The sequence below is a fragment of the Cyrtonyx montezumae genome, unplaced genomic scaffold, assembly GCF_038088225.1.
Source record: "Cyrtonyx montezumae isolate F1298 unplaced genomic scaffold, pur_monq_1.0 scaffold_18, whole genome shotgun sequence".
Taxonomy (NCBI): Eukaryota; Metazoa; Chordata; class Aves; order Galliformes; family Odontophoridae; genus Cyrtonyx; species Cyrtonyx montezumae.
The window spans coordinates 6,809,660-6,881,748 of NW_027071914.1; the positions used below are offsets into that span (position 1 = coordinate 6,809,660).

At 36.6% G+C, this 72,089-nt stretch overlaps 1 protein-coding gene across 1 annotated transcript; it reads right to left on the reverse strand.

Moving 5' to 3' along the window:
• Positions 1-7,731: 7,731 nt before the first annotated feature.
• On the reverse strand, positions 7,732-46,640 carry GABRA1 (gamma-aminobutyric acid type A receptor subunit alpha1). The gene is made up of 10 exons (XM_065734504.1): positions 46,620-46,640; positions 44,209-44,296; positions 40,236-40,348; positions 31,985-32,052; positions 26,257-26,477; positions 24,459-24,541; positions 19,704-19,847; positions 14,454-14,606; positions 11,698-11,900; positions 7,732-8,980 (listed from the first exon to the last, which is right to left on the reverse strand). The coding sequence occupies exons 2-10, from the start codon at positions 44,280-44,282 to the stop codon at positions 8,672-8,674; spliced, it is 1,368 nt and encodes a 455-aa protein (XP_065590576.1). The 5' UTR covers positions 44,283-44,296; positions 46,620-46,640; the 3' UTR covers positions 7,732-8,671.
• Positions 46,641-72,089: the final 25,449 nt, after the last annotated feature.

Consider the following 72,089-nt stretch of genomic DNA (forward strand, 5'->3'; position numbering starts at 1 on the left):
CTCATGCTATTCTTTTGTATACTGTTCTCTAGTACTGGCTACACTTTTGTCTGTTGGAAACTCTTTCCACAGCTGAGACTTCTAATAAGCAGACACTGCCATTGCTGCTGCTTACGCCTGTGCTGTTGCTGTGGTGAGATTTCAGACTTTCCTTACTTTTTGTAATAATCTGCTGCTTATGTCTTTGTACAATAATCACTGCTGAGAAGTACTGATCATTCACTGCACGTTCTAGTCACTGCTAGGACTAAACTAGCATGGGCTCTGCCCTTTGCAGCAGTCTGATAGCTGTGCCATCATCTCCTCATAAGTTATACAGATGCATGTGTCTATGTTTTTCTCACCTCCCCAGCCCAAATTAAGCTGCTCCACCTCCAAATAGAGCCTTCCTGGCTTCAACTTTTGCTGGTGCTGCATAGGCTAAGTTTCTTCACATCAATTTTTTCCCTATGAATGTTGATGACAATGACGTGTCCATTCCTCTGACTGTGCAAAGGGCTGGCAACCTTTTATTGTGCTTCAAGTAATGGAGCTGAAATCCTGGGCAAGTACTTCCTTGTTACAATACAAAAACTACCAATAGTAGAATCAAATGTATTTTTGGTCTGAGTCTGGAGACAAGACATACTGCAACTCATTTTCTACTGTGTTGGTTTTCTGTTCAAGCTGCTGACCTTGAAGCAAGTTTTCTTTACTTCAGTGATGCATGCCATCCAGTCACAGTTATGAAGTGAGGAGAAATGGATGAATATTTGGCATTTGCAGTGACCGTTCTTTGAGATATCATCTTTTAAACATACATTCCAAGCTATTAAATGCTAGATATAATAAAACAAAATAATGGCTAATAACCCATCTAGCTTGCCTGCAATACAGAGGTATAATAGCTTGTCTGACATTTTTTAGAGCCAATATTTACCTTTATCACTGATAAGTGTCTCCTGAGACTCATTATTCATGTAATTCCCATTAAGAGGCAGTAGTAAAACAGCCTATTGTCTTACAACGCTTGTTGTTAAGCACACTATGTTTAGAAATAAATATGCCAGATCGTGCCACACCAGATAATTATTATTATTTATCTCTCTACATTTATAAATGAATCACATTCGTTTATAGACTTCTTTTCATTTACTTCTTGTACTAGCTAGATAAAACTGCATTTCTTCAGGTGGACTTCAAGAAGTATGAACATATACTTATTCCTCCCCTTTGAACCAAAGGCTATAACAAAAGTGATCTTACCTTTTAGAAGTCCTACTTTGCAATGAACCAGGGATGATATTTAGGAAAAATAAAAATAAAAAGCTTTTAAATATAAATAAATAATGTCAGTTCTAGAATAATGTGAAACGTATACTTCACAAACCTGAGTTATCTGAACTTCTGTTATATATGCTTCCACTCTTAAGTCCTGATAGAGGAAGGTGATTAACTTGTGTCTCTAATTTTTCTCATAAGGTTCTCCACACAGTTCTGTGACAATCCTCAATATACATATCAAGTTCAAAAAAAACCTTTGACAATTGCATAAATAAAACTAGGGAATTTTGCTCTTTCAAACACTTGAAACCTTTGTTTGTGTGACAGGCTGGGTAAGAGTAAATTTTTAGTCCCATGCCTTGGCAAAACCCAGATGAAGAAAACTGTAAGCTGCACTCGCTGAAAAGTCTTAATATTCTTTCCTTTGTTTTCCTCTAACGTTTTTTTTTTTATTAGTAGTATATTTTTATTTATTTATTATATTATTTGTTTTCATTTATTATATATTATTAGTAGTATATTTAAAAGTTGTTCTTTGTATGGCTAAAAATACCTGGTAACGTTTTCAAATGCACCCAGTGCTGGTTTTATTCTGCTTTTATTCACTTGGAAGGGTTTTTGTTGTATTTTATTAATACATTTGTTAGGAGAAGGCCAGTGTCTAGGAGGCTTTGTGGGGAAGGGAAGAATCTGTTGACCATTAGTACTAAAGCTGTGTTATAAACATCTGAAACTGAATTTCTGGATTACCAGATTCTGTTATAATCCATAATGATCTTCCTTTTATTTCTCTGTTTGTTTTAATTAACTTGCTCAATTTTTAAACTTCTTTACTTGAGAGTTGCAAGGAAAACATCTTTCTATTCATAAATCGTTAGATTGGTAGTGAACGTTTCCAGCCCCACCTCTGTTAGAAAAGAAAGTTAGAGCTATTTACAAATGAATATAACTATTAAGATTCCGTAACTCAATGACCAGAGGACAATGCCTCTGCATTCTAATCTACTCTTCTGGGGACCTGCAATTTGACATTTACATATGGGTGTAAGAGAAGTTTACTTGGGTGTTGAAAATTCTGGCTTTGCAGTTACCTAAATATTATATTGGTATATATACATCCCTTTCATAATACACAGTGCATTAAATTGTTGAAACATATTGTCATTCTGTGTCTTCACACAAAAGAGACTCAGAAGGGAGGATATTCACAGACAAGATAGTAAAGGCCCTCATGACCCAAGGACCATCTTTGCTTGTTCTAGATTAGCCCAGTTCCTTACAAATCAAGCAAACTGGAGAGGAAATGGTGAAAATATGCAGAAATCAGCAGACTGATTTACAGTAGGTATTGTCTTCAAAATAGCTGTCTGTACCATATTTTTTTCTTCAAAGCTTGCTTTATCTATCTAATATAAATAAAGGAACAAAATCTTATCAAGTTCTCAGAGTTTTACATTAATCTGCATGTTAATTTTTTTGTATCTGTGAGGCTTAGCTGAGCTTTATTTGTAGTTAAAAATTATTTCACATTGCTGTATTGGAACTGTTTGATTTAAGACACCCACGCTGCTATTTCCTGAGCTGTGCACCATTTCCTTTGGGAACTGAACCTCGTATCTGCATGCTTGCCTCAGCCCCTCACTCAGACAGTGATGGAAGGAACCAGAAGTTGAATTTCATGGGTGGTTTGGGTGGCTTTTTTGTGTGTGTGTTTTGTTATTGTTTTCCTTTCCCTTTTAAGGAAGACAACATCAAAGGAAATAAATAAATAACCTTTTGAAAATGCCCACTCAAACTACTGAAATTGTAGTATTGTTATATGTTGTTACATTAATGAGTATTGCTGTAATGAAGAGCAATCTTAGTCGCCTATAAATCATCTATTTAAAAGCACTGTTCTACTGATGACAGACATAATGCAATAGGAGCTTTGTGCAGTTTGTTCTTAGTTGCTGTTGTTTGTGTATAAGTTGCATGGATTCTGTAGCAGGTAATTTCTTTTTTCCTCTATGAGTCTCTCTAGTCATCTAAGTGGGTGATGAATACTTACAAAATGATTATGTAGCAAAGATCGTGTATTCTGGGCAGCCATTAGCAAACTCTTTCTAGACAAATTCCATACCTTAGTCCTAGTTCAGGTCTTAGGCTTTTTTAACTTGAGGTGAAGTGTATTCTTTGTATATGAAAGTACTCAGACAGATATTCATCAGATCTACTTGTAGTCAAATGCCCTTGTTTGACCAGAGCTCACCAAAATGCATCCTTCTTCCCTTGACAGCATACTGAAAAAAATCATTCCTGTTTCTTAGTTGGTCCACAGGATTTTGAGTGAAAATGTCTCTAGTCTTTGGGTGAAATTCATGTAACAGACAGCTGTACTGGAAGCCTAGAATCTGCTCACTGCATCTTCAAATGCCCTAGAGCTGTATAATCAGACAACTTTATCAGCAGCTGTGTTGTCATCCTGCCTATTTGGATGGGGCTGCAGCCAGAGTGAGCGAGCCTATAGAAATCTGGCATCAGGAGGCTTTTGCCTCTCTTATTGTATCTGGTGTGATTTGTAATCAGATGTAACCTGACAGCAACAGCTTGACAAGCTGACAATACACTTCACTTGCAAAATTCATGTGCTAAGAATGCAAACACATTTTATTTAAGCTGTGTTGTTTTCATGCATAGGAGGAGCTTTTTTTGTTGTTTTTGCTTTGTTTGTTTTCCCCTGTGGTTCTGCTAGAGAAAGTCTGAGATCTTGAGTTTTTATATTTAAGTGTGACTGCTATTTTTCAAGCCTCTAAGAAAAAGTTCGACTTTCACCAGTCACGCTAATTTATTTGGACATTCAGATACAAAGCACAGGCTGAGAGAAGTTCTCTTATTATTTGCTCCCTGAAGCATGCGTGCCCCATTTTCTGGCCATTAGGGTGTTTCGTAAGTTCTTATTGTTTACCATATATGTGGAAAGTAGAAGTTGGTTTGTTTGTTTGTTTGTTTGTTTGTTTCCAAAAAAAAAAAAATAACCCGGATGGGAAGGAGTTTTTTCAGGTCTCCTCTCTGACAGTCCAAAAGATCCCATCAAAAGGTTAGACATTTTCTTCACCTTTGTTAAACCTTTGAATAGGTGTACACACACCTAATATTCCCATTTCTGTTTCTAAGACTGTATGAAGTTTGACTGCCTTTAACACTTTGACTGCTTGGACTGCTGAACCAAAGGGTTTCCTCTTTGCCAAGCTCAGATGTACGTTGTAACACCAAGTGAAGCACTTACTTGCTCAGTCTTACTCAGCATGATGTAACATCATGTTGTTAAATGTAGTTGTCTGAATTACCACTTGTGATTCTGATACTGTGATCAACCCCAGGAAGATCAAGCCAGCAGAATGCTTGTCTAAAGAAGTCTTTCTATAGCCTGTGGTTAGGTAATACTGGCCTCCACATACGGGCATCCTCTATCATCTTCATTTCCACAAGAGTTGGCTTCCAGCAGAACATTTTATGCTCTATTAATAGCTCCAGAAAGTGTGAGGCACCAGCAGTTTTCAGTCTGAACTGTTCTTGTTCTGCTACATTCTTGCTGGTAACTTCAAGGAGTGATCCCAGAAAAACTGGAGGATTTTCTCCTCCTGATGTAGTACCACAGAGCACCTCCATTTCAGGGCACCACGCTGGACTGCCTGGTGTCTGAACCTCCCTTCTGACAGGGCTGTTCTTCATCTGTGAGGCTGAAGGGTGCTACGTGCTCGTTTTCTGAGCCAGCTCCTGTTGCAGCTCGTCATTTTCACTCATTTTACATAAGTAAAATTCTGGCAAGAATATCAGAGCAGTCACAAAGGAGATGTGAGAGACCTCATGTATACTCTGTATCTGGCATGTGAACACAGGAGGTGGGTGTTCAGTGTCACTTGCCATTTCCCTGCTTCTCCAGAAAATCCTGTGTGGGTTTCCATAAGGATTAAACTCCATATAGTTATTGGTAGGAGGCAAGGAACAAGGATTAGACTGCACTACTCTCTTTCAAATTAGAGGAAAGCAGAATAAGGTAACTGAATTTGGGCCTGTATTAATACAATCTTTCTTTCCATTTTGATCTTTTTCTTTCTTTTTTTTTTCTTTTTTTTTTTTTCCCCATGGAATTCAACTTCTTAAGAACACTAAATATCACATGTACACATATAAACTTGTGAGAGCCTTTCCTGCATCCTTTAAAACTACATCTGCCACTGGTTGTTTCCCTTCCTCTATCTAAAGGCAGGAACTGCTCCCAGGGACTTTCCCAAGAAAATCTGAGGGCTGAATGCACTGGAATGACTTTGCCTCTGTTTGTGGTCCATGTAGAAAAGAAAGAGTGCTTGAATTACAGTTTTCTAGCTGTGCATACACTTACTTAAATGCTATCCCCACAACTCATTTAAGAAGCAAAATAGTATTATTTTATGCAATTTAAGGTCCTGTCCTACCAGTCTTTCTTAGATCAGTATTTCTATGACATCTAATTTAATAAAGAAAAAAAAATACATCCCAATTTTTATTCTTCCACTCTGGTTAATCTGCCATTTTAGATGGGAGAGACTATATTTCATTCTCTTCCTATCCCATATCATATTCACTGTACTAAACCTCACCAGTTAATCATCTTGATTTATTGTTTTACTGGATGCACATTATACAGACTGAGCAATATATATATATATATTTGAAAGTCAAATCAGATTTCAGAAACACTCCTGTTGTTGAAAACACTGAACAGAAAAGTACATCCATTAAACTGCATTTTTTATCAAATGAAACTATGCTTTTGAATGAGCAGCAGTTCATAAAGTGTTGTAAAAATAAGAGTAACTAAAGAAAACCAAAGTAAAACATTCAATTTCATTATTTTTAGCTTTATTATTATAATAGAATTACAGTCTGACATAAAATAAAGAGCTTTTGCTAAACTCTGTAAAGCAATACATGCTTCTGCCATAAACAACCTCTATTTGATTTAGGTTTTATTGCCACATCACTGCACTGAAGTGCAATAAACATTCAATGTCATCTTTTTAAAATTATCCCGGGAGTAAACAAACTGTCCTCTATAAGAGTGTATCATTATTTTCAAGGAAGACTTACTATTATTACATGGTTTAGCAAAGCACTGTAAAAAAGCTACATAGAGAATACCTTGTCTTTGATAAACTCTGCAATCAAGTTTGTACAGTATAATACTATTGGCATAGACTAACAAACTAAGAGGTGATATAATGCAGTCATTGCATAGCAAAAAGCAGACTAGTTAAGTAAGATTCACATCTAGTGTGCAAAATGCAGACCAAAAGGTAGCTATGAATTACTAGGATAAAATGCCCTAAATGAACACACTAGTTAAACGCCAAAAATAACAAGATAAACAAGTACACTGAAGTTAAAGAGCCATAGTTTATTTTTTTCTATACATATATCTACACATGATGTCAGAAGATGAAAACATCCCCCTTTAATAAGCTCCAATCAGATAACTTATCAAGTTTAGACAGGACTAAATGTTAGACAATGAAGCATTATTTAGAAAAAAAAAAAAAGGCTAAACTAAATAAAACATTAACTACTTCCTTTTGTAGATAGAGAATGTCAACTTTCTGACTTGTTGAGAGTTTATAAAACATTGCCTCAAATATGACTATCAAATTTAATTTTGATTAGCTCTGTCTCTAGAGACTTATGTAGCATTTTTTCAAAATTGAGTCAGTACCATGTACTATGGTTTTTGAATTGATCCTTGCCAACACTCACCATTATTCCAGTCTCTCTGAAAAAGACTTATCTGAAATTTAATTTCAGAATCAGCAGTAGTGATACTGACTAGAATTGTTTTTAAGGGAGCACAATACCTGCAAAATGGACATCTTGTATTTAAAGCCCTTACATATTGTTCCTACAAATATATTGCTACAGTAAAAATGAAATGTTATAAGTTTACTCAATAAAATCTATTTTCCTGTACATTCTTTTCTGTATGACTTTTTTTTTTGTATTTAATGCTACATATATTACATCACTTATTGTAACAGTTGTGTATCAGCAAATATAGCAGTAATATACAGATGAACTTCTGTCTTAACAAATATTTCACCATTTTTACCTACCAAATATAATCCCATACTTTAGTATTTATGCGTGACCTGAGCAGACCAGTCATTAATCTAATAGTAAACATTGGATGACATTGTCAAATTGCAAGTTACTGTACACTTAACCACTTTACAAATGGAATTAATTCCAAGCACTTCCTACGTGGTTTTTAGACTTTCCAATACCAATGATTTTTTTTTTAATCTAGGCTCTAAATATGTTTTATTGAGCATTTAAGAACATATTAAGAGCTAAGAGGTGACTCCTAAACGATGTGTTAAGAACAAAACTTTAAAAAAGTTTTTAAAAAAAAAAGAAAAGAAAGAAAATAAGAAAAATGTACAATCTCATGCTGCATATTTACATATATTATTTAAATACTATGTCTCTCTGCTATCCATAAATTTCATTCTAAAGCTTTTTTTAATGTACCATTTTATAAAAGAATACATTCAACATATCTAGAACTTGCAAAATTTGTGTTTTGTTGTTTTGGTTTTGTTTTTGTATTTTTTTAACCTCTCTAGAACAGTGATAAGTAAAAGCTGTCTGTAAAAGCATCTTGGATTTGTTTGGACTACACAGGAGATAGTGGGAATTGGGATCTGCACTTCATTGTGCGACTGGTTTGAAATCTAGTCTAGAAACAACTTTATGCTTAGAACAAGACTGCAGTAAGAGAGCAGATTAAAGCATTTCTTACCATTAGATCTTATGTGCTATACAGTGATGAACTGTATCTACAGTGTATAATTTTTTTCTTTAACAATCATTTAATATTTTAAGTCAGGTCATTTGGAACATAGAAGGGAAAAAGGAATAGAAAAATAACCTATCTTATGGAATTCAGCAAATGGAAAACTTTAAATCCTTGAAAAGATCACTAACAGTGGATGAAAAACCAATGCAGTATAGTATGTGTGCAACATGGACATCATAAAGAAAATTTTCTTGCTCCTCACAATCCGTTGAATAAAAATATCTTTTTCACATACATATACAATATATCTTGGGGACATTCAGTAGTAAGCTAGCTACAAATGCTTGATTTGATTGTTTTTTAGCTTTTTTTTTCCCCCATTACTAGAGCTTTCTTTCCCTTTTTAAGAATCAGTTTCCCAAAGTATATAGCTTATATTGTTCTCTCCCTTATATATAGGGTTCTTAAATATACAGATATATTTTACTTCTGGTTAAATGAAGAAACCTTTATGATATTCCAAATGGGAATTGTATGTGAAAACTGGAAGCAATTCCCAGAGCAAAAGACAAAACAGAGCTAGATGAATGAATGAGGTTATTGATGTGGTGTGGGGGCTTTTAACTGAGGCTCCCGATTTAAATAGGTAGCCCAATAGACTAAATTAAAGATTCCAAAAAGCAATGGGAAAGCTATTCTTGATAGTCGATCAATTTTGCTGACGCTGTTAAAAGTTTTCTTGGGTTCTGCAGGCTTTGTTTCTGGCTTAACTTCTTTGGGCTCTATCGTTGCACTTTTAGCAATGGTTGCCAGCCCAGGGTCCCTTGCAATATTAGGGGTGTAGCTTGTAGCTGCTGCTGTGTACGTGTTATTTTTCTTAATGAGAGGATCCTTCACCTTCTTTGGCTAAAGAAAGAAGAAAATATTCTTATTGGCTGGTTAATAGTTAACATACTGAAAAAGCACAATGAAATTTTGCTATAAATTATGCCACAAGTTTCAATAACCTGTAAGTAATAAGTTAATGCTGGGTTACATGACTCATGCAAAATATTTAGGTGAAGACAGGGACAGAATCACTGATCCTCATTACTTACGCTACTTAAAGTATATGATAGATAATGACTTACCCTGATAGCTAGGCTTATTGTTGGACAAAATTACCTATAATGGTAATAAGCATTGATGAACCATTTATATAATTCAACACTCCACTTAATCAACTCTGCCACTTGATGAGCACAAAAATTTTAGAAGACACTGCATTTTTTAATGTACTTTCCCAATACTGGGACAAACATTGTTTTTATGTTTCACTCTAACACAGTTCTTACACAACAAAATACAATTAAAAAATCATGTGACCGTGACACAGAAGAGTGGATTATTTAGAAACATACCAAACCAATAATCTCATTTTTATTCTAAGGAATTATACCAAAAGCATATGAATTAAGGGAAAGATAATTTCAGTTCCTACTTGAATGTTGCTATTGGATCTTAATGGCTGAAACGTCATTTTGAATAGAGGGTCTTAAATAGCTATATGATTTTTTAGCCACTCATTTTGTAAAGCATGACTGTATTGAATGTTTTTCAGTGGAGAAGAACTAACTAATCAGAAAGTAAGTAAGTAGATTTTCAGCTGGGTCCTTGTGTTATCTGTTTTTCTACTTGTGGGGGAGAAAAACATAAATTTTGTTGTGTGGAGTTAGCAGCTGGAATTCAGCTGTTGCTGTTGTAGAGAGTACAAACCCTTCCTCCAGTCACTACACAAGAGCAAATGTAGATGTTAAATGTAGTGGATGCATAAGGAGGTGTAAAGAAAAACACTATTTATCAGAAAACTAAAACAGGGGGTGTTATTGCATCATTTCACAGAATAACAAATATAACTATCTGTTATCAAGATGAAGATGTCCCAGAGTGGAAGTACTTTTTTAAAATCACAGTACTACTTATGAGAGATGGTAGATTAAATAGACAAGCCAGTGGGTGGGGGAGGGTTTTAGTTTAAAAATAAAAAATTCAGGAGATGAACACTTAAGTGAACAAAAAGGTTCCTGAAAGACACCTGAGAATGTGCAGGAAAGCTGCAAAAGCATGAGGGCACGTAGGAAGAGGCTTGTTGAAGCAGGACACAGAGCCCCATTCAAGAAGGAAACATATATTGATGGAATGTTATATTTATTTCTTCATAGGAAAGGGGATTCAGATAGTGCCTGTGGTGCAGATGCTCTTTGTTTCAACCCATAATATTCATCGTTGCTTGAGGCTCAGGAAAAGCTTCAAAATGTCTTAGAATATATATTCTGAGTAAGACAACAAACAGCTGAAAAAAATATACTCAGAAAAGAAAGAAGACTAATTCAGAAAGCTTTTGGGTTGCCTGTCTTTTCTTTCCTCCTGAGCAGGAGGGCTGCTGACACAGTTGCTTGGTATGACATCCATACTGTTTCCCCACTGGCAAGATGCACTAATGAGCATCAGTAAATCCAGCAGGGCAAAGAACCAGATTGTAAAAGTGTCAGAGGACACTCATTCTATTGATATGAATTTCATGAAGAATCTGGCCCACAGGAAGGCCTGACACCACCAGGGCTCTGATACTTCATGTCAATTTTGAATTCATGAGAATGTAATAGAACAGCTAATAGGAGCCCCTTATTAATCTGTGATACTTTGTTCACTGTTCACTTGCTTTTATGCTGGTTGTCATTGTGTAAATGTTCTAAGTTGATTTTTATTTTACCATTGAATGACTTACATGACGAAAATAGAAAAAACAGTAACAACAAAGAATATTTTTATATAGGCATACATTCCTGAATTAAACACATATATTCGCATACCAATGAGTAACATCTGCTCCTCCAAATATTTATTCTGCTGATTCTCTAATCTGTGAATGTTCATAATAAGCAATTAGGCAAGTTAAAAGTCTCTTTCAAGATCTCTTAAAAAAAACCAAATGAGCTTCCTCACAGAAGGAGCTCACATGATATTTCATAGGAAATAGGAAACTTTCATCCCTGGTACATCCGGAACGATATGTTGATGCATATGTGACATAAAGACAGTCTGATCCCAAAAAGAACATGACCTGATGTCCTCCTCTGCCTTGAGACAGGTGTGGATCGGGATAACTGACTCCCAGAACAACTCAATTTCACATACAGACTAAGAATTAAAAATTACAATATTTCTATTTTTAAAAAACAGGGAAATTATAGTAGTCAAAACCCAGAGAAAGCCCTGCATTGATTTATTTGATTGTGATCACTTGGCAATCCTCTTTAAATTGAGGAGCAATGTTCTCTGGAAACTCAAATACAGCAGCCACAAGCTTATCCTCTGCAAACATACTACCTCATGAACACTTTATCTTGCTCAAATACTACAGAATGAACCGCATTCCCTTAAAAAAAAATCTTTTTTCTGCTTAGTTACAGTGGTGAAAGTCTTAGTGGCTGTTTGCAAAATGTTTTTCTCTGTATGAAAAAAGAATGAGCAAATAATTATCCATAATTATGGATATTAAAAATATAGGGGGATCATGCATGACATAGCGTGAATTGTTGGAGTAGCTATTAAATGGCTATTATAGCTATTATATTAAATACCTTTTCAGGAACAACACTTTTGCCATCCCATGCGTAACCTCTCTTTGTGAAGTAATTCACTGTTGCAAATTCGATGAGCGCAGAAAACACAAAGGCATAGCACACCGCTATAAACCAATCCATGGCAGTGGCGTAGGCCACTTTGGGGAGTGAATTCCTTGCGCTGATACTCAGCGTAGTCATTGTTAGGACAGTTGTCACTCCTGCAAAGCAAACAGTTCTTGTCTTAGTATCAGCAGTTTTATTTTGTGCTTCAGTTCTTGACTACTGTAACTCATAAGAAACCCTCATCCATTCTTATGGACCTCTCCACTTAACTTCAGTTGCCATCTGGGGGATATCAAGCTCTGTCGAAGTTGTAGAGTCTTTGAAACATCTGTTTGATGTCTTTCTTCTTTCACATTGTTTTAGTACTACAGCAATTTTTAAATGGGGATGTAAATAATTTTTTGAGTTTAGGACTAGATAATACTTAAAGCTAAATGGAGGATAAGGAATCATCATTGCTGTTCCTTACCCCTACTGTGTAAACTGCCCTAAAAATATATCAATTTGCATGTGTAGTTCTTGTGGTATTTCTAATATATTTAAAGACAGAACTTTAAAGCTTATTGGCTTTGTGTTACATAGCCTGGTTATTGTTAATGCTTAATTTGTGAAATGAATCAACGAGGTATATGTTCCTTCATACTTAAACAGACTAAGCTTTATGTAGCATTACATTTATTTAAGGTTATATTGCTACAGATGCAACCCGATGCCCCAAAAATAGCACTGAATTTATTTAAGAACAATAATAATGTTATTTGCATCTCTGATATCAGAGCTTCCAATGGATGATGATACTTTTTCTTTAGCTTACCACGGAGCTTTCACTGGTGGTGGCAGAGCTGAACCAAACCCACTGCAAAATCTGCAAGCGTAGGCCAGACATTTACATCAAATCATATGTCTACCAGTTACCTTGACAACTGCAGTACCTTGTACTGAATGTTCTGCAAGTTCATCTTTGCTGCACTGAGTGTTAGTGAAAATGTGCAGTGGTCTAAAACAGGTCAAAATGAACAATGTATTTACATACTAGTATAAAGAGCTTGTATTTTAGTGCCTAGTGAGGTAGCAATTTCCCTTTCCAGTCTAATCTCATCTTTGACTCATTATTAGCAAGCTTATGTTTCTCTTGTGCAAAACAGGATTTATAATTTACATTATCTGTGATAATATGTGGGCTAAAATATCTAAGATGTGCTTTTGTATACATTTGTTCATGCAAAATATCCTGAGAAATTTTTTCACTGCCATTAGGAAGTGGAAAAAATCACCTATCTTGATACCTAATGATGGATTAACACAACACTATTTACTAAATAACTGTCTTTTAAAAGGAGAACTTGTGAAAGTATGTGGGTTCTTGAGCCTCTCCAGATAGCAGCTGGAGACCATGCAGTACTATATATTATTCATTGTGAGACTAGGAAATGTTGTCCTGTCTCTAGGGACAACGAAGTATGGCACTGCAAAATGCTGATCTGACATTGCCTTTTAAATGGCATGTCCAAAGAGAGATAAAATAGATACAATTTCAGTAGCTTTGAGTACACAGGCTCATAAAAATCCCAGATAATTCTCAGTGCAGTCAGTGATAAAACTTCTGAACTAATTTTGGACATTATTCTAAATCACATTATATAAATAAACTGCAATTATCTTGTGCTTTAAACCATTCTTCTGTAAATGCATATCCATATATCTACAAAAAGTCTTTACTTGGTTCATGAGGTCTAAGGTCATGCAAGTTGTGAATTATTTCCAGAGGCTTTGGGAAACTAAAGCACATCTATAAAGAGTCCCGAAAAAGGTCAATATGAACAGCTTTTGATCAATGAGAGTTTCAGTGTCTGTATGTTTCTCAACATCAGGCCCTGTAACTCTCCCCAGCTGTGTTACTGGGTAAATTATCTCATGCAAAGCAGGAGGACCCATGGCATCCTACTGCCTCAAGGCAGGAAGTGAGTGTGAAAGCCATCCTGGCTTTGTGCTCTTCTGCATCCTCCTGCCAAATTTGCTCAGGTGTCCCATTCTGAGGTCACATCAGGTTCCATTTTCCTTAGTTAAAGATATATCTTTTTTTTTTCCTTCTTTTTTAACAAAGTACTTGTCTTGAACCCTTAACTTCAAAGACTATGCTAGTTGTTTGGTTTTAATTCTAAAATAAGTGTTTGCTGGTAGTGGTTAAAGCACTGGGGACCAACTGTATAAACTTAGAGTCCTTCAGATTCCCTTGTTACTGCTTTCATTGAGTGCATCTATTCACTGCTGTAAGCACAATAAATCATCACTGATTTCAACAGGAGATCTTTAGAAGCAGCCTACTAAGGGGATTTTAAAGCTAAAAATGTTCAAAGAGGCTAAGTGTGTCAAGGATGTCAGGTGACCAATGCCATTAATTAAAACTTTTTGACAATCCCCACCATAAATGTCACTGTCATCATCAAAGATGTTTTATTCATATACATACTGTTTTGGAAAGGTAGAACTGGAATAGATTGTTCAAGATATTTTCATTCTACTCTCAGTTTAAAAGGTTTGGAACTTATATAGGTTTCTGGTGCATCTTCACAATGAGACGTTATCTCTTGTGTACTGCATTATGTACATGCTCTTCTCCAGTATCACTCTGAACACAACAGTTTTACCATACAATTTCTTACATTTATTCGGCATGTGATTGGCAAGGAGTTTATAGTCTTTCTTACCGAACACAGTTCTTGCTGGAACAGATTCTCTGTTAAGCCAGAAGGACACCTGTGACAGTATCACTGTCATGATGCAGGGCAGATAAGTCTGAATGACAAAGTAACCAATCTTTCTCTTCAAGTGAAAATGTGTAGTCATAACAACATATTCCCCTAAAAATAAATAAAAGAAAAAAAAATTAAAAAGAACTGTAAAGCTTTCATAAATATGAAAATTAGGAGACTTAATACAAAGTCACTTTTCATTATATGCACGATTATTATTAAAATAAAAAAAAAAAAGCCCTCAGATTATATTGGGTCAGCTCTGAAGAAAACATTTAATAAAACAAATTCTGAAGTTCCCCTAATAATAACAAAACTAGACAGTTCTGGGAAACCCTAACTAAATTTGCATCTTTTCATCTTTGTTGAGTAGTGAACAAATGCCTGAATTAATTAGAAGCTGTTCAGGCATCTTGTGAAAGATTTCATTCCATTAGAAGCTGTAAAACTGCTGTACTATACACATGGAAATATCATCCAAAGACCAAGTGGTAACAGGAAGTCAGAAATGTTTCAAGCTTAAATTGTAATTTTTGATGTGGTTATGTTTCTATTATCAATGTTTGTGCTTTATCTACTCTGAATATTAAGTATCCCTACCCTACTACATTCAGTGCCTTACTGAATTAATATTCTCCTGCACAGTAAATGGCCAATGCAAGAATAATATAGAATATTTTCATTACCAGTAGCATTTTAGGTGCCACAAAAAACTATGATTTGTGTATTCCAATTACATTCTAAAGGCATTGTTAGCATTTATATAACTCTATAAATCTTCCTTTCCACATGGTAGGAAATAATGCCTTATTTTCAGACCATTATTTACAACAGCATTGAAAACAAATTTTGAAGAACAGTATATTCTCAAAAGATTGGAAAACCTATAGCTATGACATTTTATTCAGTGTAGATTGATTCTTTATACAATAGACATTATCTCAGGAATGAAACAGGTGGAAATGTAACTAGATGAAATCTTCTGTCTAGATCAGAGATGACGTGAAATCACCATTATTCTCTTTTAAAATACAGGCATCTGGAAAGAGACCATTGCTCCTGAACAGTAAAAGCTCAAATTGGATTGAAAAGCTATGTCTAGACATTGACTGCTTATACACTGAGCATGTTAAATGCACTTTTCTTTAAAAGTCTAAAAGAACATTCATTTGAACAATCTTGCTCGACATATAACCCTGAGGAAATCTTACAGGATAGGATGTGACAATACTCCTGATCATTTTCAGTATAAAATAGAAGTCAGTAGCAAAAGGGGAAAAGAGAATCAATTAAAAATTAAAGGTAGAGCAAAGGCTATTCAAGAAAAAAATTGTATCAAGAAACAGAACTTCCAGAGTGACATGGTGGTCGTTGATATGATTTTTACCCGTTGCTCTTTAACTTTCACCAAAACAATCTACAACAGTGATTGTAATCTTATGAAGAGTGACAATCCTAGATAGAAAAAAAAACAGTAATTTAATTTGATCTGCTATAGCTATTTTAATGAAATCTCATACAGAATGCTCACAATAGTATGCCAGAATTAATTCAGTGGTCATAGAAGGGAAGCTAAGAATACAGAGTGAAAACATTGCTGTGCTCTGAAACTTTATTTAGCTGCTTAAATTATGAAAGTATTTTTGACCTCTAGAAATGAGAACAGGATTCAAAGCATGCAAGCAATTAAAAAGTCCAGGATTAACCTCATCAGTTCAATGCTACAACAAGTCTGAGTTAGAAGGCAGGTAATGCCACAAGGAGTGTATCAAGCAAAGCACAGGCCTAGAATAATGCCTACAGTTAATTAAAAATCAAAAATGTTTCTTTAGGTCCTCAAAATACCGATGGATTCAAATAATTTATTAGAATATTGTAGATTAATAAAATTTGTTCTATAGGACATTTAAATTATACTTTTTGCACAATATGAAACCTTTAAAAGTTGCCACGCAACACTTCCATTTATGTTAACCTAATGTTTTGAACCATGTCCACATTTCAGTCTTTCCAATGCTCTGGAAGAGTTTGTGTCTGTGCTCAGCACTTTTGTCGCAGTATTTCAGCAGCCCTTAATTCTATGTTTCACAATTAAGAGTCAGATGATCTGGTATTGTAAATTAACCTGTCCTTATAATAAAATGGTTGATATTAACTAAAGTCATATCAGACCTATTACTTTATGTTCTTTAAACTATTTTTAATAAGCCCAGTTAATCAGGTGGGCACCTAATATTAATGTGCATCACATTAATTTTAATGACATGCAGACATGAGGTTTGAAGTGGGAAATGATTTTAATATAATAACACTTATCCTATCACTGTGGGTAGAAATAAGATTGTCCTTGATGTTAGTTTAAAGGAAAATATTTCTCTTCTTATGCTCTGTAACCCAACAGAAAATAACCCCTCTTAAGACATATTCTCTCAGCAGGTTTACAGAACAATAGAAAAAGAATGTACCATTTCCTGAGTACAAACCCTGCTGATTCCCTATACAAAACAATGTTTTCAAGGTGGCAAAATAATTCTATGTAAATGGAAATTTGCACAAGCCCTTTATGCATCTGTTCAAGTGCTTACAATTAATATAATTTTGTCCATCTGAGTCAGTAGGACTTGATAGTTGAAGAATGACAGTAATTGCACATACAACTTAAAAATGACTGGTTTCTTCCTTAAGAAAAATGGCAGCAACAGTATTATTTTGCTTTTTGAACACTATATTTAACCCTGTAGAACCTGCACATGTAAAGAAACAGAACAGATTCTTCCACTGGTGACATGAGTGAATAAGTACACTGGAAAAAAAAAAAAGCATTTTAGTTTTTTAAAACAGTTCAAATTGCAGATCTCATTTCATCAAAACTTCAGAATTTTGTTCTAGAACCAGAAATGAGGACAGACCACTATCAAGGGAAAAACAAAAACAAAAAAAGCCCAGCAATTTCATCAAATCATTCATAACACTTAGGGGAGACCAATTCTGCCCACATTCTTGGAAAATACATGTCTAGAATTCCAGACAACTATAAATATCTTCTTAAAATTGCCTAAATGTTTGAGGTTTTCCTTAATGATCCATAGAATCAGCTGCCTGAGTATTGTTTTCTCAGCTAATAGAGGTTCTGAGAACTCTTAGTGAAGATTGACTTCAGCTCCTTTTGTCTTTTTGTCATGAGTCAACCTCCACAACTCTTGAAACGGAGGGATTTCACAGTTTTCATTACATACATGGTGTCTTAAATCAAATGATGAGAGGATAAAGATGTGCTGGAAGATTGCGCTGAGATAGCTGTCCAGCAATCTTCAGTGGAGAAAAAAGATGACCATTAACTACTTCTGATCCCCACCACTATTTTGGTGAAAGCAAATGTCAAGAAGTACTTTCCCTTGAGACACTGAATTTGCAAACAAGTTTCTTCCACCACTTTTCTTAGTATTAACTAAGGAGGGTTGCAAATTTGGTACTAAAAGATTATTTATGGGCTTATTTTTAGCTTTTATCCACTGTATTCTTTATAAACCCATTCTGTACCTAGACAATAGCATTTTATTTAGGCAAATATTAATTATACTGCTTTTAGGATGGATTAGGATAAAGAGTTCCATCTGGCAGAAAAATGAGGCAGAATTCAAACCTATGAAATATCATGGGCAAAGGAAATATAATTATTTTTTTTTCATGAACTTATAATAAGAATTTTTACACTTCAGAGGTTTGCCTTCAGTTCTGTTTAAAGATTTATTATCTGTCTTAAGAATTTAAACAGTGCTTCTCACATTGCCATCTAACTACCCTGAACTATACCTGGTATTTTATATTCCCAAGCTCATGAGTCTCTTCTGATTGTACTGCTGCCACTATAATGCACCTGGTAAGCAGAGAATTGGTGGTTAATGGAAAAAGGCAGCCATGCAGCTGCTGAGGTCTGAGTGAATACTTCAGAACAGAAAGAGCAAAGAGCTCAGGACCAGTGAAGTCTCTCTCTGCTTTGATTTACCTGCTGGGCAAATCATTGCTCTATTATAGAAGTAACAAGTATATGGAATGGAATCAGTTCTTTTCATACTGTTCTTATGCAAAGTCCTTATTTCTGCCATTCCACTTACTCTTAAATTTGCATCTTACATCTACTGAACAGAAGCTTCCAAGCAGTATCTTGAAATTTGGAGCACTGGAAACGTATTATGCTTATTAGTATAAGACAAATTTTATATCATGGGTGGACATACAAATAAATACTAACAAGCTAAATAAAAAATAAATCAGGAATTAGGGCTCACATTAAATTGACTCAATTTCTCTTAACTGCTTGTTCACTTTATGAGTGACACATTAGAAAGTTTGGTTTTGGCAGATGTGTTTTTCTTGAGTTCTGTCACAACTGCATGAGCATTCAAAGCTATCCAGGTACTTCCCATGGAGTGTTTCTCTCTGGTCCATCGAATGTTCAAGACAGACAACAGTCTGAGCTCTTGTTCATCCTCAATGCTCATCTTAGGACTATGTTTAGATTTTTGTGCCCTTCCAAAGTAAAATCCCAAAGATTAAATCTTGAAATAAAAATTACAAAGTGAAAAAGAAAACAAATAAAATAACCAGCTTCAAAGGTATAGATATATAACATTGAAAACATGGGTTATATTTTTCTATCTCACTTCTAGTTGTTTTAGATGTAATGCTGGTGGCAGAACTTAAGATACACAAATCTCATGTCTGGATGCTCCAAATGATTTTTCTTAATTTGGTGAAATTATTTTTTCATCCTCTAAATACCTTTTTGAGAAACTGTATGCTTACTTTCAGCACTTCATTTCACTGTCTCCAGAATATGGTTTTTGAGGACTCATATTCTGATGCTCTCACATACAGTAAGCATGTAATTTGATACAGATATGGGGAAAGATTCTTTATAGCATAGATGATTTTGTTTCTTTTTTCCTGGTTAGATTTGCCACTATAGGAAGCTTTGTAACTGTTGGAATATTTTAACAACCAATTAAAGTAGGAAATAATCCCAGAATATGTTCTTTCCAGAGCTGAGTTCTCCTAACCTAAAAGTCATATACTGAAATTTATTTCTCTCTTTTGTCTGTTGTTTTTTGGGGGGTTTTCTTCTACTCTAAATTCTGCTTTGATGTTAAAAATCTTCCATTAAAGCAAAATCACAACCCTTCCCTGCAAACCTTTTTCACAGACCTGTACTGGACTGAACGATTCCAGAGTCCACAGTTTGTCCAAGCAGATCATATTGGTTCAGTCGAGAACCATCTTCAGCCACAACCACTGACCTTGCTGGTTCCCGTGTCCATTCATACACAACCTCTGCTCTGGTATAAGCATCTAATTTAAAACAGATAAAGCACATTTCAGCTTTTCTTGTAGACATACTGCTTTCATAGAACAATGTTTTAAGCAGCAGATTGAATGTTAAATTCTCTTTCATCACCTGCAGGAAACCCACAACTAGCTTACTGCTACTTTTTGACTGCTTATACCTGTCCTTGTAATGATCAGATAAAAAGAGATGCTGCAGAGCAAGTTTAAGGGTAATCTTCAGTGGCACGAAGGTCTTTGTCTTTCTTACATCATTCCTAACTGTATAAAATCTAAATAATCAGAAAGGAGAGTTAGGTGTGGAATTTCAGGGACACTGAAGAACTCACGCTCTTTTTCTGATTTTTATCAACTATCAAGAAAGATGAGTCCCAATATTTACAGTTTGTGGTGGCTGGGCCACTCTAATAAGTCATCGCTGACCTCTTCATTAGCCTGACCAGAGCACTCTACTTGGGCTTCCCCTTCTCCCACTGCCTTTGCTCTGCAACAGGTGAAGCAGGTATTTTTCAGGCTGGATTTCTTGACTCGCTGATCTCAATTAGTTATGCATGTTATATCTTTTTAATGTTTTAATGTTATATGTTAAGCATGTTATATGTTTTTGTTAGTTACAAGCATGTTAAATAGATATTTAGTAGCATCCTACATATGTCATCCATATGTTCAGTGTTATTATTAATATATTATTTATATTGTTTCAGGAATTGAACTATATACTATTTTTTATCTTAGTCTTGCAATACTATTCTGTCATTTTGTGTAGTCTGTGGTCTGACAGCTCTTGCTTTGAGCAGTTGGGGTGGGAGTTAGCTGTCTACATAGAGGCACTGAGTATCGTTCTTGACACCTAGGAGTATCCAAGACTTGTATGGGACTGAATGTGTGATTAGAACCTACGTAAAACTTGCTCCCACCAGAGACAGCTGGAAGCCAGATGGGACATCTTGAGCATCTAAAATGCCAATATAAATGTATATTTAAATGACTAACTGACTCCTACCTGCTGGATGAGATTTTCTCTATACGTTTTCAGAACTGGTATGCAGGAAAGGGAAAGGAGTAATCTGATTCTCTTGACCTCATTTGTGAGTTAATAATTTTATCTTATCAGCATAAGAGATAACAGTAGTTGAAGAGGTGATTTTAGATGGAGTGTACTGGTAGATTAATTGCATGGCATTTGATCCTGCATTACTGAAGTGCAAGGTTGCTTTTGCCCTCAGACTTCATATTCCCCAAGTACCGTGTACTGCTGAGTCACAGCCTGAACCACTGATTGAGCACCTGAAGGGAAGACCTGGTCAGCCCTGGGACACAGGTGAAGGCAATTCACCAGTGTGACCAGAGGGGCTGGAGCCAGGCCGCTCTCTCTCTCCCCGTCCCCACCCCACCTTGGACTTCATTTAAGGGCTGACTGCCACTGAGGAGGGACCTCTTTTTGGAGATCTTCCTTTTGGAGTTTTTTTTTCCCTGTGAGCCTAGATCCTCACAGACAGGTGAGCATTCCTTTTCTTCCTTTTTGTAGCTTCTCCTCGTTTGTGCTGGTCTTAGCCTTTACACATTGTAACGTACCCATTGCTCTTTTTGAAGCAGCTGTAAATGCAAATCTACTTCTTTATAACTGTGACCTTAAAAGATAATGGCCACAGTGAGTGCAAGAGTTTGTCCTCTATTCTAGCCAAATAAAGAAAAGGGGATACTATCAGGTTAGAAGCAGTCTACTTTTTCTGGAGTACGCATAGTCTGTAACAGGGGGTGGATTTCCTGAACTGCTGAGGACCACTGGATGAGAACTCAGAGGGAAGGCAGCACACTCACCAGTGCTGGAAATGGGCCCTGCCCTGCCCAATGACTGCCATCCAGCCATGTTTGGTGCACCATTTGCACCATAGATGGTGTGTTCCTCCTCTTTTCTTCAGCTCCCAGTTGATATACTGTATAAGCAGCAGCATATTCTTTTGCTACTTTCATTATTGCCTTGCAGAGTTGCCTTCATTTTAAACTGACAATCAGATTTTTGTGGGAAGAGTTGAGGACAGCAGCTGCCTTTCTGATTTTCTTATGCCAACATATGGCTTTTTGTTGTTCCAGAAGCCTCTTTAGCATTTGTCACATTGAATTTACATTGGAATAACCTCTAGCTTAAGCTGCTATTTTGGCAAATCATTTTAGCCTTGGAGCTGGGTCAAGCATTTATTGGCCTCTACAGTATGGGCAGAGACCACGGGAGATGTGCCACTCCTTCACTATGAGGCTTTTCTGAATCCAGCTTCAACAAGAGCTGAGTAGCAGTGGAGGACATGGAAAAACTGTTATCCAATTTAATTCAAAACAAATACTGCTGGGCAAGCACTACCTTGGGGAGCTACTAAGTCTAGTGTTGTAATTTGCACATAAAAAGTGGCTTTCATTACAATTAAAGGTCTTTTTCAGTAAGTTTTTCAGTCCATTAAGATTAATTTCATGAATTACTTTAGTTGTCTGAGGGGAATATCCCAAATATATTGGAAGGTGATTCCCACTGAAAAAGAGCCAATTAAGTTTAAGATAAAATGTATTCCCTTTGTATAAATAAGTTTCTCTTTTTATACATACAGCTATGAGACCTGTTTCCATAACCTGTGTAAGTCTAGCCACTTGTCCAGTGAGATACATTTCTATTTATGTCAATAACCAAATATTGAGACAGAAATATTTTATAATCTGATAATTGTGATATATAATCTAATGCAATGGATAGGGGAGGTGCCATTTTGGATAGTGAATTCCTTTGCAGTGTTTGCGGTACAAACATGCTGCAGAACATACTAACCTAGATTATAAACTCCTTTAAAATCAGTAAGAGAATGCAGAGTTTCCTTGAAAATGCTTTGATCTTGTCTCACAACACTTACCAGCATTTGGAAGCACTTGTTTTGCTAGGTCCTGTTTAGGACAGCTGGCATGATAGCTGGTTTTTGTTCAAAACAGAAAAAAATACTGTAAATAGTTTTTACAATAACATGGCCCAGATGCTGAGATTAGAGTAACAACTCTCACCTATGAATTTAGGGTAGTAAATGGTATTTCAGACAGAATTAACACTCTCTGATTTTCCTTTCGTTTATTTAAGAGAAATAATATGTATTATGATGATATTTAGCAGAATTAAATGGAAGCAAATTTGGATACAAATGATATTCAGAAATACCTACACATAATTTTGCTGTCTTGTTTTCACCTTGGGGTGTGATTCCAGAGTTGTATTCACATCTGTATTATCTACCCTTTTCATAATTTCTTTATCTCTTTATCATTTAATTGAGGCACGGTCCCTACTAATCTGGAAAACCTCGTTCAGCCAAGAGTACTCTAATCTGGGACACACAGAGCCAAAAATAGCTGAATATAGGAAAAGAATGGAAACTATAGTTCACACTTTAGGGTCTGATGTTTAGGGCTGTGGTTTAATGACACACAGATATGACAACAGACATCAAGTCTATCAAAATTCAGTCTGCTAGTTTACATTTGTTTAAAAACTGTTGATGGTTTAACTTTCTATCAGAAGGTTTTATGCATGATTATGCTTTTTCTGTCTTCCAGATCCAGCGTACATTCAATATACATTTCAAAAGAAATTCAGCCCCACAACTGCTTCTAATATAAATGGGATCTCAGGTGATCCCAAGTGCACAGATATGCTGTTACTGATCAAAGATCTATTGCAGCTATCTACTCTATGTTATTCAAACTGCAATTTCCTTTCTACTTTCACTTTTATGGGAGATTTCAAAAGGGTTATCAGAATTGCTGTAAGAAAAGGTTGACATTCAAGTACTAAGCTATTCTTGTCAGTTATACTTCAAGTTACTATAAGCTTCTATTCTGTGAATCATATCTAGGGAGGCTAGTAGATCTTTAAAGAGAAAACACAAGTGCTTTCTCATAGTGAGTATAGAGGTAGTCAGCCCAGAGTAAATTAAGACCCTGTTAGGGATCACAAGAAAAATGAACTGGGTGTTTCATTTGTTGGCTTTTAAAATAGATCAAGTCATTAAGTACCCATTATCAGTGAAATGCCCAATTTCTACTAGAAAGAAAAAGTCACTGAGAAAACTGTGTACAGTGTTGTATTTTCCACATATTTTATCATCTTAGTTTGTGTTAAACCAAGTGGAATAAAGTGGATCTTCACTTTTTTCCCCCCTTCTTTAAGAGTTTAAGCAGGGGATATGAGTAGGTTGCTCCAGAAGTAATGTCGTCTTTTTATTTCCATGAAAACTACAACAGATATAAAGACCACAGTAACACTATTTGGCAAAGCAAATTCTCAGCTACAAAACACCATTTATTATTTTTTTTTCAGTGAAGTCGCTAGAAGTTGGAAGTGATACTATTTTTCTGTACTATTTTTGTGAGTAACCAGGCATGACATTGGAACGTGTTTAAGAAACTTCTATGTCTTATTCATTACATGAATTATTCATTTTACGAAATACAAACATATAAGAATGAAACTACCATTAAAATAGAAGTTAAAAATACACAAAACTAAAACCTAGAAGTTTGTTCAGTTATGAAATATGTCTATAAAGTGATAATGGAGAAATCTCAATTTAAAAATGAACTTACAGCTTCCAAATTTCAAGGGGCAAGCATGCACATCCATAGGAAAATCTTCTAAATGCATTGGACATTCTGCTCTCACAGTCAATCTGTAACGGATCAATGAGCAAAAAGACATTTATTCTACTTTCATAAAAATAACAAATAGATTTCTTTTAAGACATAACAGATGATAGACTATATTTATTTCATGTGATTAATAAGCAACTAGAACAGGACCTGAATGGCCTGTCTTGGGATGCAGATAGACCTTTGTAAACACCGCAGTGAAACTGACTGCTCTTTACCATGTCTCATTGTACAGCAGAGTATTGCCCGGACTTCTAACTTAGCATGAGGACTCAAATCTCAGAAACCAAAATCGTTTCCCTGCTGCCATCACTAAATTGCCCAGTTCTGGTTGTTGAAGCATTTGCTGAAATAGTTTTACTGCCATTAACATGGATGCAAACATGTTGCTCAGTATGAGAGATTAAGTAAACGGAAAACATTTCCTGAAACAATCACGTATCGCACACACATCAACAAGGGATGACCCACAATACTTGAATGCCAGGCAGAAGATTGCAGGAAGACACTGACAAAGATAAGGAAATAGAGATTATTATGGTTAAAAAGAGACTTGAACAGTGTGCTACCAAGGTAGTGTTCTTGGGGATTAAATCCTGAGCAAGCATTTTACCAGGTAAGAGAAACTGAGCTGGACTTGTGTAAGTACCAGTCAACCAGATTCTACCCTCACCTCAGAAGTTTAGAAAGGTGTTTCAGAATAAGCTGAACATATTTGACAAGCTCTCAAATGCCTGGAAATTTTTTTTTCAAATACTTGTACTGCTTTTAACTATTCTAAAAATATTTTTAAAACAAAGCTCACTGTTCACCTATGTACTAAACAATCCATCTTGACTTTCAGATGAAAGAGTCACGTAAGTAAGTTACACAGAGACAGTGCATCATTTATTGCTTAATTCGTGGGTCTTTTCAATTCAAAATGTTTCTACCATTGTGTATCATCACTATTTTGAAATAATGACCTCTGCATACAGCTGGTTAGCTCAAGTTATTATGGCCATAAAATGAAGTTATATTACAGATAAGAATGATTCCAGAACAAAAAACAATTCCCCAACAATTCAAAAACTTCAGTAAAATGTTTTTCTTTTTACAAATGGAATAATAAATGTCCATTTTTAGGTTCTCATGTTCTGTATTCCCAATAAGCACAAGATATTAGAATGTGCTATGAGTTCTCATCTGCTAGCTCTTAAGAGTCTATTTTCTATAGGATGCAAAAGACTCTTTTATGTGATCTAGGAGGCTAGGTTACATTGAACTTTCAGTCTTTGTTCACCTTCCACTGGAAATGTTTATGGTGATATTGGATGGGGCTTTGGCCAACTTGGTCTTGTGGGAAGTGTCCCAGAGCATGGCGGGGGGGGTTGGAACTAGGTGAGCTTTAATTAAAGGTGCCTTCCAACCAAAGCTTTCCTGTGATTCTACTTAGCTGATGGAATCCTTGAAAGCAACTCAAAATTAAGGCCCTCTGCGAGTAGGTGGTTTCATAAGTCTCTAGACACCTTTTCAAAATTAAGTATTAAGAAACATTCAGTGTGCATAAAGGTGGGAGGAAAACAAAACACTTGCAAATGTCTTTCTGTCCATCGTTCCTTGGCCTATTATGAAATACTTTTAAACAAGAGTCAAATAATCCTCAAAAAGGAACCCGTTTCCTGTTTGGAAAATAACTTGCTTTACCAAGTTAAACTGTCTAACTAAATGAAAGATAAAATAATTTAGGGCTCACCTCATTGTGTACAGCAGTGTCCCATCCTCTGTAATTCGTAATAACTTATTTGGCATCGTCATATTATGAGCCACTGACTTCTTTCCATTGTGGAAAAAGGTATCAGGTGTCCAAATTTTACTGGCCATTAAATTGTTTAACCGGAGAACAGTCATAGGTCCCTTGAATTTTAATCTCTCATCTTTCCAGCTTTGGCGGAAAAATACATCTATAGTGTATTCCTACACCAATTTGGGGGAAAAAAAAAAGGTAATACTGCCATGTGTTGCAACATAAGAATTTGAAAATTATAATATTACTGTTCCCTTAAAGACTATTAATGAAATTAGTAATTATCAGAACATTTATTCTCTAAATTACTTACGCTGTATCTGAAACTTGTTATTTAGCAGCTGCAATATCATTACTGTATTGAACAGAATAAATGTTAGGAAGAATAGCATATTAAATGTTAGAAACAGTTGAAGATATAATATACGGGAAACACAATAATTCACCCTTTTCTACAGTTAGTTTCACCTTCCATAGAACTGTAGTTTGAACCTGCAGACCTTGAGCCACTGTGCACTGCACAGGAAGAATTTGTCTCTTAGAATAACATGCCTGGTGAGACAGGATCTTAATAGAGCCTTTTGTTCTAGGTACCGCCTTAGCAGGAACATGCAGTCAACCTATGACAAGTTGATGGCTCACTAAAATTATGTGGTCTGGTTTATGGGACATGAAACAGCTCACAGTCTAAGTTACTGCACTAGACAGGGAACAAGCTGAGGACAACTTTGGACCAAGAGTTATAGTTTGGGACAATCAGGAAGAGATGTATTGGCTGCCTTCAGTGTGTATGTACAGGGAGAATCAAAATAACCAACATTCATTAAGAGATTGAGGGCTGACTTTCTACAAACATTTCAGGAGTTAAGAGGGAGAGGGTGAAGTTAGAAAATGTATGTTGGTGTGTTCTAAATAAGGCATAGAACAGTTTCCCACTGGGGTGGGGTAAAATATGGAAAAGTCTTGTGGATGCTGTGCGCTATAATATTTACATGGGGAAATAACCCATCCCGAAGTGAAAGTGCTATATGGAATTATCCTGTCCCATCCATCATTCATGGTTATGATTTTCTGATTAATGTCAAAAGTAGCTATCCAAATACTGTTCAAACTACCCCAAATGATAATCGTTTGGCTGAGAAATGGAACCTTTGCTGAGATCTCCTGCTGATAAATGGCAAATCCTGAAGGCACACGATGCTACCAGTAAAAGAGCTTCCCCAAGGAATATATTAGCAAAGAGTAATATTCTGGAATGGACATTAAAATCTCCCTGTAGCAGTCTCCCTTAGACTTGTGGTTTTATTGAAAAAATGGCAGTACTGTATAACATGAGAAACTGTGAGCTGTTTATTACTTGTGCAACCTTCAGCAAGTATCAATGGTGGTAGTCTGGTGGTGTTTGTTTGTTTTTGTTTTTCCTGTTTTCAGGGCTCAAAACACCTAAATAAGTTTATTATAGACAATAAAATGTTGTAGTTCCAGGGGATGATATTAGTTGTTGTTCCTCTTTGCATCTGAGACCTGTGAATCATGTTGATGCATATTTAATTGCAAAGATAATAGCATTTCCACTTTCTTAATCACATGCTCAGTGTGCTGCTGGAGGCTGGATTTGTTCAGCTCCAGTGACAGCAGTTGTGCGCTTTTAGCTACATCATCCTTCAAAACGTTGCTGGATCAGAGCCTCAGGTTGAACCCTGTGCAAAATCTTGTCCCAAGCATGCAGCAGAGTAAACAGGAGAGGAGGTACCGAGGTGGTAGATCGAACTAGAAAATTATATTTCTTCAGTTCAAAGGATTTCTTCTTACATGCATGGGAAGAGTAAAAGACATGCCCAGATGGTGATACCACTTCAGTGTGCATTTAAGCTGTTCATTTTCTCTTGCAACTGCAAAGATGAGTGGGAGGTGGTGCAGGTTTAGAAGAGGGTCTTCTCTGGGTCTTCTCTTTATATGGGTATAGGATTCTGATGTTGGACGAATAAAGAGTCTGAGAGATTTGGTAAAGGAATCTGACAGCAGAAGACAAAATTCAGTTAAAAAGGAGCTGACAGTTCATGCCTGGCATAAACTGCATCATTCTCTGTCCCAGACTGTCGCACCATAAACCATTTTGGCTGAGCTGTCGTACCTCCTTAGCTTTCACTACCCGCTTTAACGTGTACAATAATTCTTCTCAAATGAATCCTGACAGACAGCTGATCTCTGAGATCAAGTCATCAGATACTCTTACTCTGATTATAGCTTTCTTCCACCGGAGAGTGCCATTCAGAACGAACCATGTACGACAGCACTGGTTTACGTGCAAGTGGGTGAACAAGATAAAATTCAGTATAAATTCCCCAAATTGTCCACAGAGGAGAGTCTTCTATCCTTAGCATACAAGTAAAGAAAGAAGATTCCTATTTTCACTTTGGCAATGAATTGTAACATACTGAATATTTATGATACTTTCTCCTAAATGTGAGATTCAGGGAGGAAATCTTTAGTATGTTATACATTATCTAATTTACTCATCTGTTCTCTCTCCCTGGAAATCCTTTGTGCACAAGGTAGACCACACCATGGTCTAGGTGATGTGCAGAAGGGTGCAAAGACAGAAATTCTTTCCCAAAGAGCATACGGTAGAGAAGCATTGGGAACGAAGACTTACTGGAAAAACTTTGTTGCTGGACTGTTGTTGGGTGGTGGTTGTTGTTGTTTGTTTGTTTTTAATGAACAAAATTATTTTCAAATGCTTCTTACTTCAGACAATATAAAAATTTCACAAAAATTACAGTCATATGAGAATATACATCTGCTCGTTAGTTCAATCCACCATCTGAGAGATCATGCCTCAAAATCTGTGAAGTTCTTCCACGATTAGATGCTTTTATTTAAAAAGTGTTTTCTTTTTATGTTTAACTATATTCCCAGGTTTAAGATGAAGTGAAGACGTTCTTTTTATAGAATAACAGGTTATGTCTATGCTGTTCTTAAAAGAGTGTCTTGAGAGTGGGTAGGAACACCATGTACTGCCTGATATATCAACCTGCTATCTATATAACTGCCTCATTGGATTCCTGCAAACAGATGGCCTAGGTATGCTGGTGTCTCACTGTGGCTGTAGTTTTATAACATATGGCATCAGCTGGAATAGCTCATTCCCAGCCTCAAGCCATCAGTCTAGACTCAGACAGCAGTGCGTCGTCCTCTTGGCATGCCAATACAGCTGCCTGTGAGGCCTCTCTGTGACCAAATCCCATAATCCAGTCAACACCGACTGTCAGTCTGCTCACTGGAGCAAATCTGGGGTAGCCCTCAAATGATGGTGTCGACAACCAACTTGTAGTATGCACAGAAGGCTTTGCATTAAATGTGCATGGAATTAACATAAATTTATATTCTGGTAAGTTCTTCATTTGATCTTTCTATGTTTTTCTCTTATTTTCACACATTTCCTTAAGCAGAAGAGTTAGCATAAGTAGGCTGTACACACATTCCTTTTTATGCGAGGTGAGTAGGAGTATTACACTAAATCCTTTTCTGTAGTCTCTTGCTTTTCAAAATCTGTGAACACCTGCCTGTATGTTTTCTGGCAGTGATTGCTTATGCTATAATAATGCAGTTATACTGAGGTCAATTTTTTTCAACTATACTTATTCCTAATTTTGAAAGTAGATTATTTTTAATTTTAGTATTTTATCCCTGAAACGAAAATCCTATGTAAATATTAGTTTTCCCAGGAACATCAAATTAGTTTTACTTTCTACTCAATAATTAAATCATCTGCAACTATCAAATGTAAGTACACACTGAAGTCCAGACATGCTGTCATCCCAAATAACACAGCAGACTCATTGGTAACCCTAAATTTATGTCTATATGTAGGCAAGCATTTGTCTGTTTATTAGCTTGCTGTTCCTTATTGGAGTTTCCTAGTAAATCTGACTCAACGGATGGAACAGTCAGGCAACACTAACAAGTATGACCTCGTATTTTCACCAGCTTCTATCTAGTACTCTTTCTATTTTCACCTCCTCCAAATTTCTGTGTCCAGTCCACTACCTTAAAGGACTTTAATTTTCAGGAAATTTTTATTATCTACTTCCCAGAAAGTCAGATCTCTTAAAATAAAAATCAAGCAACCTCACTCACAAATGTCAGCTGCTACAATTTTAATTCAATGCTGATTAACTAAAAATTAAGTATGTATTACTCCCATGACAGTGTCTGAAGTTTTTATTTAGTTTCATGGTTGGTCAGCTATCTCCAGACAGAACTGGGCAAGCAAAAATTGCTTAACCAGTCACCAGAGTGAAAAGAGTGGATATCAGTGGCAATCTTTAATCTGTAAAAATGCTCACATTTCAATGTATAATTTAGACTAACATTCAGGAATTTTATTTACAAGCTTTATCATAGAACAAAGAAATGCAGGAGTCATTCGTTGAGTATTTTTGAATTCTTCTTCATGGGATAGTACTTGGACACAGTAATCCATACACATGGTGAGAAGACAAGTCACCAGTGTGGCTGTTTCCCTAGATTCCCCTTTGATTTCAGGACTTCCTAGCAGAAGCTGGAAACAGTCCAAGCTTTTTATTTCCTCATGTAAATATTTGGCATAAGTTGGAAATACAGATTTGATTGTAGATTTCTAAAGAGTGTCATCTAGGCAGTCAGGAAAATGGTGGCTTTGCATAAAGCTCATTTATGAAAATAAACACATAAGTTACTTTCTCTGTTGTTCTGGTGTTTAAGATCTTTCTACATTTTTAGTTTCAATTAGACAACTGACTATATGCAGTGATATACTAAACTTGCTATTTTTGTGATACTTTTTCTGCTTGTTCATATTTTTCCTTTCTTTTGTGAATTCCTCCAGTTAAATGCAGTCAGTTTCAAGATTGATTTTTTTTTTCCCATTTAAATTAATGGGAAATATTTTCAGCATTCATCTTTACACAGGTTCCAACAGATACTAGTAATTGCAAACCAGACTTTCCCTGTCAACAGCAGCCTACTTGTGAAGGTCTCATGTATGTGCATAATTTAAAGTACTTTATCCTTATTTTTACATTTTTTTTTATCTCTTAAGACCAGGGATCATAATATCTTCATTCAGATTTCTGAACTTCTGAATCCCCTGCAGTTATCTGGCAATTTGATTTTCATATTCATGCCATAAAGAAATGACACTAATTCTCTCATTAATCTCTTTTTCAGCAGCCAAGTTCGAGGAAACTCACTTCCCATTGATCAGTAGCTTTTAATATAAAAATACAGGTTAGAGCGTATGGGTGTCACATTATAGGCACAAATGTTAATTGCATTTTAAGATTATGATCTTTCTCAGCAAATTGGATCAGTGATGTGCCAGCAAGGACCTGAGCAATCATTCTCAGAAGAGTACTGATCCAAACCCTAATGCATTTCATAATATATCAGGTAGCAAATATAAGGTCTGTTAAAATACATTATTAAAGTCATCAAGGATGCTAATTTCAGGGCACTTAAATGCAGTCACAGCTAACAAGAATCACTGCACATAAACTCTGACAGCATTTTGGAATCAAGGGCTTCAGAAAAACAGCTTTAAAAGTAGTAAATAAATTATTGCATAGACCTTCCATCCTTCATATTAAAAAGGCAAGAGAAAAGAAATGCTCTAGAAATATAGGCCATCACTTACCATATCATGGTCTGAAACAGGCCCAAAGCTGGTGACGAAGATGTCAGTCTTCACTTCAGTTACACGCTCTGATGAAGCAGGAAATTAGGACAGTGAGTGTCTATCAACAGTCTTCATTAGATCTAACTATTACCAATTCTCACAATAAATAGAAAAATTATTGGCTTTGATTAGGGATTCTAAAATTGGTCTACAATACAGACCTGATAATTTATTGCTTCTCAATGTAATTTCACAGTGAATACTGTCAGCAATGTTGTTTTTTTTTTTTATAACTGTGTTTCCATGGGGCTTTTTGAAACAGGAGTCGTTGTGCTGAAGCACAGCAGACATAGTTCTGCTGTTGTATAAATTCTGTCACTCTCTGACTGTTAAATGTTCTTGTCTGGCATTATAAACAGTGCTAAATATTTTACACTGTACTTAAAAGTCCCAGTGCTGCTGGGCTGGCTGATTGAAGGTCTCTAATAATTAACCCTAGGTTTATGAATTATGTGTTTAGTACTGTGACACAGAAACATATATAAAAAGATAGAGATTCTTGTGTATAAAATCTTAAAGGTGGGGAGCTTATTTATTTATTGCATTATATGCCTTCATTGCTCTTGATTATGAGGAGCAAAAACAATTTAAAACTTTTCCAAAAAAACATAATCTCAACCTTTTAGTAAATCTTTTTGACGATTGTCTGATTTCCATAAAGATCCTCTGCAGACCCACTGTTTAAAGTTCCTTTAATTCACAAGCTTAATCTCTTTCCTTCCTCTCCCTGACCCCAGGGGAGGGGAACATACTGGTATTTTCTAGGATGCACATCAGAAAATATTCACCCAGAATGGCACGTATCAGAATAACTCTGTTGATTTAAATATAGTTGCAGGGAGTAACACCACCTGAAGGCATACATTCAAACAGTGTTGAGTGGAGCTAACCCCATCAGCTCTCAGAATTTACAGTGACTCAAACCAAACTACTGTAGAGTTTAGTGGTTTGTTTGGTTTTGCTTTTGTAGGAATTTCAAATGTGGACGGATTTCTATGCATTTCTCAAATGACTTTCAAATAAAATAAATTTTGATGTTTGTGACACTAAAAATAATTTTGAAGAGGCTAACAGAAAAGTACATGTACAGTAAACAAAGGTCATGCAGAGAAGCAAAAACTGTTGCAAGACTAAGAAACATATATATATGTCTGAAACATCTATATGTTATTATTTAAATATTGTAATTAAATGGAAATAACTGATAGAATCCTCTGATTTGAAAACACTTCTGATGTGCTTTTTTTGTTGTTGGTGGTGGCTTTTTAGGTTTTTTTTTAGGGTTTTTTTTTTTTTGCAACTGGGAACAAATAAAGCTAGTGGATGTTCTGACACAAAGAGAAGTGAAATATGGGATGATGGCTAACCAGCGATACACATTTTTGCATATTACCCAAAAATTCATGTGAGAATCAATGTTCTACTGTGTACATAGGTTTTTCAGTTGCATTCAAAAAACTCTAGTACTTGTCACTATATATGTTTAATCAGTTTAATAAAAATCTTTAATATATATATATACTACAAAACACCTTTCGTAAGACAACAGTAATCCAAATGTAAAATTAGTTCTGATTCTACCATCATTCCTGTAATGCACTGAATGACACTTGTCTTATGGTCCGTTAGAAATCTGTTCAAACATCAGAGAGCAGGAAAAGAAATCTGTAGCACTTGTTGGAAAAAGTGAAGGATGAAATTTCTAGTGTATTATTTGTAATTACAAAGGTAAAGTACTGTGATGTAGCTCAGTTGCTTAATAGTGGTTCCTTTGGTTCTTTGAACCAAAGATAGAACCATTGGAGAGGTGCAATTTCCTCCTTGCCTGTCCAGTGAAATGACCTTATCACTGTTTACAAGGTTTTCAACTGACTCAGAGAAATTTAAGTATTCTTTTGACATCTAATTGACTCTGGACTTAAGCAAGTTCACAGTGAGAACTTAATCTTCTATTACAGGAAGAAGCATATGGTTATCCAAAAAGTACTTGGCTTGAAAGAAGAGTGTTCTCTCCTTCAGTTCATCACTTTTACAGAGTTCAATAGATGAAGGCTATGCTCTTTTATGAAACAGCCAGCAGAAAAAGAAGACATAGTTTTCACAAGGTCCAGTAAGACACTGGTGAGTATATTTTTTAAGTTACAGATGCTCTATCACCTTTTCTTAAGGCTGAGTCAAGTATCATCATGAAATCTATTCGCTTTCTGCATATTGAAAAGTGAATCTCAAACTACTCTTTAACAAATCCTTCATTCTGACTTGCCATTTCTCCACCTCCTTTCTACTGAGGCATTCCCACTATTGTCATTAAGAAACAGAAGATGCTGGAAGATCTTCAGCCTCGAAGGATGCATTCTCAATAGTATAAGCTCAGAGATTTAGGAGTTATATGGTCATAGCATAGAGGTTAAAGCTTAAGGAAATAATTTGGGGGATACAAAGTGGAAACAAAAGGCTTCCAAGTTAAAATGGAAAAAAAAATGTGGAAATGGAGAAGATAGTGGTGCTTTTTGTTTCTGTATTGCAGCAAAGATAATTTAAGTGGCACAAAACTTGTAATTAATAATAGAAAAATTTGATTCTGAAATCACAAAAGATTGTTACCATCAGACCAATTAGACTTTTGCAGGCCATCTAATGATAGTCCTCCTCAAATCCAAAAAAAAAACAACAATGTGCTCATCATGAGATGATTAGTTTTTCCTTTGATATGTACCACATTTTCATGAGGAGTGAGGAGAATGTGGAAATGTGCATGAACGCATAGATTAGCCTCTCCAAATCTATGTGTAAGTTCTGAAATTTTTGTTTACTGTTTTACTAAATAGATGATTCAAATTTGCTGTGTTTAGAGCTTCAGAAGTTGTGAGTCACTCCTGCACAGAAGAAGCATTTACTGTATGAATACAGTTAGGATATATATTTAGAATCAAGGTTAACCACGTTCAGTTTAGAGCTTGAATACCATGGAAGGACTTAAACTGTACTTCAAATGCTCAGAGTGCAGAAAGATTTTTTTCAGGAACTTAAAATTCTGATCTATATTCAAAACCATCCCAATGTCCTTAAGAACTAAAGGAAATTCTAAACCATTGAATAAGATAAGCTCAGGCCAGGAGCTGATCTTACTGATGAGGATAAATCCATCAACTGTGAAGATGTTAGCCATGTCTCTTGACTATAACATCATTCTCCTGAACCAGGAATAGATAATATAAGGAATAGATAATATAAGGTTATCCATAGATCATGTAATTCCACTAAAACCAACCAAACAAAAAAAGTAAATTCTTAGTGACCAACTAGCTTTACATTATGTTTAATGATGTACACGGTAGGGTCCAACTGGTTACTGATCAGCAAAATGACTACTGTGTTTAACATGTAGACACCAGAACACAATAAAATAATTTATACCAGGAGGAAATAATTTTGATCCAGGTATGCCTATGAAAGCATCAGTCAGTGCAAACTACTCTGGTGTCACTGCATACAACCTCTATGTTTTGGTAATGATGCTAGGATAAACTATCCAAATTAATACATGAAAACAATAAGTGCTTTGATTTAAATTCCCAGGGAGCTTATTATTTCTAGAATTGTGATTGGATTACAAGCTGAGAACAAAATAAGGAATATAGATTTATTTTAACAGCATGAAATAAGCCCATTAATCATAGAAAACTATACATTATTTCCCTTTTTCAACTGCTGGTATATGAGCACAAGGCTTATTAGAATTACTTATTTTGATATTTTAAATTAATTTCCTGATTTTTGTTGCTGCGCCTGCTCCCCCTGCATGTCTTGTTTAAGCATGTGCTATAATTATTAAAATGGAGAATAGTCTTCCTGTGGTTTTGAATGAAAGGGAATTAGATGCCCGTACAGCATAAACTGCTCCTGCTGAAGAAAAAGCTACACATAGACTAGCTGCACTGGTGGCTTTCGCAAAAGTAGAGACCAAAATGGAGAACCATGAGCTGTCCTGAGATTGCTCAGCCATAGTCCATGCTGCTATGAAGGTATGACTAAGAGCTACATGGTGTCATGCTAGCTCTTCCCACTGAAATCAACAGCTCAAAGCTGCCTCCCTACAGTTCTATCAAAGCTAATTTCCTATAGTCTTCTGTGTCTTTCCACAGTTGTCTTCACATCAATGTGGTACCTACAGAGCTGGAAAAGACCAAAATAAGCCCTTTCAGTTCTTATAGATTGAAGTATAGTATCCGATGCTTCTTCACTATGGGATCATGAGTAAGTTTCAGTACAGATCTTTTAATTTAGAACAGAAACAAATCAGATTAACTAAATTTTATATTGCAGATACAGACTAGAACCATGTTTTCTCTACATTATAAGTTAGTTTAGATGTGAGTTCAAATTAAACAATATCCACTGGGACCACGCCAAAAGGTCAGTTTATCATATTTTTACAGACTGTTCTCATAAAGCTGAATTTTAAAACCTATTTAACATATTACTGTCAAGTTTATTCTCCATCATTTTAAATATAAGCACTTTGTGGAATAAATGAATTGCCTAAGATGGACCAACATTCCACTTAGGGATAGACACTCTCAGTTTTGATATCCATCACGAAAGACAGATAACAAATATCTCTTACTGATAACATTATAAAAATATAATTCTGTTCAATACTAAAGCAGTATTTGTAATCTATCTGGGATGCTCTAATGGCCACCCAACCCAACAATAAAAGCAAATTCAATTTAGGGTGATTTTCTCTGACCTGTCTAATCAAACCTGCTCTTGTTCTTCTTAGTTCTGTATTAACCAATATTCTCACTACAGAATTCCTCTTAAGGGGATAAATGGCATTTGCAGTTATTCTAGGAGGTCACAGACCACCTGATATCACTTGGTTCTATAGAGGGGATGTGTATGCTACTAGGATGATAGTATAAAAAAAATTCTGTAGCTACACCTGATATCATGTTACTGAATCTCACGCAGCAGGTGCAAACAACTTGCCCTGTGCAAGCTCTCTCTGCCCTATAGCCCTTCAAATCTGCCGCAGTAGTAAGCAAGGACTCATATCTATTCCACACATGAAGACAACCCTGAACAAAAGTCAATGTAATATTCATTTATTCACCAAACTTATTTTTTTAAATCGTGTCTTGCTGCTTTTCCATTCTCACACCACAGATATAGAATTTTACTATGAGAGGTCACCAAACATTGACTTCAGTTTTCCTCCTTATTAGACTCCTTCACATTACTGTCTGATTCTTTATTTTGTTCAGCATTGTGCATTTGAAAAGGGAGAGACATCTTTTTCACTCCTAGTGCTAGGATCCAAACAATTCACACAGAAAATTAAGCATTTACCTAAGTGACTTCACTGTTTATTTTTTTCTCTTAATATCTAACATGATTTCCTCTTTTCAGCTTCAAGATGCTACTTTATACAACACTTCCACCTTGCTTTTTGTAAAAGAGCATCCTCTTGTAGAGCTAATAGATATCCTCTAGAGTGATTCAGAACGTTTTTAGATTCACTTTGAAAGTTCTATTTTCCCAGCACGAATAACTGTAAATGTAGTTATTTGTCCATGTTTATAGATGGATGCTACAGATGCTATTTCCTAGTGATGTCTGACTAAATGACTTTGCCAACATATGGAGGCAGTGAACATCTAAATAACACAATTTATATCAATAATTATTGATACCAGGTGGAAATTTGTCAATGCATAACAAAGTGCTGTGTTTTTCCTTTAAAGAAAAATGAGATTAATTTTAGCCACAATGCTATTCTTCAAAATAATAAACATATCCAGTTATATTCAACAATTGTTCCTGGTGGGTCACCTAATCCATATTTTTATATTCTTTATAAGGAGAAGCAGTTTGTTCTTTGTTTAATGGCAAAATGCTTAGAGCTTTTCACTTTATTTCAGGTATGGTCTTACTAGGTAATCTGACAAATAATAGTATTAAATGCTTTACTCTTTGAAGAGTATATGGATTTTTTTCTCTTTCATTATGAAGTGATGCCTCAAAAGTAATGTTAAAAAAGGGAGAATTTAAAGTTAATCAAGCACTGACTCTGTGCATACTAAAGAGTGATTCAGAATTCACCAGAAATTCACTCTCTTTTTTCTTTCTGTCCATGTGTGTAATTCAGTTTTCCATATATTTGGAATATGTACACTTTTAGTGCATAAGGAGGTCTTAGAGGGATAAGCAGAGAGCCTTCTGCAATCTGTCCCTTTCTGTAGGAGAAACTAACAATGCCATACATTGTTTTACTTCACTTACTCTTTCACAGAAGACACGGAAAAAAAGAGACAGTAGACATTCTGAACTTCAGCAGTGGATCAAGCTGTTGAACATCTGCCTCCAAAAACCATGCTGCACTGATCTACTGATCTGCACTCCTTGCTAGATATTTCTACATCTAGAACATTTCAGAATATATTCCCCCAAATTATCTAAACCAAATATGTCAAAATTACATCATCTCAAGGTTCTTAGCTCAATGTTTTGAAGAGCTGAACTTCACAACTCCCAAATAAATCCTTTACTTTAAATTGGCATTATAATTTAAACTGTTGGCCTAGATGCGTGTCTCTAGATTGCGAAATAAATTTATGTCTTTTGAATAAAGCATTTTAAACATGAATCTACTGCACGGAAATTCATCAGATGTGTGATTTTCAAAAGGTCTTGGTACACTTAGTTCTGGTGTTCCACTCTGAAGAATGGAAGAGAGAAATCAAATTTATTCTGAGGTACTGACATCATAAAAGTGTATTGTATTGAGTAAAAGGCAAATTGTAGTATTACAGTTCCTTGGCCTGGGTATGCACTGACCTTGTGACCAACCACTAGATTGCAAGCCAGAGAAGGAGAGAAATTCCTTTCTGTGGATCTCCTTTTGTTTACTCTTCTAGTAACTGTAGAATAAATCCTAATAGCTACAAAACTCACAAGAAATCATCATGTGCTCAGATTTTGTTTTGTAGACATGTACCAGACTTTACACAGTTTGCAGAGTTTCGTTTATTTATTGCCTTCTGTGCTGTGTTTATTTACTGTGATATAGTAGCTTACTGAGCTCTACAGTTGCATTAATCAAAGATTAAGGAGCATTTGTTTCTGCACTAATCCTAAGGTTTACAAGCAAATAATCAGAAGTACTAGTAGAGAAGTGACTCTTACTTTGTTTTACATTATCTGAAACTACACACAAAAATTTACAGATCAACCCATTTTTAAATGTTTTTCTTAATGGACCCTTTATAAATAGAATTTTATCTAGTCATTCCTTTAAGTCAAACCATGGAAGAAGCTGGCTCACAATGCAAGAGCTATTGCAAGATGGTAGCCTTGAGTCACAGAATAAGATTACTTTTAATTATCTTTCCTTTCATCCACAGCAGATGACATAAGAATTCTTAATTCAATGCCCTGTTTTTCTTACAGTGTAGCTCTGCTGAGAACTAGGATACAAAATCAGTTGAAGTAAACTTTGTGGGGTGGGTGTGTTATTGTTTTGCTGGAGGAGAAAAGCAGCATGTTTAGAGTCTCTACCTTTATGAATAACAACCTTTTAAGACCCAGTTTGGGGATCATCTCTGATGACCAAGTCACAGAGTCAAATGGAACGCAGGGATGCTGATAAGGAGTAGGCTTTGTAAGAACACTTTTATAAAGATGTAATTGCAGTGTGGTTTTAAACCTTTTTATGGATTCAGCCCTGAGAGAAGAAGAAAAACATCTTTACCAACTTGTGAAGACAAAATGTTACAGAAACAAATGCTGACATACCCAGTGGAAAAAAAATCTTATAAACTTCTCTGAGACATTTATATGACTAAGGTTGATTGATGTTTTCTTTTTAAAACCAGATCCTTACAAAGATAGTCAGTGGGATTTTTGCATGTTTGAATGTGCTGTTTAGGTCTGATTCATAAACATTTGCTATTTGTCAGGTCACATCTTTCATTCTTCCTATATTCAGAATGTTAATACGTATTCAGAGGTCTAGAATCATCAACCATTTTCTTCTTATTTTGAGTGTAAATGTGTGAAAACTGAGTACGTGGGAGACAGCACGGCATTTTTTAATAAACAGTTATTATTATATATATATAAATTGAATGAAATGAGGTTTATCTTGGAAAAGTAACATTGTTTTAACTATTTTTTCTCTAATGCTTTGAAAATGTGAACACACCTCCCAGTCCTGGTCTCAGGCGGTTATCATAACCGTCCAGCAGCCGATCCAATATTCTGGTAAATACTGTGGTGTTGTCTTTAAGTTCATCTTGTGATGAGGTTTGTCCATAGCTGAAATACAGAACAGTTAAAACTGAAAAACAGCTATCAGCTAGGAATCTTATAGAGCAATAATTTCAAAACATGTCTAATCTTGATTATATATACTGATTTATGGTCATTAAATCTCCTCCAGAAAATTATAATATAGAGCTTTATATCGTTCTTTCACTTAAGCATTTTCCTTTTAAATTGTGCTTTTTTAGTAAAATCTTAGAAAACTAGTGCCTTTCTATGAAGGAAGAGGGGAGCGAATATAGTTTCAGTTCCTCGATCCTTATTTCATTACTCAATAATCTCTATGAAATTCCAGTGTGCTCTTCAGTAAAAGGCTCGTTCATGTTACAATAGATAATGAATGAATTGCATGCTAAGAAAGATACAGTGATTGATAACACTGATATTTAAGAAATGAAAATAAATGTGAAAAAAAAAATCAAAACGTCCCACAAAGTTGTCTATATGAGTAAATAAGTAAATCATATGAGTGCATACTATCATAAATTGGTAAATAATTGTGCTTTATTTCCTGTTTTCTTCTAGCAGCTACATTCGGAGGAATGTCTCCAATTTTTCCTTAAAAATGTTTAATGGAGCCACTCTTGGGATGGAAATCTGTCATGTCTACAAAGCTTTGCTTACAGATCCTGAATGTATAACTCTAACTCCACCAAAGGTCCTGAAATTTTGCTTGAACAAGAACAGAATTAAGCTCTTTGATCTCAGCTACCAAAATCTTTCTTCCATCATTACAAATCAGAACGAAGTCCTTGGGCTTAGTGGTTTCTGTCTGCTGTAAAAGGCATCAGAATCGAGTATTTTCTTAAATCTGAAACCTTTCCAATCACAGATAATCCCCTTAATCATAGATTACAGTTGTCTTAAAGCCAAGCCTGGTACCTTTTTTTCATTTATTACTGGGAAGTCTTCCATTGTAAACATGTGTAGTCACCACGACTGAAATACAAAATGCTGCCTTTCAGAACATCACTTTCTCATGCTTGCTACTGAAATGGATCAACAGTGCAGTGTCAGAAACTTCTGTAAGGCTCAGGTCTAGCCACAAATGTGACTCTTAGGGCAGCCTGCTATCTGTACAACCCTGGTGGTACGTGGCTCTCAGTGCTCTGCTATTGCTTCTGCTCTAACCAGCAAAGGCTGTCTTGCAAGGAATATTACCAATATGCAAAACAATCTGTGCCTCTTAAAGTACCTGCAAAATTATTATCTGTAAGTACTTCATCCTTCTGTAAGTCAAACATCCTTGTATATCTCACATGTATATTCCACTTGTATCAAACACAGAAAGAAGGAGGAGAGAGGAGAGGTACTCTGAGTATAAATACTCTCTGGAAATGCTTCCAAGTCATTTAGCAGTTCATATTTGAGTATCACTGCATATTTGAACAGGTTTGAGAACTGACATTCACAGAATTGTTTTACTTCAATAGAATATGACCTGTTGAGAAGAGTTTTCAGGGTACTTTTAATGCATATAAATCACCATTCCTAATGAAGAAGAAAAAAGCTCCAACAGCCTTTTAAAAATGCTAACAATAATATTCCTTTCTTCTGGTCCCATCATACACTTTCACTTAATACAGATTAGGTTGATTTGTATTTATTTTTCATACCCACAGTTCATTTTAAGTCACAGATGCTAATATGCTTTTCTTTATATTTCCTATATGCCACTAAATAACAAGTTCTCCTGCTCTCTCCTCTGAGCAGAATCTTTCACAGCATTTTTTCTTGTATGTCTTATGTAGAATAGCAATTCACTGGATTACATTCTCTATTAACACTCCGTGTCATTAAACAAACTGCTGCACATACATCTCTCAAGGATAGGAGAAGGTCATCAGGATTGAGGTGGCACAAGGATATCAAAGACTTCAGGAATTCTAGGGGTAAATAACTGAGTATGTTTGCAGAAGCATCGTCAGAAAGATGGACTGTAGTGGCAGCTCAGTCTGAACGGATGCTATACAACACAGCACTTCCACCCTGGCTGTTGCATCTGTCAGTACCCTCACCTGGTCTTTCCACCATTTTTTCAGAGGCAAAGAGCACCATCAGGGCTGGTTTTAATTGACACATCGTCACAACAGGAAAAATCTAAACATTTGTATATGTACAAAGTACCCTGCAGCTCCACAAGGATCGTGATATTTCAAAACTCTCATGTTAAAACAGTCCCAGTGCTGTCCTGGTTTTTGTGTTTTGTTTTTCATGAAGAACGATATGGAAGGACTGTGTGCTTCTGCATCGCAAACATTTTGTCTGACAATTGTTTGTTCGTTTTCTTAAAGAATTAACAGCACTCCAGAAGAAAAGGCAAGGGAAGTTACAGTGACAAAATGGCTTTAAAAACAGATGCAATTCATGTAGAATATGTACATTTGTGAGAAAAGTGACTGTATGTGACTGTGGTTTCATATTAAGCCACAGTATAATAAAACACTGTGCACTAACTCCATCTACAGGTCATTATCATACTGACACCATATAATTTCTAAACACTAGTCCAATGCATTTCAATTCTTACATTACAAATGCACTTGCATATGTTATAGATAAAACACTTATAACCATACACATACAGATGTACACGTACTGATATAACTCAGCATTTTCACAAAATTACCTAGGCAGGCCTTATGTAGGACTTCATGAACACTTTAAAACCTCATGTTTCTTAAAATATTATCAAAACAAGAGTGTTTATTCTAAAACATCACGCTTATTCTATATGTTAGGTGAATTGCCTGCTTATTCCTTTTTTTTTTTTAAGAGAAAATGTGGATGAACCTTTGCCCTTTTGCAGATTTGCTTTGTTTAAATTCGTCAAGATTCCAGAAGATAAGTTTATTGAGAGCTGCTCATATGAAAGAAGGCACTGTGGACATCAAGGCACAAATGAATATTTTAGGAATTACTTTTGACACAGCAGAGCTGAAGCTGCTGCTGGGTCCTGAAGCAGCACTACTGACAGGACAGTAATATTTTTTAAATCCAGAAATATATTTGCCAGTCTTTGTAAATCCTTTCCCTGATTTTTGAATTTAGAAGACTTCAAGTATACTCTGAACTACCTGCAGCTTTAGTTAACGTACTAGCTGTTGGATGACTGTTGTACCACTACCAATTGTTCTGAATGCTATTTTTAGATTGTAACTTCTACATTCATTCCGTAGAGATTCAGTTCAACGTGGTCTTTCAAACAGCTCAGCGGTCAGGGGTTTGAGCTTGCATGTGCTTCTTTACCCAAGCAGTCCCTCTTCACCAAGGAGTACTGCTCTGGATTCACAAGGACAGGTACTGACTTAGAACACAGTCCTGACTCAACAAAAAGTGATTTTTGTTCCCTTTCCCTCTAGGGATAACATGGGAGAAGGAGCCACGCAGCTGGGAGCATTCCAGCAGCACCCACAGGAAAAAAAGTTACAAACAAGCATTGAAATTAAAAATAAAAGTAAAAGCAAAGCACATTAATTACAGTTTTTTCCCCCCTAAGGAAGTTTTACTCTCGAGCAGTCATTCTGTAAGACTAAAAAGGACTGGATAGGTGTTTGAAACTCGATTTACTTTTAGCTTGCTTCAGATTTTTTTCAGATAGGTTTTACTTTGTTTTATTGATACTGTTAAAAAAGTAGGTTTTTTTAACATGATACTGTTAAAAAGGTAGTTGTTATGCAAACAAAATGCAGTTTTCTTTCCATCTTCTCTTAGATTTATCTGGGATTTGATCAGGGATTAACTTTCCTCAACACACTGAGCAGTAGTGCATCCCGTGAAATGTTTGTCTTATGCTGCCATATTAAATTCAAGGTTCCCAAAACATGTCTGTGCTTTCATTAATATCTCCTCACCTTCTTTCAGTCAGTGCATTCAGCAGGAGGCTCCAGGCCCAGAGGCAGTCACAAAGAACGAGGAGTCTCTTCATGGTGGGCTCTGAAACTGAAAGGAAAATAATCATCAGTGCCCTCTACATTAAAACAGATACTGTGGAAAGACACCATCCAATTTAGGCGACTTTTGTGGAATAATTTGATGTCAGACAGTGACCTCACAACGCTGTCGCTCCTGTCATTCAGCCCAGGGGGGCCTTGGCCATTTTATTTTCCTTCCGCTTTTGGACAGAGAAGCTTTGAGATGAACCTATGTTGCACTGAGGGTGTGTTCTTGTTTGTATTATTCTTGAACTTCAACAAAAGCAATTATGAGTGAAAGCCGCTGTCCCCAAACTCTGTGACAGTCCTTACTCCATTCCTTCCTGACAAGGCAGCTCCCTAACATTTCCAGGTAAGCAAGGGCAACTGTCTCTTGTTCCACCTGAGCCAGGCTGAGCCCTCCCAAAGCTCTTGGAAGGTGTCAGTGTGCAGCTGCACGCCCGAGGAGAGCAGCACTTCCCACACAGCCACTGCTTTGCTTTGGTGTGGCAGAAGCAACTTTCTACTCTGCCGAAACTACTCTCCTCTTCCCTGAAATACCTGTGTTGCAGAAGGAGTATAATTACCCAACTCTGACTCTGATTTCCTGCCACGTATGCACAGCAATATTTTGGTCAGGCTAAAGGGCACAGCTCACAATGAATACATGTGCGGACATCCTACACACCATCTCAGAAATCCCTAGCAGGCTCTGATTGCTGCTGGGAAGTGGTTTTGCATTAGAGCCTTCTCCTCCCCTCCGAGCTGTCCTCTCTCTCCAGAGTGAGTTCCTCTCAGTTTACCTTTGAGTAAAAAGTAACACAACCAAATTGTTTCTTCTGCTTTCCAATGAACCATGAAACACAAAGTTGGCCGATGCTTGTGAAATTGGTGTTCTAGATTCAACCAATTGCCCAGGAGATGCTGCAAGTCCCCTTGCATATCTAGTGCACTGGAATCCAGTTGATTTTTACCATTAATTACATTAAATAAACAAAATCTGGAGCCCATCTTTTCCCCCAGTAATGGAGTTTTTAAACTGCCTGAGAATACAAAGCGCTGTGCATAGAAATGTTCTTGTATCTTTAAATAAAGCTATCCCAATTCACTGCACACCCTCAGGGACAATTTAAATCAATAAAATATCATTACAAAGCCACATGTAAGCAGCGAGATATAATTAATGCGTTTATAGACAAATGATCGGCAGATAAGCATTTAGTGGGGCCGAGCTGATCTGACTGGGTGGGAAGGAGCAGCACGGAAAGCAGGGATGAAGATTTTCAGGGACAAGATTTCATCTTAACTTGCTCTGGGATCAGCCCCCTCATGCAGGGACAGCCAACATCTTTGGCTTCCAAAATCGCCTTCTCCCGGTCCCGCCAACTTCTGCCTTTGCAAAAGGCTTCTCGGGCTGAGGAAGGGAAAGTGAAATATTTGGAACTATCTTGATCTGTTGAGCTCCACGCTCGCTCCCCCCAAAGCCCTCAACACCATTCCGTCCTACAGCAAAGCCAGAAAGGCGCTATAAATCGGAGGAAAGTTTCTGGCAGCTGGAAAAAACAAACGGTGAAGACTTTCAGGGAGAGCAGGACAGCAGCATCCCCTGCCCCGGCCTCCCCCGGCTCACACCGCTGGGAACCAGCTCTGCTTTCCCCGTTCAAAATGGGAGAAGGAGCCACGCGGCTGCGAGCATTCCAGCAGCGCCCAGTGAAAGGAAAGGGGGGAAAAAAAAAGGGGGGAGGAGGGGAAATTGACATTTTGATGCATTTTGACCCCCAGTGAGAGATGCGCACAGCTCCGAGGCGCAAATCTGGATTTGTTTTCCTCCCGGCATTTCAACTTTGTATTTCCCCCTCGCCCTGAGCGAGCCACCCCTCCCACCGCCTCCCAGGGAGCAAAATAAATAAATAACATTCCCCCCCCATCCCCCCCCCCCCTAAGCCCATCCACCTTTTCCAAGTGGAAACCCGACCACGCTAAAAAGGTAAATAAATGAAAGAAATGTGCAAACGCCCCCTCGATCGCTGTGGATTTTCGAGCCCGAGGGGGGTAGGAAAAAAACCCACCTCGACCCGGCGGTACCTGCGGGGAGAGCAGAGATGAGCAGAGCTGAGCAGAGCTGAGCTGAGCTGAGCTGAGCTGAGCTGAGCAGCCGCCTGCGCGCCGGGACGCGGTGCCCGCAGCACCCGGAGCGGTGCGGGTGTGCGCGGTGTGCGTGTGCGGTGCGGCGGTGCGCGCGCGCGCGCGCTTGTGTGGTGTGTGTGTGCGTGTGTGTGTGTGTGTGTGTGTGTGTGTGTGTGCGTGTGTGTGTGTGTGTGTGTGCGGTGCGTGCCAGCAGCCGCCCTTACCGGAGCCCCTCGGGCGCGGGTCCGCGGTGCCGCTGCCCGGCTGTGCCGCCGCTGCGCTCCCGCCCGCGGCGCGGAGGCTGCGCGGCTCCGGCCCCTCCGCTCACTCCGCCTCGGCCATCGCCCGCCGCCGCCGCTCCGCTCCTCCGGGCTGGGCGCCCGAATTTCTATTCCAGTATTCCGACCGCCGCTATACAACAAAAGCTTTCTCTTTACCGAGACAGTAGTAATACGTCCCAGGGTAAACCGGATGTGAAATAGGCTGTGACTTCATGCCAGAGAGATTTTATTTTAGAAAGGAAGGTGGTACCAAGCTCTCATCTAGAGACCAATCCGCCCATTTTTTATATGCAGCACAATTTAACTTGCAGTGCTCTCGCCCTAATCCCTTTCTCTCTGGCTGCAGCCTCAAATCCTTCTACAATCTGCAGCGTTATTATTATTTGGGGGGGCGGCACGGCCTGGGGGTGGGGGGCAGGGCTGGGAATCTTTGGACACTCGCAGTTTACAAACCGCTCTATTTTAAGGGTCGTGCATTAAAATTACAACCGACTTGCCTCAGCGTTCAACCTTTGATCGAACATTTAATCGCGGCACGCGTATGAATGAAGGGTAGCGGGAACGGAGAGGATGCGGCGCACCGCGTGCGTGCCCGTAGAGCCGGGGTACCCCCAGGGACGGGGCGGGAGCGGGGTATGCGTTCAGGCTGCTGTGCGATCCCAGAGAAGCACAGGTAGCGTGCGGTGGGGACAGACCCGTGGGAAACGGGCTCCGGGAGCGACGCTCCCCGCACTCCCACGCCTTTAACCGGCGGGTGCCCACGGAGCGGCCCCGGGCTCGCCTCCGGACCCTCAGCCCCGCTCGTCCCGTTGCGGGGCCGCGGCGGGAGGGACGATCCCGACCGCCCCCCTCCTCTCCCTGCCACGCGTGTCATCGGCAGCGCCGCGCGGAGTTTCGTCGGCACGTCCCCCCGCAGCCGTCGGCCGCTCCTCGGGTGGGAGCGAACGGGGAGAGCTCGGCGGGTGCTGGCACTCGTGCGGGGGAGCGAGGGGAAAGTTGGACGCAGCAGGTACAGGGAGCCTGCCGCTCACCTGCCGGCCGCAGGTTGCTGTCGCTCAGCGCACCTTTCGGCCGCTCCCAGCTCTCTGCAGAACTGCCGTGAGCGTGGCCAGCTGTCTTAGCTCCGTTCAAAGACCATAGGAAGTGCTCGGTGCCTGTTCCTTACAGAGCACGACCAGCATCCCTGAGGAGAGAATCGTTGCATTGTATGCACCTACTGGATCTTAAATACCGTTTAATTCCATTTTTCCCTTCTTAAAGCCATCACCGATCCATTTTCTGTTCCTTCCTATGGTGTTGCTCCCAGGGAGGTCAAAATGCATACATTTTGTCAGAGATGAGTTGGCATCTTCTGTTACAGCTAATGTATCTATTGCAAGCTTTACCCAGTGTTGTTAAATCAAATACTGCACGTTCTTTGTATTCTCAAGAAATACATGATACTGTTGGCTTTGTAACAGCACGAGAAGGATTTGATTTAACTCAACAAACCAATGACATTCATAACTAAATCTGGCAATAACTTCCAAGGTGGCGGTCATTTTGGATAAGTGCCTGACTTATAACACTGCAATGATTTCCCTAAACACAAGGAAAGCAGAATTTTTGTTTATCAAAGTCCCTCAGGGCACCATGTAAGCACAGTCCTTATGATCAGCATTAAATGGCCACAGGTTATTTAAAGAGATCTGCAGTGGACTTCCTGCTTTGTTTCTTGGCGTCGCCAGTGTAGTTCATCTCGGTTTGATTCAAGGTTGTTAGTGCACAGGAAAGTGGGGAACAGGAAAACCTGGTGACTTCCCAAGGGGATTTTAAGTAATGACTTTTCAAATCATGAGCGTGCAGACACTTTCTTAGTGGCTAGAACTGTTTCCAAACACGCAGTGTTTCCAGCTTTCTCTGTTTTTTGCTAATGTCATTTTCTATGGCTTTATTCATGTCATGAAATGCCAGAGTTTTGCTTAAGCAACAAGTGCACTGAGGACCTTGCCTGAGTTTGCAAAAACAGTGCGAGGTGTTTCTGTTAAAGCACATGGAAGCTGCGTACTGAAAAACCTGTGAGATCCCTTGCCCTGTCACTAGAGCATTAATTATTAATTAACGATGACCTTGTGAGTGTAGACACACACATTTAAACTACTTCCTTGATGAAATGTGTATGCTTGCATAGATAAATAAATTTTCAACATAGCTTGTATTATTTCATTTCTGCTTCATTTCTTATGGGCATATAAATTCTGTGTACATTCTGTGTGTGTGTGTGTGTCTGTAAATAGGTGGCTAGAGAGACAAACGGACAGATGGAGTGAAAAGTGAATGGTTCATGTACCTCTGTGCCATAAAGTAAGAGCTGAAGTAGTTTCAGAGCCAACAGTACATGACCTTGCATCCCATGTTTCCCCCTTGTGATTTATTTTAATTGGTATCTAAACAATGGCAATGGTTTTTATTTTAGTAAAGTGTCAAGGGTTAGAGTAAAGTGTCAAAGGTCACACAGCATGTTCTGCCTCCATGGACATGAGTGCTGCATGCCAAAGGGTAATACGTTTCTCAGAGTTCTCCCTTGGTGAAAATATTGACCTAAAATTGGAAGTGGCTCATTCTCTCTCTAATTCTCATCTGCTCGGAAAGTAGGACAGAACTATTTTTCCTCCATGGCTGAGCTTCCTGTCCATCAGTGCTCACACATAACCCAGATTTTCTCTTTTCTTTTCAAGGGCTGTTATCACAGTTATCATGTCATTCCATAGTAAATGCTAAAAATATTTGGATGTAATCAAACAAATAGGCTGTTTTAAGATGAATTGTGGTAATAGAATAACTGGTTTTTAAGGGAAAAAAAAAAAAAGTCTAGTCTTTTAAAGACAAGTATCATCTGTTTTTACCAACCAGAATGCTATTTCTAAGAACAAGTACTTTTTGTAAGACACATCTGTTGCAATTCTTATTCTCTTTCCTACCAAAACACCACTAAGGGTAATGCATTTATTAATGGTTTCAGGCACTGAACTTAAGAGGGTATCCTTGAAGATTTCAAGCTATATATAGGAATGTTTCTATTAACTGTGAGTGATGTGATTTTGTTCTTCAATGAAATGGTCCGAAGAGAAAGGAACGATGCTTTTGAATTCAGTGTTTCCATGTAACTCAATATAAGCTGATGTGCATCTCCCTGCAGGATTTTGTAGTTCCATTTGAAAAAAGAAGGAGGTCGAGATCTCTTTTCTTTTCAGGCTGGCCTTAAGACTCCAGAAAGTTTTCAAAAAGACACTATGATGTCTTTCATGTTACAAGATAGTGTGGAGCTAAATCCTTTGAAAACGATGTTATTAAATCTGAACAGTCAGCCAAAACTAACTTGGCACTGCTACTGCATGCGCTGCTTTGAGCCCTAATGTTAATGCAAGTGATTACTAGCAATGTTGTTAAAGCAGTTGAATCCTATTTTAGTGGAAGAGATGAATTAAATCAAATTAAATTTGGCATAGATAAAGATTTTTATAGTAGTGAAAAAGTTTTAAGTCTTTAACTCCTAACTTACCACTATCTGTTCCTTTTGAATTTTTAGTAAACACTTTTTGAAATCAGGCCTATTGCTGAGGTGCCTACATCCTTTCTCTTTGCTTACACGGTATTCATACAAGTCACCAAAGCGAAATTTTGTTTGTCATTAGTTCATTTTTAATATTGTTCTTCTTTGTGTGAGCAAAATATACATATGTTCTGTTTTAGCTTATGAGTCTATATAAAACAGTTGAAGTTCCACAGCAGAATGCTTTGACACAATGTGTCCTGAATAGGCAAGGGATTTGAATAAAGCAAATGAAACTCAGAGATTTACTGGCATACAGCAGATCAGATGAAGAATTAAAACCAAAAGCCCATCTGCTCCAGAGCTTTGAACACTGTTATTTACAAGTCTTGCTTGTGTGATTAAACAGAAATATTTTGTCTAATATATGATTTTAATTTGATTTTGAATTCAATGTATTTCAGAAATGTATCAAAGACTAGCTGTTGCGCCTTCAGATGTCATAAATAATTGCTGCTTGCCTTTTTTTGCGTGTCATTAATTTACAGCCACTGTAAAGAAAACAGGACATGTCATTGTCAACTAGTGTTTTTACAAAACACACTCAATGATCTCAAGTAAAATGTCACCCTAATTATGCCCCTTTTACTTCACAGTAGGATTCTATCTATCGCATCTTTCCTTTTCAAAAAATGAGTAGAAAGAGAAAAACTTCCAGGGAAATAAAAATGAGAATCTTCAAAACCAAGTTGCGCTACTTTCAGAGTCCATCTGAGATACAACGCCCTTTAAAGAAATATGAGTGGTATTTCTAGATCTGTGCTGCAAATTGGAAGTGGCACTTTGAATCCATTATCTATTAAAAATGGAATAAAGATGTAAAAAAGCTGACACCCAGAAACTGAGAGATGATAAATTCTCTTGAATTTAAAGTCCCCAAATGTGATATTTCAAACAGTAAGCCCAGTTACTTAAAACTTTCTCAGACTTTCTAATCCATTGAGACAACCACTGATAGTGCCTAACCATGCTGCTGATAAACAATACCATGAAATCCAACCTGTAAAGACAGAAATAAAGGGCCCTTTCCTAGATAGCAGGATTTCATCTGACATCAGAAAAGAAAAATGGGATAATAATCTGTTTTCTAAAACAAACAAGCAACAGCAATCCACAGGGGAATTAATGAAAACCATCAAAAAGAATAAAGGTCAAGATCAAGAGCTTGAAGGGATTACAAAAGCATGGTAAATCCAGTGGTGATCATTGAGATCTTTTTCAGGAAGCTTTCCCTACAGCAGCTGGATTTATCTGTACTGGAGTACAAACACCATATGTGTTCATTCTCTGTGCTCTAACTCAGTGTTTTTGATGAGGTGAACTATTTACTGTATGTCTACAACCTCCCAGAGCTCTCATTACACTTTTAGTATAAATGTAGCAAACCTACATCAACACCTCTCCCCACAGAGGAAGGAGTGCAGGCTTGTCGATCTAGTGTGGATATCATTCAGCTGCACTTCATCAACGAGTGATTTTGTGTCTCATTGGCCTTTTTGCTCAACACTTGAAAGGAAATATTTGCTTGGGACTCAAACCTTGGCATTACGCCTGGTGGTTTGGTATACTAACCAGCAGTTCATATTCCTACTGACTAATGAGTTGCACCGTACTTTTGAATTTACTTAAGGAATGAAAATTGATTCATAACGTAGATTACTACTAAAATTAGATAAGGTAAAATCAAAGTAAATAGAAGAACTTCAAAGTTATTTTTCTTTTCAGAACCCATTTAGAGATAAATCATTTATTGCATTAATAGAACTTTGTTACTTATTATTTACTGGTAAGGAAAATGAATGAATATGAATATATATATATTTCCAGAGATAAGAAACAGTAAAATACATTTCTAAATTTAGGAAAAAAGAAAAATAATTAAAAATAATTAAAACAAACAAACAAACAAATAGAATAGAACAAGAAAAACTCAGTTCACCATTTTCCTAGTACATAAGTTTGCCTTTCATTGAACAAAAAGATGCAGAGTTAGAATAACTTAGCCTGAATTCAGAGATAAAATGTGCTTAAATCCTTCCCTATTCAGCCAAACCCTTAAGAATCCAGTTAATGCCAATAGCTCATAAGAATTCTTAAACTTAAATGCATCATACTGGGATGAATTTTGCTGCTTTGCTGCTTTGGAAGCCAAATACCCTGCCGACTTCTTAGGTGACCTTGGACACATTTAATTCCTCTCCCTGTCTTGATGCTTTTATCTAAAATGACAACATTGCGAATTGTGAAGTTTAATTAGTCAAAATTCTTGTAGATTTCAGTGGGTATTTTTTTCAGTGTGTATAGTGCTAAACTGAAGCTTTAATGCAGATACTGTTTATGGAGCTCAGAAAAGTTTATAAGGAAAATTTTATGCGTGTGTCAGGTGCTGGCTTCCAACATCTAGAAACCCATTTTGTTGGCTTCATTCATTCCTTTACTCCACTGAAGATCTACTTTTATCTTCCAGTAGAACACACCATGTGCTTCCTGACTGCTGATGTTGCTGGGAGATACATGTGCTCAGTGGAAGTACGTGGTCAAAACAATCTCGCATGAGCTGTGCTGACCTCGAGTTGGAAGCCTCCTGTAGGAGCAATGGAGCAAATGTTGAAGTGATATTCAGAATTTCAGATTTCATGTTTATGTGACCTGCTTACAGCTAAAGTTTGAGTTTAGTCAGGCATCACAAACATTGATGGGGACTGTACTGGGACAGCCGTTAGCAAACTGATGCCATTACAGTGGTTTCATGCTCAGTTTTTGCACTCGTCTCTTCTAAAGCCCTTATCTAAATGACAGTAACGCCACGTTCCTGCATTTTCCTTATATTTTAAAGTTCTTCATGTGTATTTTTGTAGCTATGGAAAATTATGCATACAAAAACAGAAGAACTGCCATGTGGGACTGATTGAAGGCCCAGGTGATGGCAGCAGCCATTTACCAGCAGTGTGAGGAGAGGAGGTTGTAGGTAGCTCTTCTCTTGCTCAAGTTTCTCATTTTGTATGCAGCTAGTTTCTAAGGTGAGTTCTTTCTCATCTATTTGGTTTATTCTGGTTTCTTACTGCTTTTGTTGTTTGCTTGTACTCTTGTAGATTAGAAGATAGAGATGGATATATATATATGTAGTTTTTTTGCTGACTCCTCCACCTGTGGTCAGAACTCTAGTTTTTATGTGAGCTAGGATGCTGCTTGATGAACTTAACATTTTTTTAATCATTGTGCCATTGTCTATTTTATGTGTTTCATTCCTGTGTATATAACCCACAATTGTTACTTTTATATGCCGGTATTTGTAATATGAAATTGCATTTACAATAGACTAGATGTGGTTATATTAGGAAATCATTGTTTTCATTCAAGTGCTGCTGAAATAATTTCTGGGCTATAGAAACAAAGGAAAAAATCAAGAATGCAAGTATTTTTTTCACAGGCATTGTCAACATTAGAAATGAAACTGTGATTTAATAAAAAACTGTGCTCTATTTTCCTAAGAGAAAGCTATGGCAATGCCATATCAAGGCCTTTGATAATCTGAGATAATCCAAGTGATATTTTAGAATGAAACTAATAAGTTTTAAGGTTGACTAGTGTAAACATTTCTGTAGGTGTGAGGATTGGTTCCCCAGCAGACAAGCTGGCACAGCTGTGCTCAGTTAGCTGGATTGTTGCAGCAGCTGTAGACCTGGACCTTGCCCAGATCAGTTTAAATGACTCTGTTTAAACAAATGAAGCAATTGCTATAAAGATCTAGCCTTGCTCAGGTGACATGTGGGAAGGTAATTCATTTAATATGAATGTATTTTTAACTTTTATAGTATTTGCTTGCTTCTTTCATTAAAATGTTAATATAAATCTAATCTTTTGGTATGGATATTGATGTGCACTCTTACCTCTTCTGAGGTTTTGTGTACTGCTATTAAATTGTCTTTGCTGTAGAGTTCAGTTAGTATCTCCTCAGTGGTTCTCTAAAAAGAGGTCTCAGCTCTTTTTCTTTTTTTTTAATGCCACCAGTCAAGGGAAAATATTAGAGCACTGTTGAGGGTAGGAGTCATAGGTGTGGAGGAAAGGGAAGGTTCACTTTCTCCACTCATGTCAATTCTGATGTGAGGAAAGTGTTTCTGTATCCTTATAAGTAATTCAATACCTGGTTGTAGAACTTCCTTCCCAATTACCACCGTGTGCCCTTACTGAAGGGAATGAGAGGGCACAATATTAACAGGGTCAGGTTCTGAGCAAAAAATATATTGTTAGCAAAATTTTACAGGTTGCTGAGAAAATTGTCTGATTCTCATATCATAGCAAGGGAGTGAGATAAGGAGTCAGATTTGAAAGTAATGCTCTGCTTTGCAGATTGTTAAAGGCAGAGTTCATCTCGCACATCTTCAGCCATGACTAATTAATTAGATCTGTAAGTTTTCATCAACAGAGTGATGACTCAGTTTATTTATTTATTTATTCATTTTGAGATTGTTGGAATTAAATGAACAATTTTTTATAAAGTTATATCACTTTGTGATGACTACAGATGAATTTGAGAAGTGCAACTCCCGATTTCTGAGTGGTTGTTTGATGAGATGTTATCTGAACTGAATTAAATGTAAAATCTACTATTTAGTTATAATTCATCAGAACATCAATGCAATGAAATTAAAATGGATTATAAAACTCTTCTTGTTGAACTTGCTGAAAGATTTGAAAGCCTCAGTAGTTTCCCAGTTTCAGCATAAAGGGCTTAAGACAATTTTTTATTCTCCTACTAGATAACTTAAGTGGTTAAGAAGTCTGCTTTCCATTTCTTTCTACAAAAAAAAAAAAGTAAAAGTAAAATGTGACCTATAAGTCTGTGCGTAGTTATATACAAAGCACAGAAGTGTCTAGCCCTTTGAAATGTGGATTCTTGTGGTTCTTGTCACTGTATTTTTAATAAAATGAGCAATTGAGATCCCACAGTGTATTGCTACACACTACTAACAAATATTTAGTTACATGAATGTCATGAAGAATTGTGAAGTCAGGTCTATAGAATATTGCGGCTGTTTTGTAACAGTTCTGTAGTTCTTTTCCACAATTTATTTATATCTGATCAGTTGAGAGTTCAAGGTAAAATAGAGAGTAATATTCAGCACAACAATATTTTGATGCTGGGCCAGGTATACTGCTGTGAGTCCATCCTCTGCGCTTTATTTTCAGGGGGAAGGGAGAAACGCGTATGAGGTCACTTGCCAACAGTCAAAATATTTTCTGTATAGAAAAATTGGTGCAGTGTTATTTACTAGTGTACATAATTTTAGCAAGAGAATGATAAGCCTAAATGTTGAACTGGCTTAAGTCTTTATCATAAAGCAGTTGGTATGAGATGCATTTGTCCTATCTGTATCATGCAGCAGGATATTTAATTACTTTGTGGTGGTGTCATAAACTCATCTGTAAGGGATGCCAATAGCCTCGTGACTGCAAAACTGCTGGTACTTGATTATTACAAACAGTGATTTGTTCTGTTAGCTAAGATGTATCAACGTGTTTCAAAGCAAGGCCAAGAGTGAAGTCCCCCACTGAGGACAGTGGCTCAGCTACATAGGTGGGAAGCAGTCCACCATGTGGCTGCTGGTAGAACTGCTTCTTGAGCCATGTGGGAGTTACTGGAGCTTCTGAAAGCTTACCTCCTTGGCAAGCAGCAACTAGAACTGACTTAGCCTTGAATTCCCCCTACTCTCCGTTAAGAAATAAAATAGAAGGAAGAAGTAATCTGAAGTAAAAAAAATTATTAGAAATTATCTGTTATTTATGTTCATAATCCTGTATATAATCTATTGTATTTTTTCCTACTATTTCTTCTTTGCTTCAAAGAACAAGCTGTGAATGCTTCCCCACACAAGTTTGCTAATGAACTTTTCATTCTTTCATCTTCTTTGTTGTTCGTGATATTGAGTAACATGGATGGAAAGGATGATCAGTTGTAAGCAACTCAAGCATTTTTTTCCTGGTTTGGAAATACATTCATCTAGCATCATCACTTCTGCTGCCTAATGCTAAGACTTCTTTTCCGTGAATATTTTATTTTATATTCCCACAGGAGTTTGGATTTTCCCATTAAGTCTTGATGGTTTTTATTTTCTAGGTACTGTAGCAAGAATGAATAATTTAGGAGTTCTTAGAATGTAAATGCTGAAAAATACTTAAAATAAGGATATTATTCAAAAGCAAACTTTGAATGACTTGATTATGTGAGAGAGCCATGAGTGAGAGTAACAAAGAGGAGGGTATTCCCAGTAAAGCATGGTCCAATGGCTCATGCATGTGTGACAGTATTGGTTGTGCAGCAAAGGGGAAACCCATTACATCCTACCAAGGGAAGATGACAGGAGCCATCTTATTCTGGAATTCACTGGAATTTTTGAAAGGTGAAAATAATATTGAAAGGTGTTCATGGTAGGGATTCCTAAATGGGATGTTTGTTTTTTCTGACCTGATTATTTACTCAGTAACAATGTCCACTCTTAGAAAAGCATTTGAGTCAAAGGTAAGCTTTATTTTGCAAGTAATTACCTAAAAGGTGCATTTACATTAGTGTTTTATTTGGACTAAAAGTTGCTTTTGGAGTAAGTCTGGTAACTCTGCTGAAATTTGGCTCACGTTATGGAGGAGTCCAAAAACATGTAAAATTTAATCATCATAAAGGAAACAAAACCTGAAGGTAATCTCCAGGAGAATATCTAATGTGTTCTCGTTTGGCTAATGGATATTCAGCCCAACAGCTCTAGACCAGAACCTTCTCAAAATGTATATAAACGTGCATCTCAAAATGCAAAATTCATTAAAATGCATAGGTACTGATCCAGCATCCGTTATTTCACATTAGATGTCTCTGTTTATTGATATATAGAATCGTAGAATGGTTTTGATTGGGAGATACCTTTGAGATCATCTAGTTTCAACCACACTGCCAGGGGAAGGAGCACCCTCCATTTCATGATATTTGATAATGGAAAGCCAGCCTATGATAATTAGACTTTATTTTATATATATATATATATATATATAATATTAATTCAGTTCACATTTTGCTGCATATATGGGGCTCATACTACAGACTTAAGACCTGCCAATAATTGTAATCAACCCTCGACATTCTTTTATATGTTCTGACTGTATGACTAATTGCCACGTGTTTCCCTGGTTTTAGGATGTTGTTTCCATGCTATCTGTATCCTATGGAGCTTCTTTATTTTTTTCCCCCATGCATGACTCAGCCTCAGCTATGTAGAATAGTCAGTGTTGTCTGCATCATCAGGTCTACTCGTTGCCCTGAACATATTAAAAGTACAGGATGTGAAATGGGGTCCTAACATCGTTTTCATTTTTTCCTCTTTCCTGCTGTATATTTAGATTTTGGAGGAAAAAAAAGATCATGTGGAGTTATTCAGCAAGTGATGTTGAGCAGTTGAAGCAAAGCTCCTTTCTAAATTGTCATGTTTTGATTTTAAAGTCAGACTGCCAGTCAAATTAAGTGCTCAGAACTGCAGAACCTAGCAAGTAAAGGAATACATATTTGCAAAGACCATCCTTTGCCTTACCCCCACGTCCCATCTGAAGAAGACATTTGAAAAAGACATTTCAGTTTACTCAATTGGAGCAGGACAAAAGGTCCTTCTGTAGAAGTGGGATTATGAAGCTCATCCTGTGTTGTTGCTTGTTATGTTTAAAAAGATCTGGAATCGGTATTTTCTGGTTTGGTTATGCGAGTTTGTATTGAGAATCAGGATATTTATTAGACCTCAGAAGAGAAAATGAGCTGTAAACACAGTTAGCACAATACAGTGTTAGCAGGAATAAAATACAAAACTATTCTTGAAAGCTAAAGAGTTATCCAGCTCTTTCTCTGTGAATGTGTGCATAACTCTACAAAGCCACGTGATTAATTAATGATTATTTGCAAGTGTTAAAATGTCATCCGCTTATGAGCTGATGCTTTGTATTCTGATGGGAGTGGGGTTGTTTTCATCTTCCATTAATCTCTTTAGAAATATGAGGAAAAATACTTTAAACAAAAGTCTCAGCTTCAGCACCTGACAAGAATGATCACTTCTGAACTAGTCTACAAATGCTATACAAGTATCTATCAAAAACATCTTAGCTGTGCCACTGGGAAATCGGGAATGCCTACAGTATACTCATGTACCTTTTTAATTATGTGTAGAACTTCAAAATGATTTCTCAAATTTTCTATGTTGGATGTTGCTGTAGGAGTCTCTTTTTGTTGATTTTTATTTTTTCCTCCGGGAAATCTGTGGACCAACCTGTCACAAAAAGCACAAAAAATCAACTCTTACAAAAGCAAGATAAGTCTTTCCTTTGTATGTTACATGCACTGAGATATAGAAATTAAAATATAGCAAACACTAGCCACTTAAATACTGTGATTGAGATTTTTTTAAATAATTTAGGGGAAAAAGAGCAGAGCTTACAGTTCAGTGATTTAAGGGTATGCATGTACAAGCTATTATTAGAATAAGACCTATTCTTAAAAATAATCTGGCAATAACATTATTTAGAAGCGGTACGACATTTAATCAAAGTATTTCTGGACCTCAACCAAGTTTTATAGAGCTGATTTCTACACTGCAAGATGTCTTCGAGTGTGTGCACCCAATTCAAACCCTTAGTCAAAAAAAAAAAAAAAAAGAAACTTAATGGAAAATGACCTTGGACTGATGCAGAAGTCAAGTTAACCTTTCTGTGTGCAGCATGACAGAAATAGCTTTAAATAGAGAACTTCTTCAGATTACCTTTGAGAATATCTTCGTTTATATGTAGTCATTAATTTACTAGCACAAGGTATGAAGTAGCATGTATAGAAAATTTGGAATTTGAAGCTTAGTTTTAGTGTCCTTTAGTGAAGAAACATAGCATATGCAGTCTTAGAATTGTTTGCCTATTTTTTATTTTGTAAATATTGAGTTATTAAAAGTATTATACGGTAATGAAAAACATGTACACCAAATAATTAATGTTATAAAGGGAGCGATATTGCTCCCAACAATGAGAAGAGAAAAACATTGGTTGGAAAAACCTGTGTGCTGAAATGAAGTTGTAACTTAGATTATCTTTCAGCCAAGTAGATTTTAGTCTTAGGAAAAGAATATATATATATATACATATATATATATATATATTTGTAATTAGGGGAATGTGTGCTTTTATTTCAGAATGCCAAGTTAAAGCCTTTAGAGCAACATCACTGAAAGAAAAGCTATTTAAAGGACCACTGCAATGAAAAGTGACTGACAATATGGAGCATGACAGAAAAGACCTCATTAATTTTATTTTTTATGGGTGAGAGAAATCCAAAACCTAAAGCTTTCTGAGGGCAATAGTCAGCCTGTGTAACAAGAAATTTCTTTTAAGAACTGTCTTTTCACCTATAACATAGCAACTGCTGCAGCTGAAATCCGAGCAGGTCTTAAGATACTGTGATGAAATGTGAAATACGTCCAAAAAATATCCTCATGGAATTTGTGTTACCAAATTTAGCATAAAACACAAAGGTGCACAGAGTCCTGATATAAAGTAATAAGCAAATACTTATTTGATAGTAATAATTATATAATTATGATAAGAGTTAAATATCAACAACTAATGACATAGCATCACTCATACAGTATAAATAACATAGAAGGCTTTCTATATGCAGTAATTTGGAAACTGTGCTTTATGGTAGGTAGAGAAACCTGTAGTAAGTACCCAGACCTGAACAGGCATTTTAGATAGCTGTGTTTAATGTGTATTAAAAATCAGGAGGAAAAAAAATCACAGAAGAATTAAATTTATTTTGCATCTGTTAATTTGCTGGATTTTTCCATTGCTATACAACACAAGACAGCTTAGCCATTCACATGACATGGATCAGGCAGTGGAAATGTACAATAGGCAAAATCATTTCATCTTGATTTGCCACAAGGTAACTGCCACTGAAATTCTAAGTCACTCAAGCTGTAACTATCCCTTTGACGTCCTTTTGATCTGACCATGAATCATAAAGTATATCTTGCTTCTTAATAATTCTTTAGGATTTTCTAGTGTAGTGTTCAACTATCTCTACTGTCTGTATTGGACTGAAAAGCAGTTTTTATGCTCTGCCCCTTGGCAGGATGCTTTATGTTAGGTTTTTGGGTTGGTTGGTTAATTAGTTAGTTAGTTTGTTTCTTTACCAATTGGCAAAATCCATAGTACTTGGTTTCAGCACAGCCTGTTCAAGTGTGTTTGTTTCAACAAAGAAGTATAGTTTAGACTTGAGCATGTCATGACAATTGTGGAAACAACCTTTTGACAGCTGAGAGTACATGCTTTAAGTTCATATATTTTAAAGCATGCAGTCATAAGGCAAGAATTTCCCAACTTAAAGAACTGTTATAATAAAAGGTGTACCAAGGAAAAGGAAGACAGTGCTTTTACAGATGAAGTGGGCATGTATGACAGCAGCTGGTTCAATGTCAAGCACAGCCCTGAGGTTGTTTCTTTGAAAAATATAGGTAGCTGTGAACTAAAAAATAACATAGGAGTCAAATCTAACAGCGGTGCCTAAGGATTATTGGTTAACAGATGTACTTTTGAATTAAGCTAATCTGAGAGGACATCTAACTATCAAAACTTCTTGTGTGTCTTGATGTAACAAACACAGAGAATTGCAAGTCAAAGCTATGAAACAATGTCAAATTTTGATCAGGAAAAGGATTGCAGTGCTGCTAGCAGGTCTGTTTTTCAGCTTTGTGTCCATCATCCTCATAAGTCATAATGCTTGTTATATTCATCTACAGAAAATGTACAAAAAGAGTGTTAGCATTGTGTAACTTAAATATATATGCACTGTATTCTTAGTGCCTAGTTTTAATCTGTCAGCACCATTCTTCAGCTACATTCAGTTAATTAGCTTCTCATAGAGGGTTGGACATCTAGTAACTGTATGCCATGAATTAATTGCAGGAGCAGTTCAATATTCCAAACATTTGTAATATGATTCTTTTAATCAATTCAGTTTTCAATAGTTTCCTTAGAAATAGAAATACCCTGAAAATCATAAGTAAATCGAGGTTTCTGGAAGTCAGTGTTGTATAATGAAAGTCAGTGTACGCTTTACCATTAAAAAGGATCAAGAATTTATCCTTGGTTTTTATGATGTATCTTGAGTTGCTTTTATCTCATGTCCTGGTTAATTCGGGGTCTTCCTAAATCAAAGCTCAGGGAACTCAGTAAATTCTATCATACAATCACAGTACGGCTTAAATTGGAAGAGACCTTAAGGCCCCTCCAGTTCTTATGAACATGGTTAACTCTTCCCATCAGTACCAGGAAATTACCTGACGTTATGAATCTAATGCTTGAGATACAACTAATAAAGTTTCAGTAAGTCAGTAGTCAGGATTAAAGCACAGGAACCAATAAAAGATGTGAAACCTCATGTCTGTTCCAGCACCTTCCCAATTTACATATAGAAGTAAGTGACATTGCTTGACTTTTGTTTTTATTGCCTCAACTTTTCATGTGATAGTTGTATTTCTATCAAGTTCAAGGAAAAATCTTGATATATAATTAAAAGCATTGATTGCCAGTAACTGATTTACATGTCAGGACAGAAAAACTTGCATGGATTGGCAAGCTTTTTTCAGGGTGTTATTTTTGATAGATGACATGAACAAGAACAATATTTCGAAGATAATATGGATGAGATTTCAATAGGAAGGAAATAATGTCAACTCTCTACCCTTCATAAAATATAAGGACCTGACATCTGTTTGATATTATTTTTTTATGAGATTGGCCCATTACCTACTTAAAAAAAAAAAAAAAAAGCTGAAAAAAAGCACCTCTGCAAATTGGAACTTTGGTATCTGGATCTGGAATTACATATTCAGGGTTCACTGTATGAAGTGATATAATATATTATTAATATTAATGTTATTGTTATTATTATTGTTGTTGTTGTTAATTATACTAACAGTCTTAGAGATGCAAAAATTTTAATGGTGGACAAGTGTTGATCAGCTACATACTAGATCTCTACTGGAGCTTCTACATCTTTTAATTAGAAAGTAGAGAGTGGAAGTGGAGAACATCAAGTACTCTGCCAGGTCACTTACCAGTTTACCTCTCAAGGCCATGTTTTATTTGAAATTTGGCAATGGTAAACAGAACCTGACAACAGAACGTTTTGATAAAATTAAATGTACAGTCCTGATTTAACTTTAGGATTGTTTTCAGTAAAGTAGTCTACTGAACTTAGGGTGTTTTTGTGCTTGCTTCTGTATCTTACTTTAAGAAATATGTTAATATTAGGCTTTTGTAAAGAAAAATAATGACATTCTCTGTGGGGTCCTTCTCTTTTTAACTGAGGTGTTTAGACATGTTCTCAGGGAAACATTGTTTTCTGGGCATATGGTAAAACTCAGATGATTGAAAAATGTGATGCTTAGAGATATGGTCCAAATTTAAGTTTTTGGCAGCGGATGCCTAGAGTTGTATGCTAGGGCATGCATCGGTTGTCCCTTTGAGATCAGACCAGTAAAACAATAGTTTCACAACTCCCTTGATCTTGAAGGCTTTCTAACCAACCATGTCACCAACATAACTGAAACCAAGAGGAACAATGTTCATTGATATCAGAGGCTAGAGGCAGATAGGTTTGAATTCTTCTTTAACTGCCTTTAAAATCAAGTTAGCCAAGATAATGCGTGAGGGCACTGTAATGCAGATTACTTGTGAGGTTCAAATAGATACCCATGACAAAGAACCTGGAAAAAAGAATTTCCTGTTAAAGGAAACATCTGTTTACAAATCAGTTTAAATTTTTACGTCTTCTTAGACCTTGTTATAAAGAGTTCTTGTATACTTTAATAAACTGCAGAAGTTGTAGTGGGTTTCTTCGTGATTGTGTAAACAGGTATCAAAAGTTGCTTATAGTTATACTTAAAACAGACTATCAAGATTGTATCTTAATTGAGGCTGTATGTCATGCTGCACACAGCAAGCAATCAAAAATAAACATTCAAGTTCTATGCCAGTACAAACTTTCAATTTCTGGGAGATTATTCATTATAGTTAAATTAATGTCATAAAAAGCAATTTTGCACATACAACTTCTCCTTCTAGAGTAAAGCCCTGGTCTTTTTCAAACATAGAATTGAATGACCTTTTACATAAACATTCATTTACAGCCACAGAGCATGACAAAAGTAAATGGAAAAATACCCTCTAAGGTAGTCAGACTTGCATGTTTGCTAATGTATTCTGCTCGTAGGAGAAATTGCTCAGATTGTGGTTTGGTCTTGAGAAGCAGTAGAGGATTTAATCAAACATCGTTGTTTGTTTAAAACACTTCTCCATTATCTCTGAAATAATTAAGTTTTCATACAGTTTTGTGACATTTTTACAAATACTTATGCTAATTATTCAGTTATTTATGTGATATTGCCCACGTGTGGATTATGACACCCAAGTGATCCCTAGGTTTATCTAGCTCTTGGACCCGCAGGTTTGTTAGCTGACAGTGTACTCCAGGGATAGTAGCAGAATAAATTCTCCGGAGTCCCAGCTAGTTTTTTGATTTGTAGAAGAAATAACACATTTGAAAGAATACCTAAAAGCAGAAGAGGTCAATAAGGAGAGTGCATTTTTTACAGCATTTTTTTTTTAATTTGAATACTGAAAAGCATTCCTAAAATACAGTGAAATGTGATCAAGCTGTATTAAAATGAATCCATTTTGTTACCTGAGTATTATTACTCTAAAATAAAAGAAACATTTTTCTGACAGCAGTGTCATTGGTTTAATCACACAATTAAAGATGATGAAATGCATATGTATTTTTCAGGATGAGATGCAAATGATATAATAAAAGGATAGACTGAAATTGAGCTGCTTATAATTAAAACAAAACAGAAGTATCTAAGTGCTTCCCAATTTTAGTCAATGACCAGGTAGAAGTGTTCATTTTGGATATGAAATACTTATTGCTTGATTCTGTGATTATAGAGTATGATAATTAAAAGCTGATGAATGATTTATTAGTTCTCTTAAATATATATCATCACTTTCAGTTCTGTTTCTACTCTTGTTCACTTGATGAGCTAAATATAGATTTGAAGGTTTGGGGCGAGTGTCAGAGGTTGTATTGTCTATATTAATTACGTTTACAAAGATACATCAGCTGGTATTTTAAAGAGTAGATTTCATTAAGCTTCTATTCTTTTCACTTCTATTCTCATTCCTATTCTCTGCTTAGCGTAATCAAGGATAAGCACCTATGAGCAGTGAAGGAGACACCTGCTGTGTCTCAGTGTTTTTCAATCTGTTCCTCCAGTTACTCTGGCTGGGACAGTAAGGCGGGCCCTATGGTAGGAGGACCAGAACTGTCTTCTGTACCTCTTTCTTTGTGACTTTGGGGCAAATAAATGACTATTCTGGCTGGGATTAAATTTTAGCAATTCAAATCTGTTTTATCATTAAATGAAACCCTATTCTGCACATGAAGACAGTGATAATCAGAAAGTCACTATTTATTCTTTGAAGCAGACATGGACTGGCAGCATGGCAGGATATCTATATGTAGGTGTGTGTATGTACATATGTAAGGTACATAGGTATGTTGTTCTGATGTTTTCATATTAGTAATTCAAAGAAAACTAATGTGGTTACATGACCTGCAGCCATGAATACCTAATAATAAAAATATGACTATTAGAAATGTGTAAGACAGTTTTTCCTCTTTTAAAAGCGGAGAACGTCTTCTCTGCAGAACCTTTGGTCTACAGTGTATGTATAACCACTAAATCACCTATATCTTCTGGCCCAATTTTGAGATAATTGAATATATCGCTCCCAGAACTTACTTTTGTCTGTAGTGTGCAAAGCTCACTTGAAGTCAAGGGCGATAGTTTGCTGCCACTGGTTCTTTGAAGTGCAGACATAGTGCAGTCATTAGCCTCTAACAAGATCTTCCCTCTGTAAGAAGATTGAGTGACTGGATGCAAACTCATTGGAAATAGGAGAGAGGGTCTGAAAATATTCTGGCCCTGTACAGTGTTCACAGGGAAGGAATTACAGGGCATCTATTTTGCTGAGAACTGCTTTATTTTAATCTTAGGGAGAAGGCAAAGCCACTTAGCAGAAAAACTTGCACAGAATGCCCTTGCTGGAAGTGTTTATGCTTTTTCATAAAGGGATGCTGTGCATGCTAATACGTCAGCGCACTGCTCAGCTGCTGGAGCTGGGAAAGCAAAAGAGTAAAGACCTTGTAGGGAGGTTATCCTCCTATGGGAGCATCTTTGAAAATACCTGCCATTTTGGGCAGCCTGATATGTTCTGAAAGCAAAAGATTTTCTCTTCACAAGTCTTTCCATAAGCCCCAGGGAGAAGTTATTTCTAGCAGGGATGATTAAGCAGTATCCAGAGAGGGATGAACTCCATCAGAAATGGGAAAATCAATCCCACCTTCAATTTGGTGGTGGTATTTTAACAAAGGGCTTCTGAGAACTCCAGAGAGAGTCTTCTGGCAGAGGTGGTGTAAGAGCTGGACTGGAGGATACTTATGTAGCTAATGCCTGCTCACACCAGAAATTTCTGCTTCTCCCCACTGTTACTGAGGTATTTAAATTCACTTGGCAGTCTGAGCACATGAGTTCTTTTTGAAAGAGGTTTACTGCTGAAGGTTATGCTGTGCTTTGCAGCCAGTCATAGATTTTTAAGTGTTAAAGTGTTCTGGATGGTGAAACTACAATTAATTTCTACTGACCGTGGTCCACTAGAAAATGTGAACTGGATTCTTCTTTTTAGAGGGACAGAAAGATCACTAAAGATGTTTAAAGCAATTCTGTTAATCAGTTCTGCAGGAAAAATACTGTGACTCCTTCTCTTGTATACTCTATACAAAATATTTCTTGCCCTCACTACTCTTCAATTTTAGAATGTGAAAAAGCCTCTGTTCTCCAATCTCAGTTTTCCAAGTATTCCTGCATGAAAGGTGAGATGATGAAATTATGGTATGTGTTTTGTTATGGGTACTGTTTTAAGATGGAAGGCATTTCAACAAGCAATATAGTATGCTTATATAATGTTTCTGATAATTGATAGCTAATTGATTTGTCCACTTCAGGGTTGCATTAATACTGTATAGTAGCTACTTAATCTCCCTTGAAAAACATGAAACAAAGATAAAAAACACTTTCCACGTTACCCTCTGGAAAGCAAGTATTACTAATAAAGTTAATTTGAGTGTTATTTGAAACATGATTTTTTGAGAAGAGCCCTTGTGTTTGCTCTGATAGGATATCAGTAACAGTATCAGATAGCAGTCAGACAGTTAGTATCTACATGGAAAATCTGTCACCTCTAAGAATAAAACTTCCTTTTGAAAATATGGATGTTAATTATTAATAACTTTCAGATGCTGTCTCCTGCAGTTTCTGTAAGTTTTTCTTTATTTGTTTATATACATTTTGTGACTGATTAATGATTTTTTTTTTTATTATTCTCAGTCATAAATAGAGAGAGACACCTGCTGATTAAAGTGGAATTTATCAAGCACAGGACAGCCTCTTTCAACAAAGCTGTTTAAGGAGATGAGAAATAACAGGAACAGCTGCATTTAGAGATGTTTGGAGGCTTTTTTTTTCCCCTCAGTATTGGGTACATTTACCAAAGATTGAAAATTTCCAAGCAGAATCTGTTTTCCTGACTTCTTTCTGATTAAAGAAATGGAAGATAAAAAGATAATTTCTTATACTACATCCATTTTTAAGGTCCTGTTCTTCTGTTTGAAAACGTTGTCCTCCCCAGAAAACAGTCCCTTCCCTCTGACCAAATACATCAGCACTGACTTCCTCCATTAGCTACAACACCATGGTGGGGCTGTGTGTGACCATGCAACCTGTCTCCAGGTTACTGAAGAAAGATAGTACTGGAGGAATGTGGATGAGAACAGACTTGTTCGGCTCTCTCTTTCCTTTGTGTCAAACTCTATGGTTCATTCACAAAGTCTAGCTCTCAACTTCAGTAGAATAACAGTGAAAACATTAAATCCTTCTATCTGCGGGCTGCTCCTTGACTTGTATTTGAGCATCTTTCTGTAGGAACATAGCCTATGTGGAAGAAGCCCTATGTGTTTTTGTTCCTATGTCTTCTTAATTTTTTAACATACAGTGTGACTTAATTTCCCTTTTCAAACATGGGCTTCTTCGGGTTTGATGCTGATGCTAATTCAGTACCTGGTGGCTGGCATGGACACATGCCTTGTACAGAGACAAAAGGTTGAAAGCAATTATTCTTCATTACCCTGTCTTTAATTATTGAAATTCTGCATGAGACTTAAAATGGCTTAGTCAACTATGATTTGCAAGTGGCTGGCTTTATTACTGCCAGAAAGCACCACTGTTAAGAGACTTGGTGAAGGTTTAGTTACTCATTTTTTGTAAGAACTGCAAGGACAGCATCAGTCAAGGTTGCACTGAGTAAATGGTGAAAGTTGGAGTAAAGTTGGATACAAAACCAATCCAAACCCTTCTTATGCATTTGTAAACTGTAGGGAAGGGGTTGTCATTAGAGACAGAATCATAGAAAATAACTTCTAATCCTTATTGGGATGTAGGAGTTGTGTTTTTGATTGTGCTTTGAGGATTCAGGTGAGTGAATTGAACTTCAAAAAAAAAATCGAAGACAAACATCCCATAGCTCCGAGTGAAATCAGCATAACAACCTATAGTGGTCATTAGTAAACATATTAGAAAAGTGGCTACTGTTCAAATTACTCTTGCTATAATTCTGTTAAACTCTCTGCTCTGTATTTATTACATGCAGTGGCATAGAGTGGCATAGCAAGAAGTAGTTTTTTTACTGCAGCAGATTTTCATTTGCTTTGAATGTTAAATCATTTCAGAATAAACTACAACTGAAATGACTGAAGAGAATGTAGTCTGCAAACAGTTTTGCACTAATGAGTTCTACAAAGGGAATTCAGACTTCTTAAAAAGTATGTAAACAGAAAGAAGCAATTCTTAAGCTCTCTGATATCAATTGAAGCCTTTCTATCTCAGAAATTCATGTATGTTTGATTTAGAAAAGCACCTTCTCTACAGTGGAATGCTTACAGCGATTTCAAAAGCAGCAAAGCAATTAGTTTTCTTAGTTTGGGTTTGCTGAGGCTATGTAAAATAAAAAAAATACTAATTAAAAAAAGCAGGATATATCTAAGCAACGAGATGGAAAGGGGAAGGAACAAGGATCTTTCACAGCACCAAAAATAAAGGAAAAGAAAAAAGAAAAAAGCAAACTATTTTTCAGCTTTCAAATTCCCAACAAATCTTAGTATTTTATAGTCTTATAACAAAGTCATAAAAAGAATACTAAATTTCCTGCATCATCTTAGTCTGTGTAGTCTTTTATCTAACTTATGGTAATATTTCAGATGATTGAGAAATGAACAAATATTTAAGTAAATATGGGTTGTCATGCTGAACCATTCCAGCAAAGAATGGATTATCTGTTTTCACCCTTACAAGGGACTCTCCTACCACTTTGTGCCCAGACTTGTAATATTTTCAAGGTTCTTGTACTACATTTCCAGGAATGATAATTAGGGCAAAATTGCATACCCATAGAATACAATACATGATATAAAAGACTTCTAATTAAAATTAAGTACCATAATCAAAATATTTAGTTTTTCTTAACTGCCCTAGATGAATACAGGATATAGCCCAGGCAAGGAAAAGGCACTTTTTAGGGAAAATTTTTTTCATTAATCTTCCCTCAGAGAGCACTAATGTGGAAGGTGACTGTTTGATTAAAACACCCATACAACATTGCATTCCTCCCCTTTTTTTTGTTTGGTGACCCATTGTACAGACTCCTTAGTGCTGAGTTTTTGTTTGTGACAGTTTCTGCAGCATGTCATTCCGGGTTTCAGAGGAATGTGCATATTCTTGGATGAAACTAGTACTAGTTGCCATGAATACAGCTAAAGTTGGTAGCATAGTGTAAGATATTTCTTTACTCAGAAGTCTTCTTCACTGATAGCAGAAATAAGCAGAGGAAAGAATGATGGAAGCTGTCCAGTAATCTTCCTTGTTCAGAAGTGGTTATTAAAGTAGTTAGTCTGGATCTGTTCTATAACTTCTTGTATATTCTGTAGCTTCAGATATGCACTCGACAAAGATTGCAGACTGAAAGTTTGGGATTTGTCAGGTAGGAATTTTCTCCCCAAGTACTATACTTTAGCTCTTCTGCCATAAGAACAAATAATTTTGTGAATCAAGTCAGATGAGGGGGGGGAAAGATTTTTTATTTTTTATTTTGTTTCTCTTAATGGCAAGAGATTATAGAAGTAGAAAGGAAATAAGAAACAAACAAACAAAAAAGCTGTTCCCCAAGGCAAGTTTTTATTAGCATTTTGTGTCTTACTTCAAATCAGTATTCCTAATGGTTCAGGAAGAAGTGACTGAATACTCCCCCAATATTTCCTTCTTCTGTGGAATAAAGTTACTCTTACAAAAGCTTTTCATGGAGTTAATGGTCACATCTTTCAAAATGCCCACCACTCATTGCTGACAAGGAAGGTTAAATTAGCACACAGTCCATTTGCAGAGTTATAGTGACTTCACAGCATTCGAGGACAGAAGCATGTAAATTGTGGATTTGTTTCTATTGTAGACTACTTAATCTAGATTTCAATTATTATGTTATCCTTTTCACAACAGTTTTTTTTTCTGATATAACATTTTTAGCCAGTGAATCTAGAAGGTCCCAAAGGTTATGCTTACCACTTCTTTAACGTAAGATATTACATAATATATTTGCCTATCATGTCCTTGGAAGAGGACTTCAAGTTCATTGTTTACACATAACAGAAATGCACAATTCTCTGACAATGAGAATCTGACTAATCAGTATGACATTTGGAGAAGTAATCACTGATTACAGAAGGGCATACAGAGACTGAGCTCAAACACTAGAGTTATTATACAATATCACCACAGCAGAGGAAACACAAGACTATAACATAAAGGGAATTTTCCTCAGCAGTGTGGCTAATCTCCCAGTTTTTGTGAAGATCTGCATAGGCTTGACTCTTTTCACCCCGTAGTTTTGCTCTGACAAGGTAGCTGATTTTCCCCTAGTGTTTCTTGTCCATGATTGCCACTTGGAGGTTCAGGCTGGTCATCGGATGACCATTGAATCCAGCTAGAAACTGAAGTTTTCCCCTAAGCTGATCAATGCTGCACTAACAAGCAAAAAGTATCAACATACTGGCAGTTCTCCCATCTGCTCATATCTGCATGAGTTTAGGAGTTGACAACCAAATGCCTTTTGGCCAGTGATTATTTCCCCCCAGCCCCTTCCTTCATATAATCAAAATTAGCAAAAGGATAAATTTGCTGATGTTTGATATATAAAGCATTTCTAGGAGCGTAAAGTTTGGCTTTAAATCCTCTTTTTCATTGACTGAGGAGATGTTCACATTTGCAGTGCTAGAAACGTACGTATGGATGTGGTTTCATACTATCAGTGGGCTTCATTCCCGTTTCAGACAGTATAAAATCTCTGAGTATTAACATCATGACGTAGCAGTAAGAAACTTAGAATATACAACTATAGTTCTGACTTACTGAGAAGACCAAATACTGGAACCTTCTTTAACCTATACAGAAATACGATCAGAACTCAGCCCGTATCTAATATCTACTTCTGAAAGGCAGCAAGAGAATTAGGACTTGTTCCACAGTTGAGATTTTTGGTAGAAGATAGCTTACATGAGATGTTTTTGCATGAATGTATAGTAGAAGAAAATTCAACACCTTCAAGATGTGACCTCGGAAAGATGATTCAGTATAATGTATTTCACTGTTAAAGACTTGCAACAAATGTTGTAAATTTGAGGGTTCAGGATAGTTCTCTTCCTGCCTGAACTGTGCAACCCTAACACAATTGTAATCTGTCATGGCTTGATTTATCCATCCCTACAATGGATGCCAAATTGAACGAAACTTCAAAATGATATTAACATATGAGAGTTTGGCTTTTTCTCCATTTTCCCCAAAGGGTCTCATACAGTGATTCTCTTCCACAAAGTTCTGAACATTGTGTGGTAATGAAAGTGCAGAGAAAAGTACTTTTTTTTTTTATCTGTTCTGTTGCTTTCTTGCTTTTTATGGGGATTACTAGAAATCCCTTTCTTTTTTCTGCGTCTTGCAAGTATTAAAACTGCACTGCTGAAGAGCAGTAGGCAAGTGCAAATGATTGTATTGATGTAGCACATCAAAAGGTTAAGAACTGGAGGTGTTTTACAGCAAAGATTTCTTTTTAAGAATCTGGTATTCCAAATCTCCATTCAGCATCATTGCAGCAAAAAAAAAAAAAAAAAAAAAAAAAAACTGAATAATTTGCATAGCAACTGTTGCTAAGAAAAAAAACTGCAGCCTAAACCAAAATTCTGATAAATTCAAATCCTATCAGCATTTCCAGCAGCTGGAGAAGACTAAATATACATAGTTCAAATGGCTGGCTTCCTCCAGCAATGGTATTTTTAGATGCTTCAAAGAAAAATAATGATTCAGAGCACACAAATAATTCCTGCTATATATAATCTCAAGGGGGATGGGAGGATTGGCTGATCAAGGCAACAGAGCATCTACGTTTCAGATATGTTATCTGCCATCGGCATAATTCATGTCTGAGCTAACATGCACTTCCTGTAGGTAACTATTGCTTCTGTCTTTCCCATGCTTAAACATCCTTCTTACCTAAAATCCAATTGGTGAAGTGGATGCTTTCCCAAA

Coding starts and splice junctions, on each gene's coding strand:
- GABRA1 (XM_065734504.1), bottom strand. CDS start 44,282: ATGAAGAGACTCCTCGTTCTTTGTGACTGCCTCTGGGCCTGGAGCCTC. Junction 40,349..44,208: donor AATGCACTGACTGAAAGAAG/GTGAGGAGATAT, acceptor TCTGTATTTCAG/CTATGGACAAACCTCATCAC. Junction 32,053..40,235: donor CCTGAGACCAGGACTGGGAG/GTGTGTTCACAT, acceptor CTGCTTCATCAG/AGCGTGTAACTGAAGTGAAG.